This window comes from Bombina bombina, chromosome 5 (assembly GCF_027579735.1).
Source record: "Bombina bombina isolate aBomBom1 chromosome 5, aBomBom1.pri, whole genome shotgun sequence".
Taxonomy (NCBI): domain Eukaryota; kingdom Metazoa; phylum Chordata; class Amphibia; order Anura; family Bombinatoridae; genus Bombina; species Bombina bombina.
Window position 1 is genome coordinate 282,571,333 of NC_069503.1, and position 72,089 is coordinate 282,643,421.

The 72,089-nt window shown below is 39.5% G+C and overlaps 1 protein-coding gene across 1 annotated transcript; it reads left to right on the forward strand.

The window, feature by feature from the left end:
* Positions 1-14,104: 14,104 nt before the first annotated feature.
* Positions 14,105-59,344, forward strand: LOC128660261 (metalloreductase STEAP4). Its single transcript, XM_053714017.1, has 5 exons — positions 14,105-14,292; positions 16,514-16,972; positions 22,303-22,830; positions 40,185-40,349; positions 58,913-59,344. Exons 2-5 carry the CDS (start codon positions 16,517-16,519, stop codon positions 59,171-59,173), a joined length of 1,410 nt encoding a protein of 469 aa, XP_053569992.1. The 5' UTR covers positions 14,105-14,292; positions 16,514-16,516; the 3' UTR covers positions 59,174-59,344.
* The last annotated feature ends 12,745 nt before the right edge of the window (positions 59,345-72,089 follow it).

Genomic DNA, 72,089 nt, shown 5'->3' on the forward strand with positions numbered 1-72,089 from the left:
TTATATAAGTATTTATGTTTGTAAATACATATATTCACACACACACATAATATATATATATATATATATACAAATGTACATAACATATACACCTATAAACATATATATATATATATATATATATATATATATATATATATATATATATATATATATGTTAAAGCCCTTGGCAGTCCTTTTTTTCTAACACCTGAGACTTCATATCTTTGAGCCCTTATAACTTTTTGTGCAGTTTTTTTAAAATAATTTTTATTAGATGGTGTTATTACGAGTGTAACTGTATTTTGTAATGTATTTGCCATGGTTTGCAAAACACTTAACCAAACCTCTGCGGTTGCTCTATCCATACGAGAGTTAACTTCAATTGTGCTCAAGTGATCGCGGTTACTTTCAACTTATAATACGAGTAAAAACCTGAAGCACACAAACACCTGTGATAAACCCCTTTTCTCTAGTGCGTAACTGTTAGCATAAAACAGTTCCCTTAGACCACAATGAAAAGGCAGTTTTCAGAGAGGTTTATTTTTCTAACACCCACCAACTTTAAAGCACCAAAACTATAAAGTTCAGTTTTTTTTTATTAATAAAGCTATTTTTTTTATAAAAAAACTATAATGACCTCTATTTTGAGGGCCTTTGGGGCACTTTTAGAAAATTAACCTAATCTCTGGTTAATTTTCTGAGTGCTAATTGCTACCACGAGCTTGCTGGATGGCCATGTCCTTGAACAACTGGGAGAGTCTCTTAATATTAATGTGTTTCAGAGATGGCATCAGAACCTAAGCGCAGCAAAGGGGATAGGTCTTGCAGCGATTGCAGCATTTTTAAATATATATGTATATGCTTAACACATAAATATATATGTATATGCTTAACACATAAATATATATGTATATAAGAATATACATATATATATTTACTGCTCTTTTACCGGGAGACTTTCTGACTTCATGTGTTTAATTTTTTTAATTCTTGCCATGACAACTTTTTTCTCTTGAAAATACATAACTTTTATGTTTTCTATTTGTAACAGTAAAATATATTATACTCTTTTTTTAAATGCTATATAAATCAGTCTATTCTCTTAAGGGATAAACCTCCTATTACGTCCTACGTTCTCAATAAAAACACAACACAACTGCTTGGGGAAAAGACCGGCACTTAGTGGGCGACACCTCTCCCTGTGTTCGGGCTGTCACTCTGCTCATACTGCGCCCGCTCCCAGGGCCTTGCCCGACCGCCAGCTAGGGCACAATTTCACCAACCCAGTAAGGCATCCTCTCCAAATGAGTCGTCCAACACGAATGAGAGAGGTGGATGGACTATCTTACAACCTCAGGCTTACGGGGCTGGTTCAACTAAACCTACCCCCGCCGAGGACAGACTTACCCTCAACCTAACTTGCCGCCACATACCTTCTTCCAGGGACGGTGCGGGCGGGGAAAGTTCTCCTCAAAGTCTGGAGGCAGGAAGAGCCGAATCCACTGGAACAGGACCCTATAAAGGCAAGAGGTACACCCTCCCACACATTTGCAACATTGTAGCATACACACACTTCTAGAATCCTCCAGACTTCAAGTCAGTTATCCCTTAATTTTGCTACAGGCCCACTAGAGGGCCTTCCACTTCCATAAGGGATACACCTCCTATTACGTCCTACGTTCTCAATAAAAACACAACACAACTGCTTGGGGAAAAGACCGGTCACGGTCGTGTTTATTAAACTAATTGAATTCTGCCTAATCTTAGCCAATAATTAGGCAGCTCAAATCAACCTATCACTGAACTTGTAAACAAGTTCATTCCAGTTGGGTGGGCGGCATCTTCTTCTAGCTAAACTAACCCCTACTTATTGACGGACAAGGCCCCCTCCGATGTCTGCAACGCGGCACAGGGGTTGCGCATTGGCACAGTGAGAGAGATTTTGTTATGGAGAGCTCTTCGGCCTGCAGCTCTTTAAAAGGGGGAGAGGAACCCCTAAAGCCGGCACTTAGTGGGCGACACCTCTCCCTGTGTTCGGGCCATCACTCTGCTCACACTGCGCCCGCTCCCAGGGCCTTGCCCGACCGCCACAAAAAGACGATCCTCTTGCCGCCACACTTAACCAACATAGCCCTTAAATAAACAATATAACAATATAACACACTTAACCAAATTCAAACTCTTTTTTTTTTTTATATATATATATATATAAATAACGCTGTGTTAACAACGGTCGGATGCCAACCATAGCACAGAACTTTGAAACTAACTAATTTCCTACCGAGTATCCATTTTAAACAACCGATGAGATGGCTTTCTTAAAGTCAGCCAGAAAAATGTCCAACCCGACGTCCGCCAGGTGAACCCCATCCAGTCGGTAAAGGGCCTTCTTGTCGGCCGTAATAGTGTCATGCCTGATGACGAAACCTCCCACGGCCATGACCGCTCTTCCCAATTCCCTATTAACTTTCTTGCGGACATTGTACGCTGCCCTCTGTGTCACAATGTGACGCCAACGCAGCCGTGCAACCACGTTAGGACCAACCTATCCGCACATCCTGAAGCCATGTGCACACCCACTTCATGTCCGCAACCATAACCCGAATTAAGTCCAACACGGGAATGGATCCAAGTCATTTCCGCCCAGATGCACAACAATCACTTGAGGCTTTCCCCCACCTCCTATGCGCATCCTGTAACAGAGCGGGGAGCTCACTCCAATTTAGACCCTGCGCCCCGAGCCAGCGAATGTTAGCCCTGGATGCCGCCAATCCTAGCTGCTGCCCTCCCGGGGGACTGATGCGCCCTGATAGCCGCCCAGTGGATAAAGGATGTGCCCAATAATCCACACACGCACTGGGGTCTTTACTGTACCTATAACAACATGGATGGGGACAATGAAACGTTGACAAACAACCACTAGCAAAACACCCCTTCTAACCAAGCCCCTTTCCCATCCTGATCCATTTTGGATCTGGGAATGAGCAGTAGCACGCAATCATCCGAGGCCCTTACATGCCCCACTTTAATGCAGCCTACCTCCCCTTTCGTAGAGCAGGCGACCACTTCGCCTATCCTCAGCGCCCCCCGCAAATGTCAGCGTGAAAGCAGCCCAAAACAAGACCGTCTCATAGGCTGAACTGCACGCTGCCCCCCAGATTTACTACCAGCGAGCGCAATCTTTCTGTCGTGATTGGCTCCCTCCTATCCTTTGCGGGTGGGGCCATCCGGCCCCCATCCCTTCAAGATCTGCCTTACTAGGAAAGTACCCGTATAGTCCCCGAAACCTAAAGCTTTGCTGAAAAAACGACAAAGCCGCTAACCTGCTCAGAGCTGACAATCTGGACACACCCTCAAGCTTCAAGCACGCTAGCCATTCCAGAACGTGTACCTGAGACGCCTGACACAACAAGAAACCCTTCTGCTCGCTGAATCGCTCCCACGCCCTCCAATGCGACGAGTACACCGCCCACGTCTTAGGAGCCAGCTATGCTCTGATCAGGGGAAGGATGGTCTCCCAACCTCCGCCAGCTGTCAAAGGAAAAGAGGTCACGTTAGACCCTCAGCCGCCGCCCTCGGGGCCACCCTTCTAAACTGATCCCATTGAAATCTTGAAAGGGCATCTGCTATCACAATTGCTTACCCCTGGACGTGCCGCGCTGTGAAGCAAACATTAAGCAGCAAACACCGCAAGACCAGGTCACCACCACCGGCGAGGCTGCTGACAACCTGTTTATGGCGTACACCACGCTCATATTGTCTGACCAGAAGATTACTGACCGATTGGACAGCCTCTCTCCCCATAGTTCTACTGCTACAACAATAGGGAAGAGTTCGAGCAATGCTAGGTTACGCGTGAGGCCCGCGGTAATCCAGCCCTCTGGCCATGGCTCCGCACTCCAGTCTCCGTCCAAATAGGCTCCATAGCCCAACCCGCCCACCGCATCCCGTGAACAGATGCAGGGCTTGATTGGAAATGGGTCTGTCTCTCCCAAAGGCAGACCCCCATTAAATGAACCAGGAACCTTTCCCAAACTCTTAGGTCGTCCCTCACTCTCCTCCGTCACCCGGCGCCTCTGACTATGCGTCCGAGGCCCTTTCAATTGAGCTTCTAACCTGTTCGGGCCATCACTCTGCTCACACTGCACCCGCTCCCAGGGCCTTGCCCCGACCGCCACAAAAAGACGATCCTCTTGCCGCCACACTTAACCAACATAGCCCTTAAATAAACAATATAACAATATAACACACTTAACCAAATTCAAACTCTTTTTTTTTTTTTTTTTATAATATATATATATATAAATAACGCTGTGTTAACAACGGTCGGATGCCAACCATAGCACAGAACTTTGAAAACTAACTAATTTCCTACCGAGTATCCATTTTAAACAACCGATGAGATGGCTTTCTTAAAGTCAGCCAGAAAAATGTCCAACCCGACGTCCGCCAGGTGAACCCCATCCAGTCGGTAAAGGGCCTTCTTGTCGGCCGTAATAGTGTCATGCCTGATGACGAAACCTCCCACGGCCATGACCGCTCTTCCCAATTCCCTATTAACTTTCTTGCGGACATTGTACGCTGCCCTCTGTGTCACAATGTGACGCCAACGCAGCCGTGCAACCACGTTAGACCAACCTATCCGCACATCCTGAAGCCATGTGCACACCCACTTCATGTCCGCAACCATAACCCGAATTAAGTCCAACACGGGAATGGATCCCAAGTCATTTCCGCCCAGATGCACAACAATCACTTGAGGCTTTCCCCACCTCCTATGCGCATCCTGTAAACAGAGCGGGGAGCTCACTCCAATTTAGACCCCTGCGCCCGAGCCAGCGAATGTTAGCCCTGGATGCCGCCAATCCTAGCTGCTGCCCTCCCGGAAACTGATGCGCCCTGATAGCCGCCCAGTGGATAAAGGAGTGCCCAATAATCCACACATGCACTGGGGTCTTTACTGTACCTATAACAACATGGATGGGGACAATGAAACGTTGACAAACAACCACTAGCAAAACACCCCTTCTCACCCCCCCCCCCCCCCCCCGCTCCGGCCGGGAAGGTATCAAGAGGTCCCGCACTTTACGCGCCCCCATCAACTAAGCTTTTAAAGGGCGAATGTAGCCATTATATCGCTCCGACTTCCAACGCCCCATTTTCTTAATGACCACCTGCGACGGACCCACCGGCCGCAGCACTAGTCGCTGCCCCCGATACGGAATGAATGCGGAGCAATCTTAGACGGATCCAATCCCGCTGCCGCTGCCACTTTGGCTAGCACTTTGCGGAACTGGAAGGCTGAAAGAGAACTGCCGTCCTCATGCACGAGAAACTGCAGCCCTTCCGCCCGGCCGTACACGGCAATAATCCGCCCACACTCGATACCGGGCAGCATTCCGGGCATTTGTGCCTGGCTAAAGGCAACCAAGCCCCTTTCCCATCCTGATCCATTTTGGATCTGGGAATGAGCAGTAGCACGCAATCATCCGAGGCCCTTACATGCCCCACTTTAATGCAGCCTACCTCCCCTTTCGTAGAGCAGGCGACCACTTCGCCTATCCTCAGCGCCCCCGCAAATGCCAGCGTGAAAGCAGCCCAAAACAAGACCGGTCCTCATAGGCTGAACTGCACGCTGCCCCCAGATTTACTACCAGCGAGCGCAATCTTTCTGTCGTGATTGGCTCCCTCCTATCCTTTGCGGGTGGGGCCATCCGGCCCCATCCCTTCAAGATCTGCCTTACTAGGAAAGTACCCGTATAGTCCCCGAAACCTAAAGCTTTGCTGAAAAACGAAAAAGCCGCTAACCTGCTCAGAGCTGACAATCTGGACACACCCTCAAGCTTCAAGCACGCTAGCCATTCCAGAACGTGTACCTGAGACGCCTGACACAAACAAGAAACCCTTCTGCTCGCTGAATAGCTCCCACGCCCTCCAATGCGACGAGTACACCGCCCACGTCTTAGGAGCCAGCGATGCTCTGATCAGGGGAAGGATGGTCTCCCAACCTCCGCCAGCTGTCAAAGGAAAAGAGGTCACGTTAGACCCTCAGCCGCCGCCCTCGGGGCCACCCTTCTAAACTGATCCCATTGAAATCTTGAAAGGGCATCTGCTATCACATTGCTTACCCCTGGGACGTGCCGCGCTGTGAAGCAAACATTAAGCAGCAAACACCGCAAGACCAGGTCACCACCACCGGCGAGGCTGCTGACAACCTGTTTATGGCGTACACCACGCTCATATTGTCTGACCAGAAGATTACTGACCGATTGGACAGCCTCTCTCCCCATAGTTCTACTGCTACAACAATAGGGAAGAGTTCGAGCAATGCTAGGTTACGCGTGAGGCCCGCGGTAATCCAGCCCTCTGGCCCATGGCTCCGCACTCCAGTCTCCGTCCAAATAGGCTCCATAGCCCAACCCGCCCACCGCATCCGTGAACAGATGCAGGGCTTGATTGGAAATGGGTCTGTCTCTCCAAAGGCAGACCCCATTAAAATGAACCAGGAACCTTCCCAAACTCTTAGGTCGTCCCTCATCTCCTCCGTCACCCGGCGCCTCTGACTATGCGTCCGAGGCCCTTTCAATTGAGCTTCTAACCTGCGGTTGAAGACCCCTCCCCATGGGGATCGCCCTCCCTGCAAAGTTAAGCAATCCCAGAAGAGATTGCAGCTCCCTTAATGGAGATGTGCTCTGTGGGACATGCAGATTGAACCGCCCCAAGGAGGCGGTCGACTTTATCTTTTGGGAGCCTGCATAGGGATTGCAACAGTGTCAATCTCTATGCCCAGGAACGTCAGGCAGGTACATGGTCCCTGCGTTTTCTTGTGCGTTTTCTTGTGCGAGCGGAACCCTGAACTCGGTTGTAACATCCTGCATCACCCGCATCAACCCAGCACATTCGTCAGTATCTGGAGACCCTACCAGCAGGAAACCATCCAGGTAGTGGGCCATGGCCCCGCCCCCAGACGCCCTCTGCACCACCCAGTGCAGGAAGGAGCTGAAGCATTCAAAAAGGGCACATGACAAGGAGCAGCCCATGGGCAAACACCTGTCAACAAAGAATTCACCCTCGAACTTCATCCCCCATCAGCCGAAATGAGGAAGGATGAAGTGGAGCAAGCGGGAAAGCAGATTCAATGTCCAGTTTGGCCATCAAGGCCCCGCGACCCTGAGAGTGAACCACCTCCAGTGCCTCGTCAAAGGACTGATAGTGTACAGAGCTGGGGTCCGGATCTATTGTGTCGTTCACTGACGCCCCTTTGGGATACGACAGGTGATGAATAAGCCTGTACTTCCCCTTCTCCCGCTTGGGAACTACTCCCAGTGGAGAAACTACTAGATCCACGAATAGCCGTTCCCAAAATGGGCCGACCACCCTCCCCAGCCTCAGTTCCCTAGCCAACTTTTCCCTCACTACGTGCGGGAACTCATAAGCTGACCTTAGGTTACGGTGGACAGAGGACCTGGTTACTTGTGGAGTAACCGGTATCCTAAACCCCCACCCTCAACCCTGACGACCAGGACTGCCGCTGCCTCACCATCAGGGTATAGTGCCAGCCACGGCGCCATCTTCTCATACTTAAGTGGAGTTGGGGCCCTTGCCCCCAGGCCCCCCTCTACTATTCTGGGTGGATGCACCGGATTCCCTTCTCTTCGTGCATTCCGAACCTGGGTGAGGTCCGCTGCAAAACTTGCAGATGTGACGAAAGGAGCAATTCGCTCCTCTGTCACACTGCTTGTCCTGGAATTTCCAGCACTCCCTCCCACGCCTCTTCGGGTGCAGAAAGGACTGCTGTGTTCCAGGCTTCGTCACCTCTCGCGCCCCAACTTAGACCACAGGTGCATATCCTGCGTCCCGAAGTGTAAGATGGGGTTGCCCACCATTTTATTGTGGAATGCTAAATCGTAATCCCTCCAAGCACCTTCCTTGAACCTTTTGTAAATATCACCAATCATGTCCTGATATTTAAAAAGGTTATGCCCCTGAGTCGGCCACCTATCAACATAGCAGGACGCCAACACCCTATATCCTGCCATTCATCATAAGTTTCCTGGCGCCTGACTTTTTTGGGGCCAGAGCCCTCGGCGCCCTCTCCTTAGCTCTACAGGCTTCCGGAGTGAGTTCGTAGATATTCACATATCTACCCTCTTGGATTTTTTTAATCACTTTAGCCTTCAAATGGCCATAAAGTGAGTGGACTAGGCATGGGTACGAATCCCCGTGCACCGCCACTTTCCTTGACGCCACCTGCCCTGCCGGCGCATCCCCCACCTGCGCTAAGGAATTGTTCTCTACAACGCCCGGCGCGCCTGCCTTCGCCTGCACCTGCGCTGCCACTAATTTCTTAATCATTCTTAAACATCTGATGTTGGCCCGTACTTACTAAACCTAGCCCTGTCTCGCTATCAGAGCCTGAGTCGCTAGATGAAGACCCCATGTTAGTGTGTGTAATGTCAGTGATGGTGCACTCACCAGCCTGCGACAGCTGCTGCGAAGTCCCTTCCGATGGCTGTAGGCGTCACCTGCTGTTGAGCTAGCAGGTCCTGCAGCTCCTCCATTCGCCGTGCACTGGCTGCTTGTACCAGCCTCCATTCTTTGCTCTGCAACAGATGACACCTGAGGAGACAACCACAAAGAAAAACATGGAGCGCTAGCGTATGTAAAACATAACCTTTATTGTGGTTATTTAAAAACAGGACATATAGTCAATCAAAAAAGACAGAGATGGGATACCTCTGGCTGGCAGGCTTACGCGTTTCGGCAAAGCCGTAATCATAGCATACTATGCCAGCCACAGGTGTGCTTTATATACAAAATTAGAAACAACACCATTGGTTAAAAGGACATGTCATTTAAAACAACAGTACGCCCAGAGAGATTTTTGCATTTAACCCCTTATATTTCGGAGGTAAAAGAACAGATCTATCCTTGATTACATTATAAATATATATAGGTGGTATTTTGGAGACATATGAGGTTATTCACAATAAATAATTAAATAAATCGTCCATTATAGACGTTAAATAAAATAAATAGTTATTTTGTTATGTTCGCTACCTTAGATCACAGTCATAGTTAATCCCGTCATATCCATGGCCTATAGTAACGGTCTTATATTTAAACAAATTTAAACAAATCAAATTATAAATCTGTTACATAGTACAAATATGCACTATCGTTACTAAAGACTAGAAAAGTGTCAGTATAATGATCTCAGATTGTGTTAGTCAGATATGGGGGAAAGTTGTGTATTTAATATATTATTGAATGGTGTTATTTATATCTTATAATTTTATAGATATTATGAAAAAGATGGGATCGGGGTATTATTATTCCCAATAGTTTATAAGGTCGAATTCTGAGTTCAGGCCTTTTGGTATCCTTGTATCATTTTTAGGATCCACAACATTTCTCTTTTAGATAGAGTTACTCCACGGTCACCCCCTCTTTTTGGTTTAGGAACCATATCTATTGGTTGCCATGAAAAACATGTAAGGTCCTTATTATGAACCTGAGCAAAATGATGCACCACAGGGGTAGTTGCCTTGCCCCTCCTGATGGTAGACAAGTGCTCAATAATTCTTGTTCTAATGTCTCTAATGGTGAGCCCGATGTACTGTTTTCCACATACCGTACAGGTTACACAGTAGATGACAAAGGTAGAGGTGCAATTAAGACAAAAATTGATCTCGTTATGTCTTCCCTGTTGCAGTAGAGGTAAAGTGTTCTGACATAGTTAAATAATCACATGCTCCACATCTTGAGCTTCCACATTTGTAGGAGCCTTTACAACTGAGCCAGGCACTCCCCTGGGTGATAGTCTTCGGTAAGACTGTTGGGGACAATATATTGCCTAGGCTCTTGTTTCGTCGGTATGAGCATCTAAGCCCTTCTTTAACACATTGTGTAAGTCTAATCGTCTGCTATTAGCATACCAAAATGGTATTTGACGATTCTGCATACTTCCTCATACTGTGCACTGTATTCAGTGACAAATGTAACTCCCTTCTGGGCCTTCCCATTTGTCTGGTTTGATTTGTCCCTTAACAAATCACGGTCTGTCCATTCTGTCCACCTCCCTTTGTGCCCTACTTATTACCTTTCTAGGATAGCCTCTCTGAGATAAACGTTTTCTGACTTCCATCATTTGGTTGGCACTCTCATTGGCCTCGGAACAATTCCGTTTGGCCCTTATGAGTTGTCCCTTGGCTATAGCATACGGCACATGTCTGGGGTGGCAGCTTCTTGCATGTAGTAGTGAGTTGCCTGATATAGGCTTTCTATATAGGCTTGTCTCAATCCGACCATCAGGAGTCCCACTCAGTACTACATCCAAAAAGTTAATCTTGGTCCTTTGAGTTTCACTTGTAAATTTTAGACCAATATCATTGTCATTGAGTTTCCCTAGAAACTTTTCCAAATCATCAGAGCTGCCCTCCCAGATGAGGATTAGATCATCTATAAAGCGGCGGGAAGAAGGTAATACAACCACGGAGGGGGTTCTTATCTCCAAAGATGTGGGACAGCTCCCACCAACCCATGAATAGGTTGGCGTAAGAGGGGGCAAACTTCACCCCCATAGCTGTCCCACATCTCTGGAGATAGAACACACCCTCGAATTCAAAAAAATTTGTGAGTTAACAAGAACTCAGCCACTTGTAGTACATATCTCTGAAAACCTTCAGTAAGGGAGGACCAACCCCTGAGGAAGAATGACATAGCCTCCAATCCCTTTGAATGGGGAATGGAAGAATAGAGGGCTGTGACGTCTATGGTGACCCACTGGTTATTCTCTTCCACCCATGCAACATCATTTATCAGATTCATTAGGTGCTTGGTGTCCCTGAGATAGCTGGGGAGAGCTTCAACAAATGGATGTAGAATCATGTCCAGCCATTGAGACAAGCGTTCAAAGAGGAGACCCCTATACCACTTACTATAGGTCGTCCCTTCACATCTGTGAGGGACTTATGCACCTTAGGTAGATGATGGAATACTGGAGTGACCGGATGTTCCACAAATATATATGACATAGTGTCCTGATCAATGAAGCCATTTTCCATTCTATCATCTAAAAGGTGCATAAGTTCTCTCTTGAACCGGCTTGTAGGGTTCGTGGTTAAAACTGAATAGCATTGTCTGTCATCCAGTTGGCGCATTGCCTCATTGACATATTGCGCCCTATTCATTACCACCACTGAACCACCCTTGTCTGCATTTTTTATGACCAGATCGTGGTTATTGGCCAGGGAGGACAACGCTTCCCTTTCAATCCTATTCAAATTATTTGTAGTATTGCGGCCAGTAGAGTCAGCCAAAAGCTTGAGATCACGCTCCACTCTTTTATAGAAATTTTCAATTACATTCCCCCTACTTTGTATTGGGTAGAATTTAGAAGGAGGTTTTAAGCTCCTTGCTTTGCTAGTGGTTTGCAAAGATTCAAGTCCCTCACTTTCCAGCATGAGAGTGTTTAGTGAAACCAAGTCACATGATTCGGGAAAGCTAAGATCAGTATTTAGATTGGTGGTGACCCATTTGGGACCCTCCCCTTCACAAATAGACATAGTATCATTGCCTGAGAAATGACCCTTTAATGTTACATTTCGGATTAACCGATTCACATCAATAATTGTATGAAAAAGATTAAAATTCATAGTTGGTACAAAGCCCAAACCAAGACTTAATACACGTATCTGGGCATCTGTTAACACAGTATCTGAGAGATTTATAACACATGTCATTTGTATTTTGTTTGATTCCTCGTTTCCCTCAACCTGTAGCCTGGCTTCTGTTGGCCTCTGGCCCTTCCCCCCTCTGTCTGGATTGCTCTGGGGCAAGGAAAAAACCTGTTGCAAATGTTCTTGCCCAATATCTGAGTTGGTGGATTTAGCTAGTCCACCCCTGGGTTCTGTTAATAGCTTGGCTGGTTCACTGGCTTTATATTTACTCCCTGTCTCCCTTTGTCCATTATTCTGATTGGAAATTGTATTCATATGTGTTGTTATATGAACATTTGTGGGCTCAACCTGGCTATTTTTTAGAATACCTCTCGGTGTTGTAGTCTCATCCCCACTAGCACTGTCCCCGGACTCTGCCTCAGTGTCGGAAAAGGTCACTTGGGTCTGTCTCCTACCCCTCCTATTGCGTCTCCCTCTACTACGGTTCTGTTGTCTGCGAACCTGAGTTCGTCTTGTCCGGTTCCACACATAAACTGAGTCTGTGTCATAGTCTGTCTGGTCGCGTATGTATTTATTGTGTTTAGTGTCAATAACTGATTTCTTAACCTCAACAATGGTATTCTTTAAAACCATGTCAAATCTACCATAATCTATGTCATTTCTTCTGGAATTGAGTTCTGTTTGTATTTCACATATGTTTTCTCTAACACACGACAGCATTTTTGTTTTATATTCACAAAGCAATAACATTAATCTCACAGAACATTCTGTTAATATCATGTTCCAAGCTTTTATAAATTCAGAGTCATTAGTATCAAATGTAGGATATTTGTTAATTCGTAATCCTCTTGGGATAATACATAACTCAATATACTTATTCATAGACCAAATGTCCCATTGTAGCTTTATTTCTCTGATTTTAAGCTTTTCCATGTCATCAAAAAGTTCCCCTAAAGAGGAATAAGCTTTGTCAGTTGAGAAAATTCTGGACAGTTCTGTATCCGGTTCACCTCCAGTATCTATCGGTTGTAGTGAAAAATATTGAGAGACCATAGCATTGTCCATATTAGAGTCCCCCTGCATGTTTTAGAACTGAGGAGACAAAACAGACTGGGGAGTACTCTGAGCGACGAAGAGGGCCCCAGAAGGGGCCGCACCCTCATTTTTGCCACCCCTAGCCCTCTCCTGCACCCCAAGTGCTGCAGCCACAGCCCTTCTAATCAAATCCTCCTGAACACCTAATGCCTGACTAATGCATTCTCTCACCTCACGCTGCACTTCAGCAGCGATCTGCGGGCTGTCCACACATACATTCACACCCCTCAACTGGCCCTGCAGAGAGTCACCTTTGTCACCCATAGCACCTGACCCATGATTCACATTAGCATTGCCCTGTCTATTGGCTGTCTCCTGGCCACTGCCAGGAGCATGCATCTGCTCCCTTTGCTGAAAAGGGGGGCTGAGGCGGACAGACCGCTTCCTGAAAGTTAGAGGCATCATTTGTGCCTATACCTTGTCCCCTGCAAACTCTCACACATTGCTCCTGTCTCTGGGGTTGATCAGTAGCAATAGAATCCCTGTTCATAGCGGTAACAGCACCATTCGTGCCACTACACCTCAGCACCACCACCTCCGCTTCTATAGGAGGTCTAACCTGTTTCCTGTAACCCTGAGCCTGGATGTCCCCAGCTGCAGTAATGGCGTCATCTGCGCCTCTAACACTTGAGCCGCCCGCCTGCGTGCCTCGCACCTGCCGCCTATGCTCCCCGCTCACAGCCGCACTCACAACCTGCCCGGTGCCCGCCCCCCTGCGACCGTCGTCGCCGCCCGGAGTCTCCCCAACTTACTAGGGGCTGCTCCGGTAGGCTCCTCCGGTCGTCCTGCAGGGCGGCGTTGTACTCGCGTGCGACCACGCTCCTACCCAGAAGAAGATCCGTCAGAGGGGGAGGAGACGCGACGCACGTTATGTGCAGGGGAGCGTGGCCACGACCCGCACCACCAGAAGGCCCAAAGCCCGCCTGGCCATGGAAACCACCGGCACTACCACAGGACCCTCCGGCACCATCCAGGCCCTGCTCCACGCCGCCCGGCCCCCGGCCTGAGGCCAGAGACTGAGCGAGGGCCAAGACAGTGGCCAGAGCATCCAGCGGGAGTGCCGGCAGCTGCTGCATCAGGGCCCCCATGTCTGCTCCATGCTCCCCGGCCTCCCCCGCATCAGGCCCAGCCGTAGCCAAAACCTGGGCAGAACTATCCCTGGGAACCGCTCTCCCTGCTCCTCTTCCCCTAGCCCTGGTGCCCGCCCTGGCCACCGCCCTGCTTGTAGGGGTGTAACTCAGCTCCCTCCTAACCCTCTGTCTAGCTGCAATGGAGGGCCTACTGGGAACCCTAGCTTGGGGGGTAGGGGGTACCAAATCTTCCAGGTCTGATGTCTCATTTCCTCCTGCAGGTCTCTTCCTTCTTGAAGGCTCCACCACCGCATCCCTGTACCTCCTGGGAGGCAAAGAAGTACGCCTCGCACGCTTCATGAGGCCTAAAATTCAAGATATCCAGCCCTGAAGAAAGTTCTCCTCAAAGTCTGGAGGCAGAAAGAGGCCGAATCCACTGGAACAGGACCCTATAAAGGCAAGAGGTACACCCTCCCACACATTTGCAACATTGTAGCATACACACACTTCTAGAACCCTCCAGACTTCAAGTCAGTTATTCCTTAATTTTGCTACAGGCCCACTAGAGGGCCTTCCACTTCCAATTTTTATGATCAAATGTGATATGAATGACATTCTAATTCAATTTTATTATAAAAAAAAAATGTTCTCTTTGTAATTATTCCTGAAATGCAGGAATGTAAGCTCCGTAGAGTGCACTTATCTCAAGATGTATATATTTGGATTTTGTATTGGTAGCAGTTTTTCTGTCTTCCAGAAATTTAGATATAAAAACATAATTATATAATTATTAATTTTTCATGGTAAATGGCTTTTGACAAATACAAAAATGAAAACTAATTGAACCAAAATAACATGAAGATTTAATCATTTTTTTTTTATATGAATCGTGGCCCTCATAGGTATTCATTAAAGTTATATTAAACCTTATCTAATCAAATGCCATATATGTAATCTTTTCTATTAAAAAATAATACATGAACCTTATTTTTTTTTAAATCCATTAAAAGGGTTAAATTTGTGCCTATTGTAATACTTCTATCACAATTTTATGTCGGCCCACTAGGATGAACTTTATATGACAATTCCAATAAACATCCAATCAGTGTTTGTGTCATATGACACTCTTGAAGTCCAGCTATTTGAAAGCTCTTAGGAAGCCTATGTAGATTGTGGCTGGGACTGCTCTCTATGTCACAGGCTGGCCAAACAAGAAATGAAGAGGGGTGAAGGAACAGAAGATACCAAGTAGGATTATAAATCTACTATTATAAAATATCTATGCACTTTAAAAAATAAAAAGGCAGTTTTGCTTGTACACTAATATAATTTTCATTGCAACATTATTAAAGTCTTAAATTTACCATCACTTAAAGTAATAATTACAACTCAAATTTTATGAATACATATGTTGGTCATGGTATTCATATATATAGTGTCCATATGAATTATTTATATGTATTCTCTGTATCTATCTATCTACCTCCTTTTAAAAATATATATATAAATATATATATATATATACACATATATATATATATATTCTAGTCTTGAGAAAGGCCTAGTCTAGGCCAAAACGCGTTGGCATACTGGTGAGTTTGGTTTTAATTACCTATATTATATATCATATACAGTGTTGCACTATTTGTTTCTCTTTTGTTCCCTTTTAGGTATTTTATCGATGTATTTGTTTGTTATGGATCTTACCAAGGATTTTTAACATCTGAATTAAGGATTTGTTTTCACTAGATCTTTAGTGCTTTTTAATATTATCACTGATTTTCTATTTTTGTCTTTTGATTTTTGACCCTTTGTTTATCATTTGAATTCAAGTTTTCCACGTGGATTTTTTCACAAGTTATTTTTATTTTTATTTTTTATACACCTCACGGATTTGCAATTTTTTAATTTAGCAGCTGAACCACAATAATTTGACCCACTCAACGTTTACATTCTACTATTATTGACTTCACGTTATATTTCTACACGTCACTTTGGAGGAAACACTACTGGATTCACTTACATATAACCGGTTGAACATTTGAACATTTTTTATGTACGCCAATTTTTGTGAACACTATTTTTTGTGAATGCTATTTTTCTTTTTTGTGAATGCTATTTTTCTTTGTTGAAAGCTATTGTGTGCACGCAATCACTCAGGTTGTTTATATTGTTGAATGTACATGTCCTTCTAACTCCTCATCACTGGCTCACTAAGTCAGCGTCACATGCTATACTCCATTGGATATTTTTAGATATTTTTAGATTTGTTCATAATATATTTTTTTGTTAAGTTAGACATGGATTCATGCGTCTGATTGCCATTTGTAAATTTTTATATGTATTAAAATGTACCTTTTACTAGCCTTTTAAGCTTTTTAGCGCTTACTCTCTCCCAATTTTAGATTATATACTGTAAGATTGCTTTCCTGAGATTTTGTTTATATATATATATATATATATATATATATATATATATATATACCTGTGTGTGTATATATATATATATATATATATATATATACCTGTGTGTGTGTATATATACATATATTTATATATATATATATATATATATATATATATATACAGTGTATATATATATATATATATTTATTTATATGTATATACATACATACATACATACTACATCTTGTTAACTGTCTGTTCTCATTTTTTTTTCTTTAGAAAATGGAATCCAGTGATTTGAAACTATTACCTTTAAACTCTGATATTGCAGAAAGTCAAAACAGCATTTGCATTTTTGGAACCGGAGACTTTGGACGCGCACTAGCCCATAAAATGCTGCAGAGTGGCCTTTCTGTAATATTTGGAAGTCGAAATCCTAATGTTTCTAACTTACTACCTACAGGAGTTGAAGTACAAAGCCATACTGTGGCAGCACAAAAATCTTCCATCATTTTCTTGGCAGTCCAAAGAGATCATTATAGTTTTCTTACTGAGATGACAGAAGTTTTGGAAGGAAAAGTTTTAGTGGATGTCAGCAACAATCTAAAAATAAACCAGTACCCTGAATCTAATGCAGAATACCTTGCCAAAATTTCACCTGGAAGTAAGGTAGTTAAAGCATTTAACACAGTGTCTGCATGGTCTCTGCAATCAGGTTCTTTGGATGCAAACAGACAGGTAAGGAAGTAAAAGATTAGGTCCTTCTTATTTTGATTCTTACACATGTAGAAAAGAAAATAAGAGGAATTGGAAAATGATCGACTAGTAGAGAAATGTAAATCAACAAAACAAATTAAAAATCAACATCATTTAAAAAAAGAAAATATTTTACGTAAAAATGCTGCCTGATGTTTAAACACTAAAACAAAAGTACAAGTTACTATGCATTTAAATATATATTATATTAATAGATTATCACTAGATTGTAACAGAGTTGATGTTCCAGGAGAAGTGGAGCAAATGAGCAGTGATATTAAAAAACTGGAGTACCACGCAAATAAACAGGATCTAGAATTTAATATTTATATCAGTAAACGTATGCATATAGGATCCAAAAACCCAAAGGCAAATTATAGTCGCAATAGTACATTATTGACTGTAATTAGAGAGGAACGGGACTTGGGAATTATTATTTCAGATTATTTAAAATTTGGTAGACAATAAGACAAGTTAAAGGGACAGCCTACTCCAGAATTTTTATTGTTTAAAAATATTGAAAATCCCTTAATAACCCATTTTCCAGTTTTGCAAAACCAACACGGTTATTTTAATATACTTTTTGTAGCACATAGTTAGTTATATAGCACACATGACTTACATCCTCTAGCTGTGAAAAACTGTCAAATGCATTCAGATAACAGACGGTTTTCAAGGGCTTAGAAATTAGCATATGAGCCTACCTAGGTTTAGTTTCAACAAAGAATACCAAGAGAGCAAAGCAAATTTGATGATAAAAGTAAATTGGAAAGTTTTTAAAAAAATGCATGTCCTATCTGAATCCGGAAAGTTTAATTTTGACTAAACTGTCTCTTTAAATATTTGGTTGCACTGGGAGAGGTATTAGCAGCAGAAATAACAAGGTTCCTATGACACTTTACAGATCACTAGTAAGGCCTTAGCTGGAATATTGTGTACAGTTCTTGAGACCTTGGGGCCAAATTATCAAGCCCCTGTTTCCGCATGAGCCTTTTTGATCGCCGGAAACAGCAGTTATGAAGCAGCGGTCTAAGGACCGCTGCTCCACAACTTGTCCACCTGTTCTGAGGCTGCGGACATTAATCCGCCCGATTCTATATGATCGGGCTGATTGACACCCCCTGCTAGCGGCCGATTGGCCACTAATCTGCAGGGGGCAACATTGCACAAGCAGAGGACATGATACGCTACATTGTATCATGTCCACTCGCACTTTCATAAATCGGCCCCCATATCTCCAAAAGGATATAAATGAACTAGAATAGAAACTGTCCAAAGGATGTCTACTAAAATGATACATGCTCTAAAAAATTAAATATTCTAAGAAAGGCTATTTGATCTAAATATCTACGGTTTGGAGGAGAGAAGGGAAAGTGGTGACATGATAGAAACCTAAATACCAAAACAGTAGGTCACAATCATAAATTAGAAAGTAGCAGATTCAGGAAAAATGCGTTGAAGCATTTTTTTACAGAAAGGGTGGTGGATTCATTGAATACAATTCCAATAGAGGTGTTAAACACAGGGACTGTAAAATAATTTACAAATGCCTGGGACATGCTAAAGGCTATCCTACGAAAAGAGTTAAATTTAACACGGCTACACTTGATGGGAATTTTGGTTCTTATCTACCATCAAATTCTATGTTTCTACTACATAGACTATATTCACTAGTCCAAATTCCTTTTAGAATCTTGGGTGATATGGGTAACTATAAGCATAAACCGTTCAGACTGTGCAGAATTAACTTTATTAATTACCATTGCTAGAACTATGTGTTTAATAATCTTCTTGAGACTATGGATGGGCGAATGTGTTTATATCTGAATTCAAATGTTAGAACGAATGTTATTGTAGAAAATCGATTTACATAATAGAATGTTGATAAGAACGAATATTCTTAAAAATTTGATTTTCGAATGTTATTTACAGTTTTCGAATGTCACATTCGAATTCAAATGTCATATTCGAATTTGAATGTTACATTCGAATATCACATTCGAATTCGAATATTAGATTTATAAAACACAATTGTAGACTAGAAACACTATTTCGAAAGTCACATTCGAATCAAATATCACATTCAAATTGAATGTCACATTTGAATTCGATTATTACATTTATAAAACACAGTATTAGATTAGGAATACTATTTTGAATTTGAATGTCACATTCAAATGAATATCACATTCAAATCGAATATTACATTTAAAACACAGTATTAGACTAGAAATACTATTTCAAATTTGAATATTACATTTATTAAACACAAGTTGTAGACTAGAAATACTATTTCAAATTCGAATGTCACATTCGAATTCAAATATTACATTTCAAAATTGAATGAATACATAGCTAAACATTCTATTATTCGAACGAATATTTTCGAATTTTATTGAAAAATTCAAAAATGAAAATTCAAAAATAGAATGTTAGAATGTTATATAAACATTCGAAATTTGATTCAAACGAACGAATATATAAAAATTTATTTTAAATTTTGAATTTTTAGAAACATTCGCCCATCCCTACTTGAGACAAACTAAATCATGCACAGTGTGCATACGATTAGATATACAGATAGATAGATAGATAGATAGATAGATAAATATATACATAGACAGATAGATAGATGATAGACAAATAGATGGATATATGACCCACATTAACTAACGCCCTCTAGCTGTAAAAAAATGTCAAAATGCATTGAGATAAAAGTGGCCTTCAAGAACTTAGAAATTAGCATACAAGCCTACCTAGGTTTAGCTTTCAACAAAGAATAGCAAGAGAAATTTGATTAAAAAGTAAATCGAAAAGTTGTTTAAAATTGCATGCCATATCTGAATCATGAAATAATTTTTAACTAGATTGTCACTTTAAATTATAGCTGTTTAAATTTAACCCCTTAAGGACCAAGGCCATTTTTCAATTTCTTTCCCTGAAGGACCAGGGCTATTTTTAAATTTCTGCGGTGTTTGTGTTTAGCTGTAATTTTCCTCTTACTCATTTACTGTACCCATACATATTATATACCGTTTTTTCTCGCCATTAAATGGACTTTCTAAAGATACCATTTTTTTCAATATATCTTATCATTTACTTTAAAAAAATGATAAAATATTAGGAAAAAATGGAAAAAAACACACTTTTTCTAACTTTGACCCCCACAATCTGTTACACATCTACAATCACCAAAAAACACCCATGCTAAATAGTTTCTAAATTTTGTCCTGAGTTTAGAAATACCCAATGTTTACATGTTCTTTGCTTTTTTTGCAACTTATAGGGCCATAAATACAAGTAGCACTTTGCTATTTCCAAACCACTTTTTTTCAAAATTAGCGCTAGTTACATTGGAACACTGATATCTTTCAGGAATCCCTGATTAACCCTTGACATGTATATATTTTTTTTTAGAAGACATCCCAAAGTATTGATCTAGGCCCATTTTGGTATATTTCATGCCACCATTTCACCACCAAATGCAATCAAATAAAAAAAATTGTTCACTTTTTCCCAAATATTTTCACAAACTTTAGGTTTCTCACTGAAATTATTTACAAACAACTTGTGCAATTATGGCATAAATGGTTGTAAATGCTTCTCTGGGATCCCCTTTGTTCAGAAATAGCAGACATATATGACTTTGGCGTTGCTTTTTGGTAATTAGAAGGCCGCTAAATGCCACTGCGCATCACACGTGTATTATGCCCAGCAGTGAAGGGGTTAATTAGGGAGCATGTAGGGAGCGTCTAGGGTTAATTTTAGCTTAAGTGTAGTGTAGTAGACAACCCCAAGTATTGATCTAGGCCCATCTTGGTATATTTCATGCTACCATTTCACCGCTAAATGCGATCAAATAAAAAAAACGTAAAATTTTTCACAATTTTAGGTTTCTCACTGAAATTATTTACAAACAACTTTTCAAAGTATGGCATAAATGATTGTAAATGCTTCTCTGGAATCCCCTTTGTTCAGAAATAGCAGACATATATGGCTTTGGTGTTGCTTTTTGGTAATTATAAGGCCGCTAAATGCTGCTGCGCATCACATGTGTATTATGGCTAGCAGTTAAGGGGTTAATTAGGGAGCTTGTAGGGAGCTTGCAGGGTTAATTTTAGCTTTAGTGTAGAGATCAGCCTCCCACCTGACACATCAGACCCCCTGATCCCTCCCAAACAGCTCCCTTCCCTCCCCCACCCCACAATTGTCCCCGCCATCTTAAGTACTGGCAGAAAGTCTGCCAGTACTAAAATAAAAGGTATATTTAAAATTTAAAAAAAAAATTGTATTGCATATTTACATATGCAGCTGTGTAGGACCCCCCCTTAGCCCCCAACCTCCCTGATCCCCCCCAAACAGCTCTCTAACCCTTCACCTCTACCTTACTGGGAGCCATCTTGGTTACTGGCAGCTGTCTGCCAGTACCCTGTTTTCAAATACAAATGTGTTTTTTTTAATTTTTTTTATTTTTTTTTATTTTTTCTGTAGTGTAGCTTCCCCCCCCCCCCCACAGACCAATTACCCACCCGCTCCCAGATCCCTTAGATTTACTTTTGTTGGGGATTTTATCCCCCCTTACTGCCACTCATATAGCATGTATTTGCTGTAGTGTAGCGGTTCCCACCCGCTCCCTCCCCGTGCACGCGCCCGCCCGCCACCCCCTGTGCACGCGCGCGCTCCCGTGCGCGCTCCCGACTATCCCGCCCCCGATCCCGCCCCCCTCTCTCTTCAGTTTTTCATCGATGGCCGCCCACCCGCCTCCCACGGTCATCTCCCACCCACCAACGATTGCGGCCATCGATGCCGGTGCAGAGAGGGCCACAGAGTGGCTCTCTCTGCATCGGATGGGGGAAAAAGGTTATTGCAGGATGCCTCGATATCGAGGCATCACTGCAATAACCGTAAAGCGGCTGGAAGCGATCAGGATCGCTTCCAGCCACTTTAATCCCCAAAGTCGTACAGGGTACGTCACTGGTCTTTAAAGACCAGGTTGTGTGCAACGTACCCTGTACGACTCGTGTCGTTAAGGGGTTAAAGTGAAATAAACAGAGCATCTTTTGCATACAGCTGTGTCCTGCAACATTACTGCCCACTCACTGGCTTATAAGGACAACTCCCACAGACAAAATAAAGGTTTATTTAGCACAGGAACATCCATCAAATGATATATAATACAAAAAAATGTTTTTTATTATTTATTACTGCTTAAACAAATTACAAGAAAGACATAATTTTAGGAGTATAATAGATTTGAATGTGTTAGATAACACACACTTGTAATATTAAAAATGTATCTCTTGTCTACCTAGGTCTTTGTATGTTCAAATGACAACAAGGCAAAGCAAATGGTAATGGATATTGTACGTGCAATAGGTCTGACACCTCAAGACCAAGGATCTCTAGTGGCTGCTAAGGATATTGAAAATTACCCTCTACAGCTGTTTCCAATGTGGAAGCTCCCCATATGCATATGTGCTGGGCTGACTGTATTTGTTTTTCTGTATTGTATTTTATCTGACATCATCTATACTGCTGTCACAGATGGAAAAGATATTTCATTTCGAGTTGCGATTTCAATTCCAAATAAGGTATTTCCAATAGTGTCCCTTATGCTATTGGCATTGGTTTATTTGCCCGGAGTATTTGCTGCCATCGTCCAATTATATCGAGGAACAAAGTACAGCAGGTTTCCTAACTGGCTTGATATATGGATGCTATGTCGGAAGCAACTTGGGCTTGTAGCCTTGGCATATGCATTTCTTCATGCAATTTATACTCTTGTTATACCAATTCGATACTATGTGAGGCATAGGTCAGCAAGCAACATTATTTCACAGGTACAGTCATTTTAAATCATGTTTATAATACCTGTTATTACTTCCATTAATATTTTCTGCATTTCAAGTGCATTACCATTTTATTGTTGCATTGAGAAGTTAATTATGCATGTACGATGGTTTATGAAAAGTTATTTTAGACTAACCTAATTATATACTGTTACAAAATAAGTAAAAACGTAGCTAAAGACATAACACTTGATGTGGTCTGTTTTTTCCCCAAAGGTTCTAAAAAAATGTCACATGACAAGTTAGGGTACAAAAAGAAATGCCCTGGAATTGTTGAAAATAAATATAAATCTTTTTTTACCATAGAAGCTGCAGCTTGGCATTAAACACTACTCTTGTCTACAAGAACCCCTAAATCCCTTTTTACCACTATTTTTCTAAGTATTGTCCTATTTCAGTTATTGCAAATCTTGCAGAGCAATTATATTCTGCTGTGACCTAAGCACCTTGATATCATACACATTATCTACAAAGATAGAGATGTTGCTATCTAATCTTTTTCTCAATCAGTTAGATTACGAGTTTTGAGCGCTATAGGGCAATTAACGACTGCCACAAAAGCGGCATTAATTCACCTCCCTATAGCGCTGCTATTACAAGTTTGTAAAAAGCAGGCTTGTGTGGGCGATATGGTGGAGTTGAGCTCCATACCGTATCGAAATACAAGCGCTGCTTTGACATGCTCGTGCACGATTTCCCCATAGACATCAATTGGGAAGCCTAACACCTGCGATCACGGAAACAAAAGCTCCGTAATGCAGCCCCATTGATGTCTATAGGGAAAGAAAAAGTTATGTTTAAACCTAACACCCTAACATAAACACCCCTAATCTACCGCCCCTAACATCGCTGCCACCTATCTACATTTATTAACCCCTAATCTGCTGCCCCTAATGTCGCTGCCACTATGCTAACGTTATTAACCCCTAAACCTCTGGCCTCCCACATCACTAACACTACATAAATATATTAATCCCTAAACCTAATCCTAACGTAACCCTAAGCATAAGTCTAACCCTTACCCTAACACCCACTAACTTAAATATAAAAAAACCTTACAATTATTACCTAAATAATACCTATTTAAAACTAAATACAAACTTACCTGTAAAAAAACCTAAGCTAGCTACAAAATAATTAATAGTTATATTGTAGCAATCTTACGCCTAGATTTAGAGTTTTGTCGGTAAAGACCCGCGTAGCTAACGCAGGTTTTTTTCCCAATGCACCCTTAAGACAACGCTGGTATTTAGAGTTGCCTGAGGGGCTGCGTTAGTTTCCAAAAAGGGTGCGTTGAGCCGAATGTACCGCCACTTCAACCCTCAATACCAGCATTGCTTACGGTAGCGGTAAGCTGGCAAAACGTGCTTGTGCACGATTCCCCCATAGTAAACAATGGGGCAGTTTGGGATGAAAAAAACCTAACACCTGCAAAAAAGCAGCGTTATGCTCCAACGCAGCCCCATTGTTTCCTATAGGGAAACACTTTCTAATCTGCACCTAACACCCTAACATGAACCCCGAGTCTAAACACCCCAAAACTTACACTCATTAACACCTAATCTGCCGCCCCCGCTATCGCTGACACCTGCATTATACTATTAACCCCTAATCTGCCGTTCCGGACAACGCCGCACCTACATTATCCCTATGTACCCCTAATCTGCTGCCCCTAACATCACCGACCCCTATATTATATTTATTAACCCCTAATCTGCCCCCCAATGTCGCCACTACCTTACCTACAGTTATTAAACCCTAATCTGCCGACCCGACCTCGCCGCTATTCTAATAAAGTTCTTAACCCCTAAACCGTCGCACTCCCACCTCGCAAACCCTATAATAAATAGTATTAACCCCTAATCTGCCCCCCCAATGTCGCTGCCACCTAACTTCAAGTATTAACCCCTAATCTGCCGACCGGACCTCGCCGATACTCTAATAAATGTATTAACCCCTATATCTAAGTATAACCCTAACCATAACACCCCCCTAAGTTAAATATAATTTTAATCTAACAAAATAAATTAAATCTTATTAACTAAAGTGTTCCTATTTAAAACTAAATACTTACCTGTAAAATAAACCCTAATATAGCTACAATATAACAAATCATTATATTGTAGCTATTTTAGGATTTATATTTATTTTACAGGCAACTTTGTATTTATTTTAACTAGGTACAATAGCTATTAAATAGTTATTAACTATTTAATAGCTATCTAGTTAAAATAATTACAAAATTACCTGTAAAATAAATCCTAACCTAAGTTACAATTAAACCTAACACTACACTATCAACTAAATTACAAAAACAAACAAACACTAAATTACAAAAAATAAAAAAAAGATTACAAGAATATTAGGCTAATTACACCTACTCTAAGCCCCCTAATAAAATAAAAAAGCCCCCCCCAAAAATAATAAAGGTCCCTACCATATTCTAAATTAAAAAGTAACCAGCTCTTTTACCAGCCCTTAAAAGGGCTTTTTGCGGGGCATGCCCCTAAGTAATCAGCTCTTTTGCCTGTAAAAAAAATACAACCCCCCATCAACATTAAAACCCACCACCCACATACCCCTACTCTAACCCACCCAAACCCCCCTTAAAAAAACCTTACACTACCCCTGAAGATCTCCCTACCTTGAGTCGTGTTCACCCAGCCGGGCACCGATGGACCAAAAGAGGACATCCGGAGCGGCAGAAGTCTTCATCCTATCCGGGCAGAAGAGGACATCCAGACCGGCAGACATCTTCATCCAAGCGGCATCTTCTATCTTCATCCATCCGGAGCGGAGCTGAGCCATCTTCTTCCAGCCAACGCGGATCCATCCTCTTCAACTGACGCCTACTCGCCGAATGAAGGTTCCTTTAAATGACGTCATCCAAGATGGCGTCCCTCAAATTCCGATTGGCTGATAGGATTCTATCAGCCAATCGGAATTAAGGTAGGAAAAATCTGATTGGCTGATTAAATCAGCCAATCAGATTCAAGTTCAATCCGATTGGCTGATCCAATCAGCCAATTAGATTGAGCTTGCATTCTATTGGCTGTTCCGATCAGCCAATAGAATGCAAGCTCAATCTGATTGGCTGATTGGATCAGCCAATCAGATTTTTCCTACCTTAATTCCGATTGGCTGATAGGATTCTATCAGCCAATCGGAATTAAGGTAGGAAAAATCTGATTGGCTGATTAAATCAGCCAATCAGATTCAAGTTCAATCCGATTGGCTGATCCAATCAGCCAATTAGATTGAGCTTGCATTTTATTGGCTGTTCCGATCAGCCAATAGAATGCAAGCTCAATCTGATTGGCTGATTGGATCAGCCAATCAGATTTTTCCTACCTTAATTCCGATTGGCTGATAGAATCCTATCAGCCAATCGGAATTCGAGGGACGCCATCTTGGATGATGTCATTTAAAGGAACCTTCATTCGGCGAGTAGGCGTCGGTTGAAGAGGATGGATCCGCGTCAGCTGGAAGAAGATGGCTCCACTCCACTCCGGATGGATGAAGATAGAAGATGCCGCTTGGATGAAGATGTCTGCCGGTCCGGATGTCCTCTTCTGCCCGGATAGGATGAAGACTTCTGCAGCTCCGAATGTCCTCTTTTGGTCCATCAGTGCCCGGCTGGGTGAACACGACTCAAGGTAGGGAGATCTTCAGGGGGGTAGTGTTAGGTTTATTTAAGGGGGGTTTGGGTTAAAGTAGGGGTATGTGGGTGGTGGGTTTTAATGTTGGGGGGGTGGTTGTATTTTTTTTTACAGGCAAAAGAGCTGATTACTTAGGGGCATGCCCCGCAAAAAGCCCTTTTAAGGGCTGGTAAAAGAGCTGGTTACTTTTTAATTTAGAATATGGTAGGGACCTTTATTATTTTGGGGGGCTTTTTTATTAGGGGGCTTAGAGTAGGTGTAATTAGCCTAATATTCTTGTAATCTTTTTTTATTTTTTGTAATTTAGTGTTTGTTTTTTTGTAATTTAGTTTAGTTTATTTAATTGTATGTAATTGTAGGTAATTTATTTAATTAATTTATTGATAATTTAGTGTTAGGTTTAATTGTAATTTAGGTTAGGATTTATTTTACAGGTAACTTTGTAATTATTTTAACTAGGTAGCTATTAAATAGTTAATAACTATTTAATAGCTATTGTGCCTAGTTAAAATAAATACGAAGTTGCCTGTAAAATAAATATAAATCCTAAAATAGCTACAATATAATTATTTGTTATATTGTAGCTATATTAGGGTTTATTTTACAGGTAAGTATTTAGTTTTAAATAGGAATACTGTAGTTAATAAGATTTAATTTATTTTGTTAGATTAAAATTATATTTAATTTAGGGGGGTGTTAGGGTTAGACTTAGATATAGGGGTTAATACATTTATTAGAGTAGCGGCGAGGTCCGGTTGGCAGATTAGGGGTTAATACTTGAAGTTAGGTGGCGACGATGTTAGGGAGGGCAGATTAGGGGTTAATACTATTTATTATAGGGTTTGCGAGGCGTGAGTGCAGCGGTTTAGGGGTTAATACATTTATTATAGTGGCGGTTAGGATTTATTTTACAGGTAACTTTGTAATTATTTTAACTATGTAGCTATTAAATAGTTAATAACTATTTAATAGCTATTGTACCTAGTTAAAATAAATACGAAGTTGCCTGTAAAATAAATATAAATCCTAAAATAGCTACAATATAATTATTTGTTATATTGTAGCTATATTAGGGTTTATTTTACAGGTAAGTATTTAGTTTTAAATAGGAATACTGTAGTTAATAAGATTTAATTTATTTTGTTAGATTAAAATTATATTTAATTTAGGGGGGTGTTAGGGTTAGACTTAGATATAGGGGTTAATACATTTATTAGAGTAGCGGCGAGGTCCGGTCGGCAGATTAGGGGTTAATACTTGAAGTTAGGTGGCGACGATGTTAGGGAGGGCAGATTAGGGGTTAATACTATTTATTATAGGGTTTGCGAGGCGTGAGTGCGGCGGTTTAGGGGTTAATACATTTATTATAGTGGCGGCAAGGTCCGGTCGGCAGATTAGGGGTTGATAAGTGTAGTTAGGTAGCGGCGACATTGGGGGGGGGGGCAGATTAGGGGTTAATAAATATAATGTAGGTGTCAGCGATGTTAGGGGCAGCAGAATAGGGGTTCATAGGGATAATGTAGGTGGCGGTGGTGTGCGGTCGGCAGATTAGGAGTTAAAAAAATGTATTATAGTGGCGGCGATGTGGGGGGCTTCAGTTTAGGGGTACATAGGTAGTTTATGGGTGTTAGTGTACTTTAGAGCACTGTAGTTAAGAGCTTTATAAACTGGCGTTAGCCCATAAAGCTCTTAACTACTGACGTTTTTTTGCAGCTGGAGTCTTGTCGTTAGAGGCTCTACCGCTCACTTCAGCCAAGACTCTAAATACCGGCGTTAGGAAGATCCCATTGAAAAGATAGGATACGCAATTGGCGTAAGGGGATCTGCGGTATGGAAAAGTCACGGCTTGACCCTTTCCTGCCTGACTCTAAATACCAGCGGGTGGCCAAAAGCAGGACCCCTTAACGCTGCTTTTGATGGCTAACGCAGAACTCTAAATCTAGGCGTTAGGTTTTAATTTTATTTCACTTGTAAGTTTGTATTCATTTTAACTAGGTAGACTAGTTAGTAAATAGTTATTAACTATTTACTAACTACCTAGTTAAAATAAATACAAATTTACCTGTAAAATAAAACCTAACCTGCCTTACAATAAAACCTAACATTACAATCAAATCAAAGAAATTAAATTAATCAAATACAATTATCTAAATTACAAAAAAAACAACTAAATTACACAAAAAAAAACGAAATTAGCAAAAAACAACAACAAATTACTCCTAATCTAATAGCCCTATCAAAATAAAAAAGCCCCCCCAAATAATAAACCCCTAGCCTACACTAAACTGCCAATAGCCCTTAAAAGGGCCTTTTGCGGGGCATTGCCCCAAAGATAACAGCTCTTTTACCTGGCAATAAAAATAACAAACACCCCTCCAACAGTAAAACCCACCACCCACCCAGCCAATCCCCCCAAATAAAACTCTATCTAAATAAACCTAAGCTAACCATTGCCCTGAAAAGGACATTTGAATGGGCATTGCCCTTAAAAGGGCATTTAGCTCTTTTATGGTGCCCAAATCCTAAGCTAAAAATAAAACCCACCCAATAAACCCTTTAAAAAACCTAACACTAACCCCCGACGAACCACTTACAGTTTTACCACATACCACACCACTGTAGTTTTATATATATATATATATATATATATATATATATATATATATATATATATATATATATATATATATATATATATATATATATATATATATATATATAATTAATGATTTAATGATATCAAGGTTCAAATAATAAAAAATAACGATCCAACCCCTTAGGGTGCCTACTCACAGGATAGACCCTCAAAAAATATGAGGTTTGTATGCGTATATAAAGATGGTTGCCCCACGCTGCACGCTTGTTCTACGCTGCAAGAAGACTCTCGCCTGCTTTCAGTGAGACGCTGGAGCAGAATTAGACAAAGACTAAGTACTGTCCGGGGAAAATACTCACCTTTGAAATAGGGGGAAGTTCTTCAAGAACAACCATCCCTTGTTGAGAGGTGGTGCATTTGTACCCAGTGTGGAGAGACGCCTCCAGCAAATTGACACCTTAGGAGTCGGAGAGACTCTATCTTTATATACGCATACATACCTCATATTGTTTGAGGGTCTATCCTGTGAGTAAGCACCTTCAGGGATGAACCTCCTCCTGCATACCTAGGAAGCTGCCCGTCTCCTCTACCTAGTTAAAGGAAATTTTGTCAATCAGTGATTGGAAGTATTGGTTTGATTTATTTCACTTTTTATTATTATCAAGTAAATACAGGCTTAATTTTACTTTTTATTTGTTGTAGTGTGTGCAGTTAATATTTGTTATCATTCTTCAAATGATGTATAATATATAGCACTTGATAACAAAATTGTACCTCTGACAAAATACTCAATATAGATATTATACAATTGAAAGGTATAAAGTCCTTACGCAACCCAATTGTGAGTCCACAAGAGTACGTGTTATATGAGTTCCAAGAGTGGAGGTATGTTGATACTGGGTGGCTGCTCCTTTAAAAGAAGAGTCCCATCACAAACTCCTCAAAGACCAACTGTAAAAACAAAAATAGAAACAGGAGCGCACAAAACGCATCTAAGTGCAGATTAAAAGACATCTTTATTACTATAGTGCCCTATAAAAGAATCGCACTCACAATGTAAAAAATAAATCACAGCAATATAAAAACAGTGTTCAAACTGCAAACCCGGTCTGGCGTTTACTTCCAGCGCTATGATAGCCTCAGTCAGTGTGTCTCCTGCTCGTCAAAGGGGGTGTGTGTCAAGCTTGGCCAATCCGATGTCCTCACACAGATTCCTGGCTTTGTTAGTGGCTCCAATTAGGAGGTGTGTATATCCACCCGTTACTATTAGTAAATTATGTCTATATGACCCGCTGCGGGAAACTGTAAAGTGTCCGTAGATGGCAGGTTTAATAGACCGGAAGCAACACGTTAGAACACTTTTAAAAACACTTAGGTATAAAATCTGTTTGATGCCCTCAGCTTACGTAGTGCTCAGAATGTAAAGCACAGCCTCACTGGGATCTGTATGTCAACTCAAACTCCTCGACGTATGTTTTGTTCCGGACTGGAACTTTTTCAAGAGTAGTTTGTAGTGCTTCCTTACTGTCTTTTTAAAAGCAGGATGGTTATGGCACCTCCTATTAACCCTTCAGGGTCAGAGAGATTTATAATCAATATATCATGTATATATAAATGTTTAAACATATCTCCTTATCTGTACATAACACATGTAAACAACAAAACAAAAAATTACATTACGTGTTAATAACATTCAATAAATATAATCATTTCAAATGATTTTAAATAATTGCTCCTAAACCTGATAACCCATATTCAACTGAGGTCTATTTTTTGTTCAGGGATATGACGGAATTCTCATCCCATTAATTACTAACTTGGGCCTAGATTTGGAGTTTGGCGTTAGCCGTGAAAACCAGCGTTAGAGGCTCCTAACGCTGGTTTTGGCCGCCCGCTGGTATTTGGAGTCAGTGATTAAAGGGTCTAACGCTCACTTTTCAGCCGCGACTTTTCCATACCGCAGATCCCCTTACGTCAATTGCGTATCCTATCTTTTCAATGGGATCTTCCTAACGCCGGTATTTAGAGTCGTTTCTGAAGTGAGCGTTAGAGCTCTAACGACAAAACTCCAGCCGCAGGAAAATAGCAGGAGTTAAGAGCTTTCTGGGCTAACGCCGGTTCATAAAGCTCTTAACTACTGTACCCTAAAGTACACTTACACCCATAAACTACCTATGTACCCCTAAACCGAGCTCCCCCCACATCGCCGCCACTCGATTAAAATTTTTTAACCCCTAATCTGCCGACCCCCACCTACGTTATACTTATGTACCCCTAATCTGCTGCCCCTAACACCGCCGACCCCTGTATTACATTTATTAACCCCTAACCTGCCCCCACAACGTAGCCGCCAGCTACTTAAAATAATTAACCCCTAATCTTCCGACCGCAAAGCGCCGCCACCTACGTTATCCCTATGTACCCCTAATCTGCTGCCCCTAACACCGCCGACCCCTATATTATATTTATTAACCCCTAATCTGCCCCCTCAACGTCGCCGACACCTGCCTACACTTATTAACCCCTAATCTGCCGAGCGGACCTGAGCGCTACTATAATAAAGTTATTAACCCCTAATCCGCCTCACTAACCCTATCATAAATAGTATTAACCCCTAATCTGCCCTCCCTAACATCGCCGACACCTAACTTCAATTATTAACCCCTAATCTGACGAGCGGAGCTCACCGCTACTATAATAAATGGATTAACCCCTAAAGCTAAGTCTAACCCTAACACTAACACCCCCCTAAGTTAAAAATAATTTAAATCTAACGAAATAAATTAACTCTTATTAAATAAATTATTCCTATTTAAAGCTAAATACTTACCTGTAAAATAAATCCTAATATAGCTACAATATAAATTATAATTATATTATAGCTATTTTAGGATTTATATTTATTTTACAGGCAACTTGGTAATTATTTTAACCAGGTACAATAGCTATTTAATAGTTACCTAGTTAAAATAATAACAAATTTACCTGTAAAATAAATCCTAACCTAAGTTATAATTAAACCTAACACTACCCTATCAATAAATTAATTAAATAAACTACCTACAATTACCTACAATTAACCTAACACTACACTAACAATAAATTAATTAAACACAATTGCTACAAATAAATACAATTACATAAACTAGCTAAAGTACAAAAAATAAAAAAGAACTAAGTTACAAAAAATAAAAAAATATTTACAAACATAAGAAAAATATTACAACAATTTTAAACTAATTACACCTACTCTAAGCCCCCTAATAAAATAACAAAGCCCCCCAAAATAAAAAATTCCCTACCCTATTCTAAATTAAAAAAGGTAAAAGCTCTTTTACCTTACCAGCCCTGAACAGGGCCCTTTGCGGGGCATGCCCCAAGAATTTCAGCTCTTTTGCCTGTAAAAAAAAAACATACAATACCCCCCCAACATTACAACCCACCACCCACATACCCCTAATCTAACCCAAACCCCCCTTAAATAAACCTAACACTAAGCCCCTGAAGATCTTTCTACCTTGTCTTCACCATCCAGGTTCACCGATCCGTCCTGAAGAGCTCCTCCGATGTCCTGATCCAAGCCCAAGCGGGGGGCTGAAGAGGTCCATGATCCGGTCAAAGTCTTCATCCAAGCGGAGCAGAAGAGGATCTTCCATCCGATTGAAGTCTTCATCCAAGCAGCATCCATCCGGAGCGAAGCGGCAGGATCCTGAAGACCTCCAGCGCGGAACATCCATCCGGCCCGACGACTGAACGACGAATGACTGTTCCTTTAAGGGACGTCATCCAAGATGGCGTCCCTCGAATTCCGATTGGCTGATAGGATTCTATCAGCCAATCGGAATTAAGGTAGGAATTTTCTGATTGGCTGATGGAATCAGCCAATCAGAATCAAGTTCAATCCGATTGGCTGATCCAATCAGCCAATCAGATTGAGCTCGCATTCTATTGGCTGTTCCGATCAGCCAATAGAATGCGAGCTCAATCTGATTGGCTGATCGGATCAGCCAATCGGATTGAACTTGATTCTGATTGGCTGATTCCATCAGCCAATCAGAAAATTCCTACCTTAATTCCGATTGGCTGATAGAATCCTATCAGCCAATCGGAATTCGAGGGACGCCATCTTGGATGACGTCCCTTAAAGGAACAGTCATTCGTCGTTCAGTCGTCGGGCCGGATGGATGTTCCGCGCTGGAGGTCTTCAGGATCCTGCCGCTTCGCTCCGGATGGATGCTGCTTGGATGAAGACTTCAATCGGATGGAAGATCCTCTTCTGCTCCGCTTGGATGAAGACTTTGACCGGATCATGGACCTCTTCAGCCCCCCGCTTGGGCTTGGATCAGGACATCGGAGGAGCTCTTCAGGACGGATCGGTGAACCTGGATGGTGAAGACAAGGTAGGAAGATCTTCAGGGGCTTAGTGTTAGGTTTATTTAAGGGGGGTTTGGGTTAGATTAGGGGTATGTGGGTGGTGGGTTGTAATGTTGGGGGGGGGGGGTATTGTATGTTTTTTTTTACAGGCAAAAGAGCTGAAATTCTTGGGGCATGCCCCGCAAAGGGCCCTGTTCAGGGCTGGTAAGGTAAAAGAGCTTTTACCTTTTTTAATTTAGAATAGGGTAGGGAATTTTTTATTTTGGGGGGCTTTGTTATTTTATTAGGGGGCTTAGAGTAGGTGTAATTAGTTTAAAATTGTTGTAATATTTTTCTTATGTTTGTAAATATTTTTTTATTTTTTGTAACTTAGTTCTTTTTTATTTTTTGTACTTTAGCTAGTTTATGTAATTGTATTTATTTGTAGCAATTGTGTTTAATTAATTTATTGATAGTGTAGTGTTAGGTTAATTGTAGGTAATTGTAGGTAGTTTATTTAATTAATTTATTGATAGGGTAGTGTTAGGTTTAATTATATCTTAGGTTAGGATTTATTTTACAGGTAAATTTGTTATTATTTTAACTAGGTAACTATTAAATAGCTATTGTACCTGGTTAAAATAATTACCAAGTTGCCTGTAAAATAAATATAAATCCTAAAATAGCTATAATATAATTATAATTTATATTGTAGCTATATTAGGATTTATTTTACAGGTAAGTATTTAGCTTTAAATAGGAATAATTTATTTAATAAGAGTTAATTTATTTCGTTAGATTTAAATTATATTTAAGTTAGGGGGGTGTTAGTGTTAGGGTTAGACTTAGCTTTAGGGGTTAATCCATTTATTATAGTAGCGGTGAGCTCCGCTCGTCAGATTAGGGGTTAATAATTGAAGTTAGGTGTCGGCGATGTTAGGGAGGGCAGATTAGGGGTTAATACTATTTATGATAGGGTTAGTGAGGCGGATTAGGGGTTAATAACTTTATTATAGTAGCGCTCAGGTCCGCTCGGCAGATTAGGGGTTAATAAGTGTAGGCAGGTGTCGGCGACGTTGTGGGGGGCAGATTAGGGGTTAATAAATATAATATAGGGGTCGGCGATGTTAGGGCAGCAGATTAGGGGTACATAGGGATAACGTAGGTTGCGGCGGTTTACGGAGCGGCAGATTAGGGGTTAAAAATAATATGCAGGGGTCAGCGATAGCGGGGGCGGCAGATTAGGGGTTAATAAGTGTAAGGTTAGGGGTGTTTAGACTCGGGGGTACATGTTAGAGTGTTAGGTGCAGACGTAGGAAGTGTTTCCCCATAGGAAACAATGGGGCTGCGTTAGGAGCTGAACGCTGCTTTTTTGCAGGTGTTAGGTTTTTTTTCAGCTCAAACAGCCCCATTGTTTCCTATGGGGATATCGTGCACGAGCACGTTTTTGAGGCTGGCCGCGTCCGTAAGCAACTCTGGTATCGAGAGTTGCATTTGCGGTAAAAATGCTCTACGCTCCTTTTTTGGAGCCTAACGCAGCATTTGTTTGAACTCTCGATACCAGAGTTAAATTTATGGTGCGGCCAGAAAAAAGCCCGCGGAGCGTTAACAGCCCTTCTACCGCCGAACTCCAAATCTAGGCCTTGGAGAGGTAACAGAAATGGTTAACAGACCCTTTCCATCTTAACCAATTTGTCACAGTCTAGCCACTTCAGGCAAGCCTGTGACTTAGTTCAGTGAGAGCAAGGGTTAACAACACTCTCTTATCAGTTCTAGACCTAGAATAAATGCCCAAAACTGCCCTTTAATGCTATCCACACTTAACTATCCCTAAGCTGCCACCATTTAAGATTTATTATATGGGAAATCTTAAAGGGACACTGAACCCCAATTTTTTCTTTCATGATTCAAATAGAGCATGACATTTTAAGACACTTTCTAATTTACTCCTATTATCAAATTTTCTTCATTCTCTTGGTATCTTTATTTTAAATGCAAGAATGTAAGTTTAGATGCCAGCCCATTCTTGGTGAACATCCTGGGTTGTTCTTGCTGATTAGTGGATAAATTCATCCACAATAAAAAATGCGCTGTCCAGAGTACTGAACAAAAAAAGCTTATATGCCTTCTTTTTCAAATAAAGATAGCAAGAGAACAAAGAAAAAAATGATAATAGGAGTAAATTAGAAAGTTGCTTAAAATCACATGCTCTATCTGAATCACGAAAAAATAATAATTTGGGTTCAGTGTCCCTTTAAGGAAAACCCAGATTAACAAAGTAAAATCCCAGAATACAATTTAACAAAAATGAATCAAAAATCACATTATTAATACTACCAGTCTCTTTCAGTGACGTGGTTCAACTATAATACAAAAGCAAAACTTAATAAAGAAACTATTATTATGAGCAAAAAGAAGTAACAGTGCAATTTATATATTTTAAAAACAGTTAATAAACAAATTACACAAAGCAAACAGTTTTTAAAATAAAAAAGGAGAAATAAAAGAAGTTAATACATTTTCCCGAAGAATTTAGTTTATGCTTCCAGGGAAAATGGAAATTGAACTAATGGTCAGCCACTCCATTTTCCATGTAGAATGACAAAATATCGGATCATGTCCGCTCGCACAATAATAAATAGGCCCCATAATGTTCTCACTTGTGGATCTTACAAACTATTCATGAAGGCTCTGGCTTATCTAAGGAAAAAAAACACAGGAACAGATTTCTTCTGAAAAAACTAAAGTTTAATTTTGACTTTAGTGTTCCTTTAAATCAAATAAAAAGCAAAACATGCAGCTATTTATGAAATATAGCACCCAAAAAACTAAATTAATAATCTATATAAAAATGATTTAGGATGCAACAAACACAAACAACATGACTTTAATGTCACATAAATAGACCTAATCTTTCTTGATAGAACCTTTTAAAGACTGCCTGAGACTGAACACAGTGGTTTTTGTGCTGGAGGAGACTTGTGTATTAGTCAGTAATTATGATTAGAGAGGAGCATACACATCACTCTTAATAGCTGAAGCAATTAGTTTCTAATATCTTATATAGGATGCAGCCTATATGAAGAACAATAGTCTAGAATACAGAGGAGGACGATTCTACTGTTTATATAGTTAACAAGTTTTTGGTAAAATGTTCCATTTTATTCTGATTAACAATTATTAACATTAGCAAACTTACCAGTGAGAGGTTTATTATAGAAAACAAATATTTTAAGAAATGTCTTCTATATTGTGGGTGCGTTAATATTATTGCACAGCTAAATAACTGCTAATATTATGACGTGTGTTTTGTTTGCATTTGTATTGAAAGATACTTGATTTTAGAGTTATTGTCTAGAAGACTCCCTAATCAGAAGTCTAGGATTGTATACTTTTAATATTTGTATTCCATAAAGACTATGAGGCCCATTTATCAAGCTCCGTATGGAGCTTGCAGGCCGTGTTTCTGGCGAGTCTTCAGACTCACCAGAAACAGCAGTTATGAAGCAGCGGCCTTTGAAAAAGCCCGATACGGGCGAAACCGGTCAGGGGGTTATAGAGCAGATGGGAGCTCTATATATTTTTTAAAAAATTACCTGCAGTAGTTGGCCTGTTTAGGCGGGGCAAAATTGATATAACGCATCTAGTTCTATATATATGACTAACAGTCACTACTAGAATCGATTAACTTAGTTGTAACTTTGACCACAAACTATTTGATTTGACAGAGAGTTGCTAGCACTAAGCTATTTATTAGGTGGCAACCTATAGATACCGCTTTGGGGGAATTGCAAACATAGTTGTACTTACAGATATACAATTCTATCTTACCGGGGTAACTATTTAACGTTTGCTGCTACATTAGATAACTTAAACTTTCCAGACAATATCTCAACAAGTTTATAGCCATACCAGTTGAGTGGAAGGTATATATAGACCTAACTTAATAAAACTAAGTAACGGTTGGCGTATAACAAATAACTCTGGAAAATAAGTATCTGGTTCTAAAGTATTTTACACCAAGCACCATATTGCATTCTTAGTGTGACACGGAATCACATGAGGAACAAAATTAATTTAAGAGAGGATACACAGAATATTACAGCAAGAGTGGCAAACATAACATACTACCGCAATCGCTGTATACATAGCAGCATAATATTGCGGTTACACACTTACAAGTGAAGTGAGTTCCCCCACCACTGAAGTACAAACAGTTAAATATAACAGTTGATGCATCCTATTGTTTCAATATCTACCAAGATTCAGCACAATTATATTGGCTGAGTCATTAGGTGTAAGAACTATATTACACTATGTTACTGAAAAGTGCACATTATTACCATTAGGATTGAACTTAATAGAAGTCGCACATATACTTCCTATTACAAAATAACACAATCCTACAAGAATTTCATATGTGAAAGTGGTACTGAGATAATGGGATAATAATCCTTACGCCAAACACAGCATTACTGATATTTGGACGTATGACTAGCTAGTAAACAGAAACAGACCTTGTTAATATTCTGACACAAATGAATCAACTGAACCACACAGAGGTTGTAATAATTTAATGTAACAATAAACCTATTAACTGTGGGAAAAAGTTGAATAAAGAAGATACACAATACACATTTGAATTCTCAAAAATATAACCAAATAATTCAGGATCACAAACTGTCACGTGAGACCTGATTATTCTGAATATTTTAACTATCTATACTCCAACAAAAGATCAAACAGGAGTGGCAGTTGTTAATAAAGTGAAGTTTCTAACATTACTTCTGATGTGTATTTTGGAGTTCACTGAACGTTACTAGCATTGAATTCAATTCCAATACCTAAGCACAAATCAATAATATATTTAGATACTTAGATATATGTGCATTTGACACACAAATATTAACACTTTAGTATTTAAATTATTACTGAACAAAGTGGCCTCACTTATAACTCCCTGCCTACGCAATTTCCTTCTAAGCACCTATAACACATCAAAGGCTTACAGAAGATTAAGGAATAGGCCTACTACTTCCAGGTTGTTTTTAATTGAGTGTTTTATTTTAATGTATCTAATAAAAGTTATATTTTAAATTCCCAATTTCTCCATCATTAGTCCAGGCACAGAGTGCTATATGTGCAGTCTTGTAGAGAGGTCTCTCCCTCTCTTTTGGTGTAAAATGATGAGAAATTCATCTGCACTGATGAACACTTATGTACTCTCTGTTTTTCATCCTATTCAATTTGTATGCTAATTCACTCTTACCACTTGTATTAACCCATGTCACTCTGCTTATCTACACAGCTAAAACCACTCCAAGCTGATCACTCAACCAATGCTCTATTTCACAGAATCACTTCACTCAGACATCCCAGCTCACCTAAAGCATGTGACCACTGCCTGCTTACACACTTCCTCTATTTTACTAAGCGTAGCTGAGACTCACTTCACTCAGACATCCCAGCTCACCTAAAGCACCTGACCACTGCCTGCATACTAACTTCATCTATTTTACTAAGCCCAGCTGAGACTCACTTCACTCAGACATCCCAGCTCATCTAAAGCACCTGATCACTGCCTGCATACTAACTTCATCTATTTTACTAAGCCCAGCTGAGACTCACTTCACTTAGACATCCTAGCTCATCTAAAGCACCTGACCACTGCCTGCATACTAACTTAATCTATTTTACTAAGCCCAGCTGAGACTCACTTCACTTAGACATCCTAGCTTATCTAAAGCACCTGACCACTGCCTGCATACTAACTTCATCTATTTTACTAAGCCCTGCTGAGACTCACTTCACTTAGACCTCACAGCTCACCTAAAGGATCTGACCACTGCCTGCATAGAGACTTCCTATATTTTACACAAAGCACTTTCCACCCCCCCCCCACGTTTATGTTTACCCTTATTATATAACCACTCGTAATTGCTCTCAGGTAGAACTATCATAGTTGACATGATTGCAATGAAGGATTAACTGCAGTTGTACAATCTGCCACATAGGGCTACATTTATCAAGCAAGGGTGGACAGGGGCGGACATATTCGCTCCTGTATGCCCCTGCTCGCCTCTGGCAGACAGCAATCTGCAGGCAGAATTCAACATTGGACACGAGCGTTATTATCTGCTCAGGTGCAATCCTGCCCCTGTCAATCTCCCCATTCAGACAAGACCAGAAAGATTGAAATTTTCCACCTAAGAAGTTGAGAAGAGGGTAGGGAAACAGCGGTCTTATGACTGCTGCTTGATAAATCGTGACTGCAGGTTCTCTTGTGAGATGGTCTCAATGCTCTTGGTACACACATTCTCCCATTTACAGATTCATTCCTTTTAACTCCTAATTTACTTTAACTATATTTCTTGAATTTTCTTCCCTCTTACCTTCTGTGTCACTCCCTCTTCTTTAGATTCTAAGTTTGAGACCCTTTCTACCTTCAGGCCACATTGAATAAATGCTCCAATTATTGATTGTGCTCATAGGCAAGACATTCCTCTACTTTTGTTTGTTTGTCAATTTAACTACTGTGGTGATGTACCCTCACAAATGTAACCTACCATATTGTACTTGTTAGTGTATGTATTGTAATATACTCAATAAATATACTTTACTTTGTATAGCACTACGGAATCTGATGACACTTTATAAATAACCATTAATAATAATAATAATAATAATAATAATAATAGTATTAATACTTTAACTATTACATTTCTTTTTTTTTCTAGATTAAAAACAATTCGTCAAGTCCTTTCTCAAACATAATTGCGTGGCGTACGGATTCTTATATAGCCTTAGGAATATTAGGATTTTTCTTCTATGTTCTCTTAGGTATCACATCATTACCATCTGTTAGCAACGTAATGAACTGGAGAGAATTTCGGTTTGTACAGGTATATTTTAAACATTTTTTTAAATTATTCACTTGTTTTATTTTTTTAGTATGTGTAAAAAAAGATTTATTTTTTTATTTTTACCATATTGATAAGGAAAATCTAAAAGGAATGTTGATGTTTTTAATGGATCTACCTTAAAGGAACCTTAAATACCTTCTGCATTTGTGTAAAAATAGTGTTAGAGAGGCCAAAGGCAAAGTCTGTAACCTAGATTTTCTTCAAAATTTAGCAAAATGCCTAATAATTTCTTGGCTCTCTAGGGAGAAAAATAAATTTTTAAAGAAACTGAAACCCCTACTAGAACTACACTACATAACAAAGTTTATACCTCCCAATAACACAAAATGACCCATTATGACGTCTGTTTTCCCTGTATCTGTGTTTCTCCCAAGAGTTGTGTAGATAATATGCTAAATAATGATGAAAATAGTAGTAAGTAATATGCGGCTAGATTACGAGTTTTGCGTTATGAGTGAAAAAGCAGCGTTATGGCTCTTTTTCACTACCGCTGGTATTACACTTTTTTGGCCATAATGCAACGTAACTACCGCAGCTTTAAAAAAGTCCTTTTTCAATGGGACTTCTATAGCGCCGGTATTACAAGTTTGCTTTTCCGGCCAAAAAGTGAGCGGTACAGCCTATAATTACAAGATTCATACCGCCACCTGAAAGTCAGTAGTTATGAGTTTTACGCTACAAATCTGTAACATAAAACTCATAACTAAAGTTATACAAAGTACACTAACACCCATAAACTACCTATTAACCCCTAAACCGAGGCCCTCCCACATTGCAAACACTAAACTAAAATTATTAACCCCTAATCTGCCGCTCCCGACATCGCCGACACTATAATAAACATATTAACCCCTAAACCGCCATACTCCCACATCGCAAACACTAGTTAAATATTATTAACCCCCAATCTGCTGTCCCTAACATCGCCGCAACCTACATTACTGTTATTAACCCCTAATCTGCTGCACCCAAAATCGCCGCCACTATACTAAAGTTATTAAACCCTAAACCTAACCCTAAGTCTAACCCTAACACCCACTAACTTTAATGTAATTAAAATAAATCTAAAAAAACTACTATTAATACCAAACTAATTCCTATTTAAAACTAAATACTTACCTGTAAAATAAACCCTAAGCTAGCTACAATATAACTAATAGTTACATTGTAGCTATCTTAGGTTTTATTTCACAGGCAAGTTTGTATTTATTTTAACTAGGTAGAATAGTTAGTAAATAGTTATTAACTATTTAATAACTACCTAGTTAAAATAAATACAAATTTACCTGTAAAATAAAACCTAACCTGTCGAACACTAACACCTAACCTTACACTACAATTAAATCAATTACATTAATTAAATAGAATTAACTAAATTACAAAAAAACACTAAGTTACACAAAATAAAAAAGAAATTATCCAATATTTAAAAATAATTACACCTAATCTAATAGCACTATCAAAATAAAAAAGCCCCCCAAAATAAAATACCCTAGCCTAAACTAAACTACCAATAGCCCTTAAAAGGGCCTTTTGTGGGGCATTGACCCAAAGAAATCAGCTCTTTTACCTGTAAAAAAATAATATAAACAACCCCCCAACAGTAAAACCCACCACCCACACAACCAAATCCCCTAAATAAAAACCTATCTAAAAAAAACCTAAGCTCCCCATTGCCCTGAAAAGGGCATTTGTATGGGCATTGCCCTTAAAAGGGCATTTAGCTCTTTTTCCGCCTAAACCCCGAAGATCCACTTACAGTTTTTGAAGACTAGACATCCCTCCTCAACGAAGCGGCAGAAGTCTTCATCCAAGTGGCAAGAAGTCCTCAACGAAGCCGGGAGAAGTCTTCATCCAAGCAGGCCAAAGTCTCCATCCAAGCCGGCAGAAGTCTTCATCCAGACGGCATCTTCTATCTTCATCCATCCGGCGCGGAGCGACTCCATCTTCAAGACATCCGTCGCGGAGCATCCTCTTCTTCCGACGGCTCTTCTCAAATGAAGGTTCCTTTAAGTGATGTCATCCAAGATGGCATCCCTTAAATTCCGATTGGCTGATAGAATTCTATCAGCCAATCAGTATTAAAGATGAAAAAATCCTATTGGCATCAGCCAATAGGATTTTTTCACCTTTAATTCTGATTCTATCAGCCAATCGGAATTCAAGGGATGCCATCTTGGATGACGTCGCTTAAAGGAACCATAATTCTTCAGTCGCTGTGTAAAGAAGAGGATGCTCAGCGCCGGATGTCTGGAAGATGGAGCCGCTTCGCGCCGGATGGATGAAGATAGAAGATGCCGTCTGGATGAAGACTTCTGCTGGCCTGGATGAAGACTTTGGCCCGCTTGGATGAAGACTTCTCCCGGCTTTGTTGAGGACTTCTTGCCGCTTGGATGAAGACTTCTGCCGCTTCGTTGAGGATGGATGTCGGGTCTTCAAAAACTGTAAGTGGATCTTCGGGGGTTAGTGTTAAGTTTTATTAAGGGTTTATTGGGTGGGTTTTATTTTTAGATTAGGGTTTGGGCGGAAAAAGAGCTAAATGCCCTTTTAAGGGCAATGCCCATTCAAATGCCTTTTTCAGGGCAATGGGAGCTTAGGTTTTCTAGATAGGTTTTTATTTGGGGGGTTTGGTTGTGTGGGTGGTGGGTTTTACTGTTGCGGGAGTTGTTTGTATTTTTTTTACTGGTAAAAGAGCTGATTTCTTTGGGGTAAAAAGGCCATTTTAAGGGCTATTGGCAGTTTAGTTTAGGCTAGGGTTTTTTATTTTGGGGGGACTTTTTTATTTTTATAGGGCTATATTAGATTAGGTGTAATTAGTTTAAATATTTGATAATTTCTTTTTTATTTTGTGTAATTTAGCGTTTTTTTTTTTGTAATTTAGTTAATTGTCTTTAATGAATGTAATTTATTTAATTGTAGTGTTAGGTTAGGTGTTAGTGTAAGACAGGTTAGGTTTTATTTTACAGGTAAGTTTGTATTTATTTTAACTAGGTAACTAGTAAATAGTTAATAACTATTTACTAACTAATCTACCTAGTTAACATAAATACAAACTTGCCTGTGAAATAAAAACAAAACCTAAGATAGCTACAATGTAACTATTAGTTGTATTGTAGCTATCTTAGGGTTTATTTTACAGGCAAGTATTTAGTTTTAAATAGGAATTAGGTATTAATTGTAATTTTTATTTAGATTTATTTTAATTATGTTCAAATTAGTGGTGTTAGGGTTAGACTTAGGGTTAGGTTTAGGGGTTTATAGCGTTAGTGTAGTAGCAGCGACGTTGGGGGCGGCAGATCAGGGGTTAATAAGTGTAGGTAGGTTCCGACGATGTCAGGGGCGGCAGATTAGGGGTTAATAAGAGTAGGTAGGTGGCGGCAATGTCGGGGGTGTCAGATTAGGGGTTAATAAGTGTATGTAGGTGGCGGAGACATTGGGGACGGCAGATTAGGGGTTAATAACTATAATGTAGGTGGCGGCGATGTTAGGGGAGGCAGATTAGGGGTTAATAAGTATACTGTAGGTGTCGGCGATGTCGGGGGCAGCAGATTAGGGGTGTTTAGACTCTGGGTTTATGTTAGGGTGTTCGGTTTAAACATAAATTTTCTTTCCCCATAGGAGTCAATGGGGCTGCGTTACGGAGCTTTACGCTCCTTTATTGCAGGTGTTAGGCTTTTTTTTAGCCAGCTCTCCCCATTGATGTCTATGGGGAAATTGTGCACAAGCACATAAAACCAGCTCAAAGCAGAGCTGGTATTGGAGTGCGGTATGGAGCTAAATTTTGCTCAACGCTCACTTATAGCCTGCTAACGCTGGGTTTATGAAAACCTGTAATAGCAGCGCAATAGGGAGGTGAGCGGTGACAATAACTTGCAAGTTAGCACTGCATCGCTCATAACGCAAAACTCATAATCTAGCCGATGGTTCTTTATTACTAATTACTAATTAGTAAATTCATGCTCTTGTTTAATTTATAGCATCATTATAGTTTCAAAAAGTAAAAAAATAATTTAAAAAATACCACAATTAAATTTCACAATTACTTACCAGCTTAATTTAACTAAATTCTAAACTAAATTTTGAACTATATGTTAATTTAAAAAATACATATATTAATTAAACACATAGTTTAATGCTATATGCTTATATACATATATATTTATGTGTTAATATGTTTATATACACATATAATATGTTTATATACACATAAAAACATAAATATATATGTATATATTAATATACGTATATATTTTAAATTTGTTGCATAACTATATATATATATATATATATATATATATATATATATATATATATATGTGTGTGTGTGTGTATTTGTAAATAAAATGAAAGCGCTTTGAAGAATATATATATATATATATATATATAAACAATAAGTATAAAACATTTGTATAGTATCATATTATCATAAAGCATATGCATATATACAGAAGAAATAATAAAAGTGGAGTCCCCACACTAAGCTTTAAACAATAAATATAAAAGTGGTTTAAAAAGCATTTAAGTGGAGAGATAAAAAAATGTTTGCCTGGCCAGGTCGGTAATTGACACTAAATGTTTCAGGGCTCCTCCCCTTCCTCAAGTGAAAGTGAATGAGACCTCATATCTTGAGCCCTTATAACTTTTTATTGCAATATATATATATATATATATATATATTAAAATTAGATAGTGTTATTATACTTTTAAAGGTATTTTGATGTGTTTTGTGGCATACACATTTGCATTTACTTTCAATTTGTAATACAAGCAGAATTTAACTTGCACACAAATGGCCTCAAAAACCTGATATCGCTTGCTCGCAAACAATATCCCTCCACTTGCAACCTAGTCCTATATTTTAAAGTTAAAATGGAATCAGCTTTCAACAAATGATCTTTGGAGATGTAAAACACATTATCAGGATTTCATTAAAGGGCCATGATACCCAAATTTCAAAACACTTGAAAGTGTTGCAGCATAGCTGTAAAAAGCTGACTAGAAAATATTACCTGAACATCTCTATGTTAAAATGATGCATGATTAAGAGGCATTAGCCTCGAAACGTTGCTATTTTGTCCTAATAAAGATATTTTCTAGCATTGGAGAGCTGTGGACACTTTCATTTTACTATGTAAAAAAGAAAGATATTTTACCTCAAAAATTCCTCAGTAGCCACATCCCATTGTAAAGGACTTCTAAGCAGCAAATCAGTATGTCTGTCCCGTGACAGCTAAGGGAGTGAGCTTATGTGCACACTCATCTTATTTCCCTATTAAGTTTAAGGAAGTTTTCTATGAAATCTCATGAGAGTTGCTTCCCTTTTTTAAGAATGGCACCACATCAGCTTTACGCAAATCCTGGGGTACCATGCCTGAGGATAATGAGTCTTGAAAAATTAATAGTAGTGTTTTGTCTATAACAGTGCTAAGTTCCCTTACCACCCTTGGGTGTATTCCATCTGGGCCTGGAGTTTTATTTACCTTAATATTATTCAGTTTTTTCCTGATATCCTCTAAACATAACCCAGTTAATGGTATGGACTGGCATGTTCTATTTTGTTCCAAAGTATATTCCAATGGTTCCTCTCTTGTGTATACTGAAGAAAAAAAACTGGTTTAGTACCTCAGCCTTCTCCCTGTCATTATTTATCATGCTACCCTCCACGCATTTCAATGTACCTATATTGTCCTTAGATTTTTTGCTATTTATTTACTTAAATAACCTTTTAGGGTTAGACTTAGAATCCTTTGCAATTAATTTTTCATTTTCAATATTGGCTAATTTGATTGCTTTTTTGCATGCTTTGTTACATTCCTTATAAATATGGAATGTTGAGTATGTACTATTTTCTGTTGAATAATTTAAATGCCCTACGTTTTTTCCTAATTTCTCTTAACACATTTTTATTTAGCCACATTGGCTTTGATTTTTTATTTTGATTTTTATAACCATATGGTATTTGTTGATATGTATATTTATTTAACAAAGTTTTAAATATTATCCATTTATCCTCTGTATTTTTATTAGAGAATACATTGTCCCAATTTATATTATTTAATGATTTCCTTAAATCGTTGAATTTTGCTTTCTTAAAATTAAAAGTCTTAGTTAAACCTTTAAGACACTGCATATGAAAAGAGATTTCAAATGTAACCATGTTATGATCGCTGTTACCCAAATATTCTTTGACTTCTATGTTTGATATTATATCTGTATTGTTTGATAGCACTAAATCCAATATAGCTTTACTCCTAGTTGGCTCCTCTATTAAAGGGCCATAATACCCAAATGTTGAAACACTTGAAAGTGATGCAGCATAGCTGTAAAAAGCTGATTAGAAAATATCACTTGAACATCTCTATGTAAAAAAGAAAGATATTTTACCTCAAAAGTTCCTCAGTAGCCACCTCCCATTGTAAAGGATTTCTAAGCAGCATTTTAGTGTGTTTGTCCTGGGACATCTGAAGGGACTAGCATCGTGCACTCTCATATTATTTCACCAATCAGGTAAAGGAAGCTTACTATGAAATCTCATGAGAGTTAAGTCAAATCTCATGAGATCACAGTAAGAGTTCATGACCTCAGCACTGCTGATGCTGATTGGCTACTGTTCATTGCTTCATTTTTTTAATTTTGTTACCTGCAGCTGGGAGCAGCTGAGTATAACTTTTTACACAGAACTTACTCTGCTGAGCTGAGGAACTTGTGAGGTAAAATATCTTCCTTTTTTACATAGAGATGCTCAGGTGATATTTTCCTGTCAGCTTTTTACAGTTATACTGCATCAGTTTCAAGTGATTTAGCATATGAGTATTATGTCCCTTTAATTGTGACAAGAAATTATCCCTGAGAACATTTGAAAATCTATCCCCCTTAGCAGAATTACTGGTTTCATTGGCCCAGTTTATATCAGGGTAGTTAAAATCTCCCATAATTACAGCACTGTTATTAGCAGCCTTACCTATTTGGATTAGTAGTTGAGTTTCCTACGGGTCACTAATGTGGGGTGGGGTGGGGGGGCTTGTAGCATGTTTCTAGTAATATTTTTTTAGGATTTTTCCCCCCACTCTTTATTTCAACCCACATTGTCTCTACATTGTCACTTGTACCATAAATATCTTCCCTTATTGTAGGTTTAAGATTAGGTTTAATATACATGCAGATTCCTCCACCCCTTTTATTATTCCTGTCACTCCTAAATAAAGTATACCCTTCTAAGTTAACTGCCCAGTCATGTGAATCATCCCACCAAATTTCAGTTATACTGATAACATTATAGTCCTCTTCTGTAACTAAGAGCATCAGCTCCCCCATTTTACCTGTCATGTTTCTTGCATTTGTTTTCATACACTTAATTTTCATATGCTTTCTGCTGCTACTTGGTGTGCTTTCCTCTATACTTTCTAATGTAACATTTCTTAAGTCATCCCTTCCTTGAGATATTAAGGTAGTGACATATTCACAGACTGATTTCTCTGTTCTATTGTGTTCTAACTGACCCTCCCCCCCTTTGCCTAGTTGAAAGATTCTCTAAATGTGCTACCATCCTTTTCTCCAACACACCTGCACCCATGTCATTCAGGTGCAATCCATCCTTACTGTACAAACTGTACCCAAGTTTGTTCTGTGCTAGCTGCCCGATTAACTGATCTGTAATGTAGTGCCTCTTCATAAAAAGGGTAGTAGGGAAGACTATAGGCCAGTCAGTTTAAATGCATTAGTAGGGAAATTAATGGAAACTCTCATAAAAGAAAGAATTGTAACTTGCAAAAATATTAGACAAGGGTGGAACAGTTGATTTAACAAATCTAGATTTGATACTGTCCCACACAAGAAACTATCTCCAGGTCTAAACTCAAAAATTGTGAACTGGGTGGAATGCTGGCGTAGGATAGAAAACAGAGTGTCTTAGAAAATGGACTACATTCAGTAGAGGGGGCAGTTAATAGTGGTCTTCCTCAAGGCTCAGTTCTGGGAATTTTTTTGGTTAACATATTTATCAGGGATAATAGTAAACGGTTTGTTTGCAGATGATACAAAAAATTGTAATAATTTTAATCCAAATATGACCATACTGTTATTCATGATAACTCTTTTCTCACTCCAATTTTGTTCCTATCATTACCACCATAAACACACACCTCAAACTGGAAAACACATTATCATACACCATGGCCTGCTCTGTTGCTGTAACTTATCTGCTGAGTGCTGGTGGAGGGTTGTTAAAAAATAACCCTCCTACCCCCACCTCACAAAATTATAAAGTATTACATTCACTATATGGCCAAACAAAAATGATTTCCAAATTCCTATTCCTTATGTTACTTGCCCTTGCAAATGATGTAGAGTCTAACCCTGGTCCAGCAACAAATTCCATTCCTAGCCTTCCAGCTAAAAAGGCCTCTCCTTTGTGCACTGTAATATCTGCAGCTTACTACCAAAAATCGATGCACTGCAAGCTTGGTGTTCGCATTACAAGCCCAAAATCATTGTGATCTCTGAATCGTGGCTAACCGCAAAAATACCTGACTCTGCCATTGCAATACATGGGTACTCATGCCATAGAAATGATAGAGCAAAGAGAGGAGGCGGCATTGTAATTTATGCTGACATTTCCACAAACTACACCCCCTTACAAAAATATAGCTCTCCTGCCACCTTTGATTTCCTTTCTGGCACAATTGAGATCCCGTGCCGTAAATCAATCATTGTTGCAGGAATCTACTGCACACCTAGCTCGCCTGTCCATTACATTTCGGACATAGCACATCTCCTTAGTGAAACCATAGCTCAAAACCCAAAAAGTGAAATTTTGGTTTTTGGAGATTTTAATATTGATTGGCTGAATCCAAAAAATAATAGTTGTTGCTCGCTCTTTAAATCTTTGCAGCTAACGCAATTAATCTCCTCCCCAACTCGCATAAACATCAAAAGCCAAAATCATACCCTGCTCGACTGGATTCTCTCCATTTCTCCCGACCGAATCCAGGAGGCAGATGTTCTCCATAACAATTTCAGTGACCACTGCTTAGTGTATTGCGTGCGCAAAATAAAGGCAACTAAATCCTCTCCCAAGGTAAAAGTCACCAGATCCTTCAAAAAATGGAATCTTCAATCTTTTCTAATTGACATCCAGAACCTCCCCTGGCACAGATTAAACTTAATCCCTGATCTAGACTCTGCAGTTGAATTCTTTCAGTCTGAGCTCCTACAAGTTTGGAATTTACATGCCCCGCTGCGTAAGGTGAGAGTAAAAGGAGCACACTTGAATTGGATCACAGCTGACCTCATTCAAATGTACCAGTTTCGGGATTCATTGTGGTCAAAGTTCAAGCATACAGGCTCTATGAATGATCACTGTGTATATAGACAATGGTGAAATATATGCACTAAACAAACAAAATTGGCCAAGGCCCAATATTTTTGTGAAAATCTGAACAATAACATATCAAACGCTAGAAAGTTTTGGAAACTCATAAATAACTTAAAAAATCCTCCAATCCACTCCTAACCCCCACTGTCAATGTGGGCAACCATACACTGCAACTCCACTTAAAAGTAGCAAATGCCTTTAATAGTTATTTTGTCAGATGCTCCACCACCCTGATTGACAAACTAATAAATGGCACGCATCCTGAAACTACAAATATGGATCAGGCCCCAAAAGATCCAATATAGAGAAGTTCAATTTTAGACTTGTACCCATCAATGTCATTAAGAAACACCTTAATAATCTAAAATAAAAAACCAGTCTGGACCTGATCAAATTCCAGCAATGCTGTTGAAGCTCAGTGCGCCGGCAATTGCTAAACCGGTCACAACCCTAATTAATGAATCCTTGGTGTCTGGATACATACCCAAACTTTGGAAAACTGCAAGAGTAGTGCCTATCCATAAAAGTGGGGAGTTAACCTTGGTTTCTAATTATCGCCCTATATCTTTGCTCCCAGTATTGTCAAAAATCTTAGAAAAATGCGTCCATACGCAATTATGTGAGTATTACCAGCAATCTAACTATCTGACCCCTGATTAATCAGGTTTCTGCCCGAATCACTCCACTACAACTGCCCTCCTAAATGTTTGCAACGACATCCAAACTGGCATGGAACAAGGAGACCTAACTGGAACTATTTTCCTTGATTTTGCAAAGGCTTTTGACACAGTAGACCACGACATACTATTGCTCAAACTAAAAAACTCTGGTATTGTTGATCGTCCTGGTTTCGATCATATGTATCGGATCGATCACAATATGTCTCCATTTCTGACAGTGACTCCCTCCCTCTCCCAGTCACGTGTGGTGTACCCCAAGGTTCCTTTCTCGGCCCCCTACTATTCACATTATTTATAAATGATCTGCCTAATGTCAGCAAATCCTCAACTGTACACATGTACGCAGATGACACGGTAATCTATGCAAACAATTCCGATCTGTCACAGCTTGAAGCAGTGCTCCAAGACCAGTTCACAAAGGTAGAAAAGTGGATCTCAAAAAACAAACTCTTCCTAAACAGTGACAAAACTGTCACAATGATCTTTGGAACGGGACCTAAATTACACAAATTACAAAATTTCCATCTTCGCATCAAAACAAAATCCAATTGCACGCTGACCGCAGTCCACTCTTTTAAATACTTAGGTATGTTGTTAGACCCCCATCTATCTTTTGGCCTCCACATAGAAAAATTTGCATCTAAACTTTATCCAAAACTAGGTGTCTGGGACAGAAACAAATCCTGCCTCAGCCCTATAGGAAAGGAAAAGATTGTACAGCAAATGCTGATGCCTATCTTGGATTACGGGGACATAGTATATGCACCTGCACCGCAAACTCACCTTAATAAACTAAATGCATTGTATAACACATTCTGCCGCTTTGTGCTACAATGTAACTACAGGACCCACCATTGTGACATGCTAAAAGAACTAAACTGGCTGTTGCTGGAATCCAGACGCACCCTCCATCTTTCCTGTCTTGTGTTTAAGAGCCTTTCTGGGAAGGTCCCACCCTACCTGAGCAGAATGCTCTACCCTGCTATTCCCACCTCCTATAACCTCCGATCCAATAACAGCACATTATTTAGCTTGCCGCAATACAAAAAGAAATCAGCTCGATCCTCCTTTTCCTACAGAGCATCACAATTATGGAATGACCTCCCTCATACTTGAAAAACTTCCCCAAGCCTAATAGCCTTTAAGAGATCCATCTCTACGTATCTCAAAACAGAATGTGCTTGTCATGGTTGATTACATATTTCCTACCAGTTCTATGTTAAATGTTTGAATATATTGTATATTATTATTGTTTTGTATTTTATTGTACCCTATTGTATCAATGCAATGTTTTGTGGTCCCAGGACATACTTGAAAACGAGAGAAATCTCAATGTATCCTTCCTCGTAAAATATTTTATAAATAAATAAATAATAGAGTAGATGTTTTAGGAAGGGTGGACCAAATAAGAAAAATTGAAGGCTTGGACAAATAACAGGGATCTAAAGTTTAACACTGCAAAGTGCAAAATGATGTATTTAGAAAAGAAAAATCCAAACATTAATTACAGACTCAATGACACTTTACTGACTGTTACAAATGAGGAACGGAACTTGGGAATTACTATTTCAGATGATTTAAAATTAAGTAAACAGTGTAGTATTGCAGCAAGTAAGGTCAGTGGAATGCTTGGTTGTATTGGTAGAAGTGTTTGCAGCAGACATAGTAAGGTTCTTATAAAAATATACAGATCACTAGTTAAGCCTCACCTTGAGTATCGTGTGCAGTTCGGGAGGCCATATCTCCAAAAGGATATAAATCAACTGGAATCTGTGCAAAGAAGGGTTCAATTAGCTAAATATTTATAGCTTAGAGGAGAGAAGGGAAAGAGGTCAAATGAAAGCAAATTTCAACTATTTTAAGGGGCTTAGTAAAGCTGAGGCTGTGAGCATGTCTTATTAAAAAACAAAATTCAAGAACTAAGGGTCATGATCGCAAGCTGAAGGGTATTAGGTTTAGGAATAATTTAAGAAACTACTTCTTAGCAGAAAGGATGATTGATTTATGGAATAAACTTCTACAAGAGGTGGTAATGACAAACACTGTGTGAGCCTTCAAGAATGCCTGGGATACGCATAAGGCTATCCTACCAACTAGATATGTTTATACTTTTAGGAAACATTGGATACACTTGTTGGGCCTATGGCTCTTATCTGTTGTCAAAATCTATGTTTCTAAGTTTCTATAAAGTTAGACATTTCAAGATGCATGCTTTGCATCTGTCAAACTACTATAGTAAAGAAATTTAATTGTAGCAAAGGTTTCATTTAAAAGATTAGAAATATTTCTGAATAATGCCACTGGCAACCAAAAGGATCATTTTAGAACATGCCCTCTGTTGTTTAAAAATTGTGGATTTGCATTAAATTTACTTGACAGTGAGCTTTGGTTCTTAATTAAACATTCAGATTTTTTTAACCATATTTCCACTGGCTATTTACTATGTAAACTTAGTACAAAGTTGATTTTAAAAAACATAAAAACAGATTTGAATTGGCTAAAGAGATCATAAAACTTAAGTTTTTCAAAACTCAGATACATTTTGAAAATATTTTTTTATTTTAATCAGTAAACAGAGGGCCAGGTTACAAGTGGTACACTATTTAGCAATTTAGATCAAGATATAACAGCGCCAGAAGCAAAGATTTTTTGCACGTATTAGTGCACGTATTACAAATTGAGAGTAAAGATGTTGCGCTCAAGCAAAACCCAACGCGCATTATCTAAAGCACTATGGATATTGCAACCACATTAACTTCTCCCCAAAGACTTCAATTGAAAGTGCAGAAGAAAAAAAAGAAATACTCGCTAACCAGATACCACATATAACCCACAGCGCTATACCCAGAAGGAGTTATTAATATTTCACATTCCAATGTTCTTCACATACAGGAAAATTGTATTTTTATTTTAAATACCTGTATATATATATTCATATAGATAACATTATCAGATAAATAAATATATTTTTAAAAATAAAAAGAACATTGGAATGTAGAATCTGCATAAAGCACTTCCGGGTTCACAATGTAAATCTAAAGTAGTGTCGGGTTAGCGCACATGAATAATTAGTTATCTTAGGGTGTGTTATGTAAATATTAAATACAAAATAATGAAAAAATAATAATAATTATTCATAATTATTATACTTACTGTAAAATGCACATATATATTCTATTGATTTTTTAGTATTTTAAAATACATCTATAATAATTATTTAAATTGATTATCAATATTTTTCAATATACTCATGTCGGGTTAATGTGGCTAAGTAAACAAATTTTTCAAGTGCACTAACGCAACATGAATAACAGTAAATACACAGTAAAACACATAATTAAAAATAAAAGTCTATTTGAGACTTTCTGGTTTTAGAATTATATATTGATATATTGTCATATATCTATATACCTTTGAATCCTTATTAAAAAAAATATTAATATTTATATGAATATTTTTTATCACATAATATAAATATATATTTGAGTGTAACTGTTTATTTTAATGTATTTATGTTGTGTTTGGTACAACTATTATGTTAGCCCAAATCCTTTATGCGAGGTCTTCAGTCGCACTAACCCGGCTAGAGATAAATTTGATTGCGCACAAATTAACACAGGAGCAAAAAATTTAACATGCTACTTGTAATTGTATAGTGACTAATTTTTAACAAATCTCGGCATATAATAATCATTAACTCTATAGATAATTGTCCCATGTCTAATAAAAGAGCATCAAAATTCTTATTACTGTTTAACTTGCTTAAAGGACAAGTACATACAGTAAAGATGCATGATAAAAAGACAATGCAATAGCAGTTGTAATTGTCAGCAGTTGGGTCATGTGGTTATGTTCCTAGATGCCACATTGTAAATCACTCACCGTTAGCTTCAGGCTTATTAGATATTAGCTAATTACCACACTTTATTCACTAGTGGTCAAATCATTCATTATACTATCAAACTTGTCTCTTTATACACTGTTTTTTTTTCCTTTCACAGGACCAGTGCGGATCAGGTCTGCAACACCTCGCTAAATGCGGAGAGCAATACACTCTCCGCATTTAACATTGCACCAGCAGCTCACAAGAGCTGCTGGTGCAACGCCGCCCCCTGCTGACACTCCCCTGCCAATCGGCCACCAGCAGGGGGGTGTCAATCAACCCGATCGTACTCGATTGGGTTGATTTCCGGCGATTCCTGTCCGCCTGCTCAGAGCAGCCGGACAGGGTTATGGAGCAGCGGTCTTTAGACCGCTGCTTCATAATTTGTGTTTCTGGCGAGTCTGAAGACTCGCCAGAAACAGGGGCCCACAAGCTCTGTTTGGAGCTTGATAAATGGGCCCCTTAGTGTTAAATGTACCCAAATGCTGTCTCCACTATAAATCAGCACACTACACAGAACCTGACATACACAACATATTTTTATGGGGTTTTTTCATTTTCCCAATATATACCTAATCACCTAGTTTCACTTTTATGACATTATCTCTTAGGTGGCCTACTCCCCACATATCCCCTATATCTTTTTTACACGTTATCCCATTTTTCCCCTTTAACCCCTTAATGACCGGACCATTTTTCAATTTTCTTACCCTTAAGAACAAGGGCTATTTTTACATTTCTGCAGTGTTAGTGTTTAGCTGTAATTTTACTCTTACTCATTTACTGTACCCACACATAATATATACAATTTTTCTCGCCATTAAATGGACTTTCTAAAGATACCATTATTTTCATCATATCTTATAATTTACTATAAAAAAAAATGGAAAAAAACACACTTTTTCTAACTTTGACCCTCAAAATCTGTTACAGATCTACGACCACCAAAAAACAATCATGCTAAATAGTTTTTAAATTTTGTTCTGAGTTTAGAAATACCCAATGTTTACATGTTCTTTGCTTTTTTGCAAGTTATAGGGCAATAAGTACAAGTAGCACTTTGCTATTTCCAAACCACTTTTTTTCAAAATTAGCACTAGTTACATTGGAACACTGATATCTGTCCGGAATCTCTGAATATCCCTTGATATGCATATATATTTTATTAGAAGACAACCCAAAGTATTGATTTATGCCCATTTTGGTATATTTCATGCCAACATTTCACTGCCAAATGCGAGCAAATAAAAAAAATGGTTCACTTTTTCACAAATTTTGTCACAAACTTTAGGTTTCTCACTGAAATTATTTACAAACAGTTTGTGCAATTATAGCACAAATCGTTGTAAATGCTTCTCTGGGATCCCCTTTGTTCAGAAATAGCAGACATATATGGCTTTGGCATTGCTTTTTGGTAATTAGAAGGCCACTAAATGCCGCTGTGCACCACACATGTATTATGCCCAGCAGTGAAGGGGTTAATTAGGGAGCTTGTAGGGACATTGAAAGGTTAATTTTAGCTTTAGTGTAGTGTAGTAGACAACCCAAAGTATTGATCTTGGCCCATTTTGGTATATTTCATGCCACCATTTGACCGCCAAATTGGAGCAAATAAAAAAAAAAAGTTAAATTTTTCACAATTTTCACCCCTGCCTTAGCCCCCAACCTCCCCGATCCCCCCCAAACAGCTCTCTAACCCTCCCCACCTACCTATTTGCCACCATCTTGGGTACTGGCAGCTGTCTGCCAGTACCCAGTTTTCCCCCAAAAATAACGTTTTTTTTGTGTTTTTTTTTTTTATTACAGCTTTTTCTGTAGTGTAGCTGCCCCCCCCCAAATACCCCCATCCCCCTAACCCTACCAGATCCTATTATTTTATTTTTTTTTTAAAAAGTTTTCTGCCCCCCCTCCCTCTTAACAGTAATCATTGGTGGCAGTGGTTGCTGCACACGCCCCCGCAGGCCTACCCTCCGCATGCTCCCAGCATCCGGCATACACAATGCACTTGCAGGAACCGGATGCCGGGTAGCCATGGGTCGCCCACCCGCCTCCCTTGTAAGCTCCCACCCACCCACCAATGAATGGCACCATCGCTACCGTTGCAGAGAGGGCCACAGAGTGGCTCTCTCTGCATCGGATGCTTTTTAAAGGGTATTGCAGGATGCCTCAATATCGAGGCTTCACTGCAATACCCTGAGAGCTGCTGGAAGCGATTGCAATAGTTTCCAGCACTCTCTTAGACAACTGACGTACCAGGTACGTCCATTGTCACTAACTGACAGTTTTTGCAGGACTTACCTGGTACATCAGTTGTCATTAAGGGGTTAAGGAACACTAAACCCAATTTTTTTTTTCTTTTATAATTTAGATAGAACATGCAATTTTAAGCAACTTTCTAATTTACTCGTATTTTCAATTTTTCTTCGTTCTCTTGTTATCTTTATTTAAAAAGCAGGAATGTGATGCATAGGAGCCGGCCCATTTTTGGTTGAGAACCTGGGTTATGCTTGCTTATTGGTGGGTAAATGTAAGCCTATGGTGCTGAACCTAAAATGGGCTGGCTGCTAAGATTTACATTAAAAAAATAAAGATAGCAAGAGAACGAAGAAAAATGTATAACAAGTTGCTTAAAATGTCATGCTCTATCTGAATCATAAAAGAAAACATTTGGGTTCATCGTCCCTTTAAGCCTCTTGTATTGATAACAGGCTGCTACATATAGTTAAAGGGACAGTAAAGTCAAAACTAAACTTTCATGATTCAGATAGGGCATGCAATTTTAAACAACTTTCCAATTTACTTTTATCATCAAATTTACTTTGTTCCCTTGGTGGTATTTTTGAAAAGCTAAACCTAGCTAGGCTCAAACTGATTTCTAAACAGTTGAAAACTGTCTCCTAGCTCAGAGCATTTTGAAAGTTTTTCACAGTTAGACTGTGCTAGTTCACATGTGTCATATAGATAACATTGTGCTCACTCTCGTGAAGTAATTTAGGAGTCTTCACTGATTGACTACACTGCATGTCTGTCAAAGGCACTTAGATAAGGAGGCTGTCTGCAAAGGCTTAGATACAAGGTAATCACAGAGGTAAAAAGTATATTAATATAACTGTGTTGGTTATGAAAAAACGGGGAATGGGTAATCAAAGGATTATCTATCTTTTTAAAATAAGAACAATTTTGGTGTAGACTGTCCCTTTAATGCCTGCTCTATGACGTCACTATGACATCAAGTCTATCAGGATCTTTGTTGGGGACGTGGCTTATATCAGAGCTACAGAGCAGCGGAGACTTAGTGGCCGTCAGTGGGTTGTATATAGAAGGTAATAATTATTAACCAGTAAGCCATCCATCTAGATCACAATTGGTGCAACTGCATCTATCTAACCCTTTGTTAATACAGACGCCCTCATATGGTGGCACACTTTTTTACTAAATATTCGAAAGTTGGTTTGTTTTGATCACGATCGTGAGATCATAAGGGTGAACTAGTTGTATATTCTATCACTCATAGAGTTGGATGCAAGTCGAGTCACTATATCCTATATCACTTAGGTTAACACACTCATTGCTTAAGTGTTAAAGGGACACTGAACCCACATTTTTTCTTTCGTGGTTCAGATAGAGCATGCAATTTTAAGCAACTTTCTAATTTACTCCTATTATCAATTATTCTTTGTCCTCTTGCTATCTTTATTTGAAAAAAGAAGGCATCTAAGCTTTATTTTTGCATCAGACCCTGGAGAGCACTTGTTTATTGGTTGGTGAATTTATCCACCAATCAGCAAGAACAACCCAGGTTGTTCACCAAAAATTGTCCAGCATCTAATCTTACATTCTTGCATTTCAAATAAAGAATGTAGAATGAAGAAAATGAAGAAAATGTTATAATATGAGTAAATTAGAAAGTTGCTTAAAATTGCATGTTCTATCTGAATCACGAAAGAAAAAATATTACCCTACATCAGTGTCCCTTTAATCTTTGAGCTTACGCTACCTGGAGGGTTTCCTCTACCTACATTGCATGCTGTGGATCCTGAGTTCCAGCATTACCAGAGTTCAGCCAGCTGGGTTGCTGATAAAAAACCAGCCTGCTTCTATGGGCATAATTGAGTGCCTTTGACACATGTGAGTACCCTGTATCGCCTTGCCCTATTATTATTATATTATATCTCCACACTGAACTTCAAATGAGTAGTATATTGTTTATGACAAATTTCCCAGTTATGTCTATTTACACTCCTCCAGCCAATCACAAATTCAAATATGTATATTCTGTGAATTCTTGCACATGCTCAGTAGGAGCTGGTGACTCAAAAAGTGTAAATATAAAAAGACTGTGCACATTTTGTTAATGGAAGTAAACTGGAAAGTTGTTTAAAATTACATGCTCGATCTGAATTATGAAAGTTTTATTTTGACTTGTGTGTCCCTTTAAGACAATTATATTCAGCTATTTTCTAATTGAAGTCAAGAAAATCAATCAATATTGAGACATGATACATTTAAAATTTTGGAAGATATTGTGTAGACAGGTTATGTAGACAAATTAAATATGTACGATTAATAACTGCAGTTTAACAATTTCTATATTCCTTTTTTTCAGTCAAAACTTGGATACGTTACCTTGGTGTTGTGCACAGGACATGCGCTGATTTTTGGCTGGGACAAATTCATTCATTTAGATAGATTCAGATGGTGTCTGCCTCCTGCATATACATTGTCTCTTGTTGTTCCTTGCATTGTTCTTGTCTTAAAAGTCATCCTTATTTGTCCATGTATAGACAAAAGAATTACAAGAATTCGTCAAGGATGGGAATCATCTAAAATGAAAAAACCATTTATAAATGGCAGTTCAGCTTTATAGTGTTTTATTCAACTGGCAATGCACTATACTTTTATATTGCTTTTCTTTTAAGCTACATATATGGTGTACATAAAGCAAATGTAGATTTGAATTATAAGGAATGTTTTATTTTTATTCAAATATGTAAAATAAATGCCATTTAAAAATAAGAATAAAGGCCTACTATTAAAAGGACAGTCTACTGTTTATTGTTTATAAAGCTAAATAATCCCTTTATTATCCATTTGCATAAGCAACGCTGTTATATTAATATACGATTTTACCTCTGTGATTACCTTGTATCTAAGCCTCTGCAGAATGCCCCTTTATCTCTGCTCTTTTGACAGACTTGCATTTTAGCCAATCAGTGCTGACTACTAAATTACTCTATGGGAGTGAGCACAATGTTATCTATATGGCACACATGAACTAACACTGTCTTGCTGTAAAAAACTGTCAAAACACACTGATACTAGAGGCGGCCTTGAAGGGCTTATAAACCAGCATATGAGCCTACCGAGGTTTAGCTTTCAACAAAGAATAACAAGAGAACTAAACAAACTTGATGATACAAGTAAATTGGAAAGTTGTTTAAAATTGCATGCCCGGGGACTCCCGGTGGGCAGGACAGCTGACTGGCAGCAGATAACAAGAGCTCTGTGCATCCTTGCAAAAATATCCCCTATTTTCTCGGATCTTGCTGCTAGTTGGCCCCCCACAGATTCCTGTCTTGCTAGGGGACACATCTTATGGTCATCACTAGCCGACAACTCCATTGTGAAGGGCCCAACATCCGCCCTAGCCCCTGGTTGCGCAACACAATTTTCAATCCACGCGGTGGACACGCCGCAGAAGCTCCGACTGAGAACTGGTCAGGTCACTATAATACCAGCCTTAACAACAAAAGCTCAGAGAGTCAAACGTCCGCTCGGTAACGAGCCCCAGCAAACAGCTACTTCACCGGACAACGTGGGTGACAATAAGGCCGCATTACGAACTGCAACTCGCCCACAACTTACCTGGATCATACAAGTAGGTGGAAAGCTGGTGGCCTGTATATTCTGGCACGAGCCTTGATTTTGCAACACTGTACAGAGAGACATATTTAGTGGGCTAAATAAAAGGGACCTGCCTCACAGTTTTTTTGGTGCGCTCCCACTTTGCTTCCTATATTACCAAGTGATAGGCCCCGAGAAACATCCATTTCTTCTGCCCACGTGGGCGCCGCATTCTGACAAGAGTAAGGGGCCTTAAACTGGTGTATAAACTGGTATATAAAGAACCATAACTACAAACTCCCTGCAGGACAGCAGTTATACTCTTAAAGATGCAGTATTCATGGGTGTGTGAATCTCTGAACCCTAACAGTGTGATTTGAACATTTTGAGCCTGCATTGTGTGGTTAGCCTGTAACCTTGCACGCAACCACAACTTCTTCTCATGAGAGTGGACCAATACTTTCGAAAAATATCATCAACTCATACCAACACAATGAGTCACAAATCAAAAGCGGCTGAAAAAAAAAACACGCCAGCTAATGGACTCACAAATAGACATACATCCACAACCCGAACAACAGACCTCACAGCTTGGGGATCACACAACCCTAATGCAAGAGCTAAAATCTTTCTTCCTGCCTAGAATAGACTCTTTGCAAGCATGTATGGACAATTTAACAAGTGAGGTCCGACAGTTCTCTACACGCATATCAACAGCAGAAAACCGCATCTCAGAGGTAGAGGACAAAGAATCTAGTGCTGACATTTCGATTAAACGGATTGTAAAACAGAATCAGTACCTACTAGACCGTGTTGAAGACTTATAGAATAGGAGTCGTCATAATAATCTGCGTATAATAGGGGTACCTGAATCTGTCAAAGGCAAAGCACTTATGGAATTTGTGGCTGTCACCGTCCCAAAACTTTTTGGGGTATCTGCTGATCATCTCCCAATTGACATAGAGCGCGCCCATAGAGTGGGCCCGGACATTCTACCAAATGATAGGGGTAAGCCAAGGCAAGTGATCTTCAAATGCCTGAACTTTCAGGAAAAAATCTACTCCTTCAAGCCTATAGAACAAAGAAATCAGTCGAATACGAAGTCAATTGCTTCCTGCTCTTTCAAGATTATTCCATGGAGGTCACCAAGAGAAGAAAAGATTTTGCCCCACTATGTTCAAAATTGCATGAACAAGACCGCCAGGTGGCCCTCCTATACCCAGCTAAACTGCGGCTGGTTACCACTGCAGGCCCAAAGTATTTTCACTGGCCGCAAGCCTTGGAAGCATTTCTTGCCACTGAGATCAACAACCAACACTCACCCAGAGCAAGCAACAGAGACTTGGGCTGAACCAGAGTCGAGACTAGAAGCTATATTTCCCATCTGGATAAGATATGTATATTTTGTTTTTCTATTTGGGGTGTAGTTCCCTTAGAGGTTTGAGACTGAGACTCACCAGAACGCAGGTTCTTATTCCTGGGTTATCTGGGAACATATCACCTCAAAAGGGCTTTTTAGTTTTATTTGTTATAGATTTGTTGATAGGTTTGTTTATATTTGTTTCAACAAATGTGTCAATCCCAATTCCATTATTATATATGTTTATTTCACTCTACTGAGGCACCTCTGCAAAGGGAAAAAGTTTAATTGTGATTGGTTATATTTGTTTAATTTGCTGTTTAGTGTTAGAGTTCTAATATTTACAGTATTATCTATAATTATCTTAGCAACTATATATCTAAGTCTACTATTTTATGCCGCAGAGTACACTTACTTTTATGTATCCATATTCGTACAATCTCTGCGCCTAATGTTCATCATCCCTCATTACCCAGTAGTCGACTCCCATTTGCACCAACTAGGTGAAAGGTTAAGATTCAGTTAATTAAATGTCTGAAGGTATTTTTCTGCAATATTGTTTTTCAACTTGAATGGTGTGTTCCTCCCCCCCTTTTTTTTTTCTTTCTTCCCTTCTTCTTCTTTCCTCCCCCTCTCTCTCCTCCACCCCTCTCCCTCCTCGCTGCCCACTATTAGACCCCTACTTACATTAGGTTATGGTACTTAAGCTGCTTTCCTGCAATGTGGGTGGCATCAATTCTCCCATAAAACGCAAATCAATCCTAACCCAGCTGCGCAAACTAAAGGCTGACATTGCCCTTTTGCAGGAGACCCACCTAGAGGATGGAGAGCATGAAATACTTAAAAGTGATTGGGTCGGTAAAGTTCTGTATTTGTCATATAACTCCTCTAGTAGAGGTCTAGCAATATTGTTTGGCAAACGCCTGCAGGTTGAGATACACAGAACTGTTGTTGAGCCAGAGGGTAGATTTCTTATAGCACACATTTCGATAGACACAAACAATTACAATCTATGCAACCTTAAAATAATGACCTTCTGGGAAACCTTAACACAAAACCTAATTCCGTTTGTGGGCTCGAACCTATTAATTGGAGTTGATTTTAACTTAGCTCCACAGCCTCTTCTAGATAGAACCTGGGTACAAGACGTGCCTGCTGCCAAGAGGTTGCGGAATTACAAAGGGAGATTTGAGGGTAAAGTATTTAACTTGTTATCTAACTCGCTGGCCATGGTGGACATTTGGCGCAGGAGACACCCGGAGAGTAGGGACTATACATGTTTATCCAAAGCTAAATCTTCACTATCCCATATAGACCTTTTTTTAGTGGCTGAGACTCTAGTTACATAGGTGGCCTCAGAAACCATTCATGACATCATGATCTCGGACCATGTCCCAATAGAGATTACTTAAGGGAACTCTTACAGACGTCCTGGAAGGAACTGCCTCCGAATTCCCTCATATTTGATTACCTCTGAACCATTTCAGAAAACCCTCACACATGTATGGAATGACTTTTACACAGACAACTTAGCGCACTTAGACAACCCGCAGCTGTTTTGGGAGACAGCCAAGGCAGTACTCACGGGACATATTATATCCTATGTAGCAGACCTTAAACGTAGAACCCAATATACACATAACGCTTAACAGAATACATTATGTCAGACATACTTGGCATACTGCACACACAAAACACGTAACTTGTATGATTCTTACACAGCGGCCAAAGCAGAGTTAGATGCCTTTGTTAGACAAAAGACTGCATCGGGTCTCCTAAAGACTGCGAGCAAATTTTACCGCTTTGGTAATAAAGCGGGCAGGTTATTGACCACCCTAGTTAAACCCCACCACACTAAGAAAGATATAGCAGCACTTAGGTTCAGGGGAAAGACCTATACTATGCCTGAGGATGTATGATGACATATTATCTACAATTGTACTCTAGCCAGCCACCAACAGACCCAAACTCGCAAATTAACTTCTGGGGTTCCATTGCATTACCACAACTCTCTGCGGAGCAGTTGGAGATAATTAATTCTCCTATATCTTCTGAAGAGATCCAATTTACCATCAAATCCCTATTGCTGGGAAAGATGCCAGGCCCAGATGGACTCCCAGTAGAATTTTTCAGACTTCTATCGCCTCAAATATCCCCTATCCTTTCTAGGGTTTTTAACGCGGTGTTCCTAGGAGATGCACTTCCCTCTACCTCATTTGCCTCAGCACACATCACATTAATTCCTGTTACGGTTTCCTCCAGGCTGGCTGGAAGTTGGACCGTAGAAAAGGATGCTCCTAGCGCTCACCAAAGGAGCAGCAGCACCGTAGACACTATAACTCTTGCGTAGCCACCATACGTAATGCAGACTCTACGAACCACCGCTGCTGGACTGGTATCTCGCTGTCTGCTCTGCGCCCTGGACCTACGACCAGGCTCCAGTAGGTGAACCTCTTCCTTCTGTAGCAATCCCTGTAGCTAAGGGAGTATGAAAAACATAGCAATCCCTGTAGTGATATAGCTGTCCCCTACAAACATGAGTCAAAGCTGCAAGTTAGAGGGTGAAAATAGGTCTGATGTGCTGGAACACACAGCCTGGTTTTTATTGAGGTTACATGCAAAAAAGACACTCTCAGGGGGAGGCATAAAATCCCCAATCACACATTTGATGCATTTAGATAGAGAGGCAACACCCTTTGACAGGCCACAACATTACTTCAGCAGATAACATTACACACAATAAAACAATGCAGTCCACCTTATCACTAGCAGTCTGATTAGACAATGGGAATGTGTTATCACTAAACTTAATTAGAGCTGATCCCAGCAAACTTGCATTTAGAAAGCTTCTTGAAGCTCAACAAAATTAACTCTTAATGGCATACAATGAAAACCAATGCCTCTGTAACAGTGCTCCCCCTCTGTGGAACACTCTGCCTGTGTGGCACCTGGCTCAGCAAGTCCCATTCACTGAACCAAGTGGGAGAAAGCCAGGGACAAGCTATTTTACAGGTCTGGGGACATAGTCTTAAAGGGACATTGTTCACCAAAGTCACAATATGTCCCCAGACGGTTCTTAAAGGGCCATACACTCCCAATAAAAGTTAATTCGTTCTCAGGGGCACAATCTTCCAGGGGCCATAGTCATGAGGAAGGAGGCTGGCAAATAGGCTTCTCCACAATCCATGGAAGCAGGGCAATTTTTCATTTAAAGGGCCAGTTACAAATAGCAGTTTGTAACAATTCCTAAACCCGGGAAAGACCACTCCCTCCCAGAGACGTATCGCCCTATCTCCCTACTTAACACCGATTACAAGATACTCATGAAAATTCTCGCTAATAGACTTAAAAAATGTATCCCTTCTCTACTGCATTCAGACTATTTTGGTCTTTGACAGAGACAATGTGGAGAGAACCAGGGGGCCTTCCTGTTATCGCTTGATGCAGAGAAGGCCTTCAATAGAGTGGAATGGACACATTTATTTAATACCCTTAAACAGTATCATTTTGAAGGGCCGTTTCTTCAATTCCTAGGTAAAATCTATTCTGCTCCCACCGCAAATATCCTGGTCAATGGCCTTCTCTCCCCCCCTTCAATCTGCAGAGGGGTACCCGTCAGGGTTGCCCGCTATCCCTCTACTTTTTTATTTTGCCCTGGAGCCTTTGGCCCTTAAGCTAAAACAAATATATCCAGGAATGTCTATAAATGGGCATGCACTACACATGGCTTTATATGCTGATGACATGCTTCTCTTTGTTACAAACACCTCTCTTCATATACCTACAGATGTTTGGAGACTTTGCAGGATATAAGGTCAATATGAGTAAATCGGAAATCTAATGGTTAACTGATCATAAATTTGACAATTCCAAATTCCCTTTTACTGTTCAACCCAACACCCTAACTTATTTGGGGATAGAGTTGCATAGGAACCCATACAAAATATATGACCTAAATATTACAAAACAATGTATCCAACTGCAATCTCATTTAAGAACTTGGATTAAGCTCCCCCTTAGCCTATTGGGTCGTATTAACCTTGTTAAAATGTCTATTCTACCTAAGATACTATACCCACTGCTGATGTTACCCTTTCTACTTTCTAAAGAAGATCTCTTAATGACCAACAAAGCAATACAATCATTTATTTGGAAAGGAAAGGAAACTCGTATAGCAGCCTTAAAATTGCAACAACCTTACCTTAATGGCGGGTTGGAACTTTCTGCCAGTACTTAAGATGGCGGGGACAATTGTGGGGTGGGGGAGGGAAGAGAGCTCTATGGGAGGGATCAGGGGGTCTGATGTGTCAGGTGGGAAGCTGATCTCTACACTAAAGCTAAAATTAACCCTGCAAGCTCCCTACAAGCTACCTAATTAACCCCTTCACTGCTGGGCATAATTCACGTTTTGTGCGCAGTGGCATTTAGCGGCCTTTTAATTACCAAAAAGCAACACCAAAGCCATATATGTCTGCTATTTCTGAACGAAAGGGGATCCCAGAGAATCATTTACAACCATTTGTACCATAATTGCACAAGTTGTTTCTAAATAATTTCAGTGAGAAACCTAAAGTTTGTGAAAAAGTTGACTATTTTTTTTTAATTTAATCGTATTTGGCGGTGAAATGGTGGCCTGAAATATACCAAAATGGGCCTAGATCAATACTTGGGGTTGTCTACTACACTACACTAAAGCTAAAATTAACCCTACAAGCTCCCTACAAGTTCCCTAATTAACCCGTGCACTGCTGAGCATAATACACTTGTGGTGTGCAGCAGCATTTAGCGGGCTTCTAATTACTTAAAAACAACGCCAAAGCGATATATGTCTGCTATTTCTGAACGAAGGGGATCCCAGAGAAGCATTTACAACCATTTGTGCCATAATTGCACAAAATGTTTGTTAATGATTTCAGTGAGAAACCTAAAATTTGGAAAAATTTTACTTTTTTTTTTATTTGATCGCATTTGGCGGTGAAATGGTGGCATGAAATATACCAAAATGGGCCTAGATCAATACTTTGGGATGTCTTCTAAAAAAATATATATACATGTCAAGGGATATTCAGGGACTCCTGAAAGATATCAGTGTTCCAATGTAACTAGCGCTAATTTTGAAAAAAGTGTTTTGGAAATAGCAAAGTGCTACTTATATTTATGGCCCTATAACTTGCAAAAAAAGCAAAGAACATGTAAACATTGGGTATTTATAAACTCTGGACAAAATTTAGAAACTATTTAGCATGGGTGTTTTTTGGTGGTTGTAGATTTTGGGGGTCAAAGTTAGAAAAAGTGTGTTTTTTTCCATTTTTTCCTCATATTTTATAATTTTTTTATAGTAAATTATAAGATATGATGAAAATAATGGTATCTTTAGAAAGTCCATTTAATGGCGAAAAAAACAATATATAATATGTGTGGGTACAGTAAATGAGTAAGAGGGAAATTACAGCTAAACACAAAGACCGCAAAAATGTAAAAATAGCCTTGGTCCCAAACGGACAGAAAATGGAAAAGTGCTGTGGTCATTAAGGGGTTAATACATCTAGCATTAGACTGGCAACTGGGTACCACACACTTTTCAGACCTTTCCCTGGAGGAGGCTGTGGTGGGGTCGCATTCTTTGGCGTTCCTGCCATATATCCCTCTTCGAGATTTCCCACCTGAACATAAACATAACTTAATGTACAAAGACATATTAAAGGCTTGGTGGCAGGCTTTTGAGATACTTAGACAGGAAGGGTCCCTCCCCAAAATATATCCCTCTGGTGGGTAATAGAGACTTCCCAGCAGGGAACAAGATGGCACCATTCCAATTATGGAAAGCGGTAGGCATCAACTCTGTTGGCGCATTGTTAGACCCACTTTTTCATACTATCAGAACATTTCAAGACCTGAAGAACAAATTTGACTTGCCTAACCCTCACTTTTATGCATACCTACAGTGTAGATACTATGCAAACTCCTTAATATCACAAGACCCTGGTTTCTGGTTTCCTTTTTCTATTGTACATACAGCCTTCAAACTGAGACATTTTTCCCTATCCCCGATTTATCAGAAACTGCTTGGGCATACTGCAGAATCTACTATTGTTAATATTGAAACTAGAATAAGAAGTGCAGTTATGAGATACGTTACTGTTGACGACATTAAAAATAGTCTAGTTTTGACTAAAAAGGCTAGTATGGCAATCACCCATAGGGAGATGCAGGTTAGAATCCTTCATGGAGACTACATCACCCCAGCACGCTTGGCACATTGGAATCCCACACACCCGAACTGTTGCATTAAATGTAGTTTGCCTAAGCCTACAATTGGCCACTACTTCTTTGATTGCCCGCTAGTCAAACGCTTTTGGGGCCAGGTACAATACTGGATTAGAATAACACTACATTTTGACTTAGTCTTTGACTTAAAGACAGTTCTTCTGCTTACACGAGAGGGAGGGAATAGTACCACTCACCCCCTCCTTACCCTCTGCATCATGCTAGCTCGTCAGTGCATTTCAGCTCTCTGGATCACCAGTAACCCTCCCCTGTTGTCTCAATTCAAACAAAGACTACTTCAATAACTTTTTATAGAACAACTTGATACCAAACTAGACATAAAACGTAGACTTAAAAAATAGCAGGGTTTTATAAGAGTTCTCTCTCCTTCTCTACAAAAACACATCCTGCGCCAATTCTCGCAACACGAGATATTCTTGGAAATGTCCCTCAGAGGGGATTGGAGCACTTTGAATTTTGACCATTAAAGAAATACCCAGGCCTATGGCTGGGAAGAAGTGTTAATTGAGAAATAATAATAACAATATACAAGGGGTGCTGGGATTGGGGGGGTGGGGGAGAACTCCCCCCTCTCTTTTTTTTTTCTCCTCTTCCCTTCTCTCTCTTATGCCTCCTCCTTCTTTTCCCCCTCTTCCCTCTCTTCGTTCCTTTTTCACTTGGTTACTAGACTTAGTTAAATGAATAGTTAAATAATGTTGTAAAGTTTATGTTAATTTGTATATAGAAAATGTGAAAATGTAAAGTGGTATTTGGGTTGTCACATGGACTATTCCTCTCACTCGCCAACTCATCATGGAACAGTGCCCCACATTTGGAAAGGGCTACACACTTAAGGACATCTAACTTTTGATAATCTTTTTAGATGTTTATATAAGACTCCTGCTTGACCCTGTACCCCCGATATTTCTATATAATTGCCATGTTTTATATATGCTTGTGAACCCAAATAATAAAAAGAATTTGAAAAAAAAATTGCATGCCCTATCTGAAACATGAAAGTTTCATTTTGACTTTACTGTCCCTTTAATGTAGTAATATTATTTTATAATCATTTTTGTTCTGATAATTTTGACCCTCAGTTTAATAGAAATTATACCAGAATGCTCAAAAACAAGGACTCTGCCTCATTAAAGAGACATAAACATGCAAAAAGAAAATGCACCAATATTTGACATATTTTGTTTTTGTTTTATAACTATGGGTTAGATGTATTAAGGTGCAGGAGGGGCAAGGCTCTTGACTTGTAATCCTGTCTGCACTTGTTTGCAGCAAGAGGGGGTGGGGCACTGTAAATCCGCTGCCCACATCTTCTATTGCACTTGTGCAGCACTGCTCCCTGTTCAGCAAGAGCAACCAATCAGAGAGGGTTAGAAGCAGTATCTGTATGACCATGTAAGCAGGCTCACATGAGGGACCCTGCACCACAAGGGCTCCAAGGCAGAATTTGCAGCTTAGTACATAGAGCCCTATGTGTTTAACCCCTGCAAAAGGTTTAAACAAAGTTCAAATCAACCACAGAGCAGCAATATATTACTGGGAGTTAAACACCTGGTGAGACAAGGACAAAAGAGAAATGTGTGTAACACAAGCTAGTTTACAGTAGTGCATAGCTGCAGCTAAGGATATGTACATATGATGTTCAACAAAGGATACCAAGAGAACAAAGTTAGTTTGACAATAGAAGAGAATTTAAAAGTGCTTTAAAATCAGATGTTCTCTTTGAATCATGAAAGTTTAATTTGACCTTCATATACATTTAAACAATCTTACTAATTATTTAACACTAAAACAAATACAGGGCACTAAGTAAATTTCTTTAAGGGACATGAAACCAACATTTTTTTTCTTTCAAGATTCAGAGAGAGCATGTCATTTTAAATAACATTCCATTTTATGTCTATTATGTAAATTGTTTAGTTCTCTTTGTATCCTTTGTTGAAAATGATACTTAGGTAAGCTCAGAAGCTGCTGGTTGGTGGCTGCACATATATGCCTCTTGTCATTGGCTTTCAGCTAACTCCCAGTAGGGCTTTGTTGCTCCTTCATCAAAGAATAACAAGAGAATGAAGCAAATTAAATAGAAGTAAATTGGAAAGTTGTTTAAAATTGTATGATCTATCTGAATCATGAAAGAAAAATTGTCAGCGAGATTACGAGTTTTGCGTTAGGAGCTGTGCGGTGCTAACAAGCAGTTTTTTCTCACCGCTCACTTACCTGCAGCGCTGGTATTACAGGTTTTTACAAACTCGGCGGTAAAAGGCAAGAAGTGAGCTTTGAGCAAAATTTTGCTCCATATCGCACTCCAATACCAGCGCTGCTTAAGTCAGCGGTGAGCTGGTCGTACGTGCTCGTGCACGATTTCCCCATAGACATCAATGGGGAGAACCGGCTGAGAAAACACCTGCAATAAAGCAGCGTAAAACGCAATATTGCAGCCCCATTGATTCCTATGGGGAAATAAAAGTTATGTTTACACTTACCACCCTTACATGAACCCCGAGTCTAAACAGCCCTAATCTTACCCTTATTAACCCCTAATCTGCCGCCCCAAACATTGCCGTCACCTACATTATACTTATTAACCACTAATCTGCCGCTCCGAACACCACCGCCACTATAATAAACATATTAACCCCTAATCTGCTGCCCCCAACATCGCCGACACCTACATTATATTTATTAACCCCTAATCTCCCGCCCCAATGTTGCCGCAACCTACCTACACTTATTAACCCCTAATCTGCTGCCCCCAATGTCGCAGCCACTATAATTAATGTATTAACCCCTAAATCTAAGTCTAACCCTAACACCCCCTAACTTAAATATAATTTAAATAAATCTAAATAAAATTACTATAATTACCTAAATTATTCCTATTTAAAACTAAATACTTACCTATAAAATAAACCCTAATCTAGCTACAATATAACTAATAGTTACATTGCAGCTAGCTTAGGGTTTATTTTTATTTTAAAGGCAAGTTTGTAAAATAAAACCTAACCTAAGTTACACTAACACCTAACCTAACCCTACAATTAAATAAATTACCTACATTAAATACAATTAAATAAATTAAATTAAATTAGCTAAATCACAAAAAGAAAACCCACTAAATTACAGAAAATAAAAAACAAATTATAGATCTTTAAACTAATTACACCTAATCAAATAGCCCTATCAAAATAAAAAAAGCCCCCCCAAAATAAAAAAAAAGCCCTAGCCTAAACTAAACTATCAATAGCCCTTAAAAGGGCCTTTTGCGGGGCATTGCCCCAAAGTAATCAGCTCTTTTTACCTGTAAAAAAAAATACAAACAACCACCCCCAAAAGTAAAACCCACCACCCACATAACCAACCCCCCAAATAAAAGCCTAACTAAAAAAAACTAAGCTCCCCATTGCAATGAAAAGGGTATTTGGATGGGCATTGCCCTTAAAACGGCATTTAGCTCTATTGCAGGCCCAAAGCCCTAACATAAAAAATAAACCCACCCAATACACCCTTAAAAAAATCCTAACACTAACCCCAGAAGATTCACTTACCGGGAGAAGTCTTCATCCAAGCGGCAAGATGTCCTCAAGGAAGCCAGCAGAAGTGGTCCACCAGATGGGCAGAAGTGGTCCTCCAGACGGGCGGAAGTCTTCATCCAGACGCATCTTCATTCATTTGCTGTTCCAATCAGCCAATAGAATGCAAGCTCAATCCTATTGGCTGATTGAATCAGCCAATAGGATTGAAGTTCAATCCTATTGGCTGATTACTTCAGCCAAAAGGATTTTTTCAGCCTTAATTCCGATTGGTTGATAGAATTCTATCAGCCAACCGGAATCTAAGGGACGTCATCTTGGATGACGTCACTTAAAGTGATATTTATTTCAAAAAAGACGTCGTTTGAAGAAGATGCTCTGCACCGGATGTCTTGAAGATGGAGCCGCTCTGCGTCGGAAGGATGAAGATAGAAGATGCCGTCTGGATGAAGACTTCTGCCCGTCTGGAGGACCACTTCTGCCCGTCTGGAGGACCAATTCTGCCGGCTTCCTTGAGGACATCTTGCCGCTTGGATGAAGACTTCTCCTGGTAAGTGAATCTTCGGGGGTTAGTGTTAGGATTTTTTTAAGGGTGTTTTCAGTGGGTTTATTTTTTAGGTTAGGGCTTTGGGCCTGAAATAGAGCTAAATGCCCTTTTAAGGGCAATGCCCATCCAAATATCCTTTTCAGGGCAATAAGGAGCTTAGGTTTTTTTAGTTAGGCTTTTATTTGGGGGGTTGGTTGTGTGGGTGGTGGGTTTTACT

What these genes read in the sequence shown, in the direction of transcription:
- LOC128660261 (XM_053714017.1), top strand. Translation starts at nt 16,517, where the DNA reads ATGGAATCCAGTGATTTGAAACTATTACCTTTAAACTCTGATATTGCA. An exon ending in CTTTGGATGCAAACAGACAG is followed by an intron (nt 16,973 to 22,302) that starts GTAAGGAAGTAA and finishes TTGTCTACCTAG; the next exon opens with GTCTTTGTATGTTCAAATGA. An exon ending in CAAGCAACATTATTTCACAG is followed by an intron (nt 22,831 to 40,184) that starts GTACAGTCATTT and finishes TTTTTTTTCTAG; the next exon opens with ATTAAAAACAATTCGTCAAG.